Raw genomic sequence first — 72,089 nt, 5'->3', positions numbered from 1 at the left:
TTAGTAGGCAACAGAATTATCATCTTTTCCTTCCCATTAATATTTGTCAAAGGAGCAAAAATTTGTTATTTCACTCCATCCAGAGATCTATTTTCTTACCAATTAACATTTATAAAGCAATTAATTAAGCCACATAGTAGTTGTGTTAAATTTTTATGGTTTTTTTTCCTCTTGTGGTTGAGTAGTTAATGCTAAAATAATATTTTTATTTTTACCCAAAGATAATTATGCTTGAGAAATATTTTTAAAATTTACTTCAGTTAGATAATATCCCTATAAGACCTTGGTTTGATGAGGATTTTAAAATTATAATATGTTTCTGCCCCCTAGGACATAATAACTAAGAAGATGGAAGCCGAACCATTTTCGGGTTTAGCTTCTGAAGGCTAACAGACATCTAGAAATTAATTCTTTACGATTCATGTTGGTATTGTGGGAATATCTGCTGAGCATGACATAGTCCACTGTCTTTAGATCTTGCCTCTACTTTTAAAAGAGCAGGAAAGACAGAAAGAGACTCAGAGAAAAGGAGGATAGAATAGAAGAACTGACCTAACCCCCTACTAGCCAAAGCCCAATGTCAAAATATTTGTCAATATGTAGAATTGTCCTGGCAAAGAGTCACCAAAGAGTTGGAATCCCATGAAAAGTAGGAGAGTATCTTAACAGCTGGCAGGGACTAGTGAAGACAGTGGGTCAGGTGATACTTAGATACTTGTGTCAGGAACAAGGTCCTAATCAGTGAACCATGATCTCATTCAATAGCAAGTTCACCTGAGACCTATCCATGGTCAAAGGTATAAGGAAAGTTACCTGAATGAAAACTTAGGAAAGGAACCATAGATCAAGGGTAGTTATGAGATCTAAAGTACCAGGTGTGAATGCCTTTTTGGTACCAGGAATACAACTGAGGTGACTATGCAAAAGGTGATAGAACTGTCAAACATACTCTGTACTTCCCCATGCCAAACCAAACATATAAATAATGTCTTTAACAAATGTATTTTTATTGATTTTAGAGAGGAAGGGAGAGAGAGATAGAAACATCAATGATGAGAGTGAATCTTTGATAGGCTGCCTCTTGCACAGCCCACACCGAGAATCGAGCCCACAACCTTGGCATATGCCCTGATTGGGAATCAAGTCGTGACTTCCTGGTTCATAGATCAACACTCAACCATTGAGCCACACCAGCTGGGCATACAAATAATGCTTTTTACTTGGCCGTCATTCCTTCTTGAACTACTATCATCTTTGTTCTTTGTCTCCTCTCCAAACATCTCAAATTACTGAAATCTCACTCTGACTCGATTTGTACTCACCAGTAGCGTTTGCAGAATCTGAGGAGAGTGTAGTAAGTAGTCAGAGAGCTTTGCCTGCTGATACCAAGGAAGCTATAGTCTGATGCTCTCAGAAGGGCAGCCTTTAAGGAATTCATGGAAGTACTCATGAGACTCAACTTGGAACATGCTCCAAGCCCTGAAAGCTCAGATGCCAGGTTAGTATCAGCAAGTAAGACTTTTACAGTCTCCTCCCTTCTCTCGTTCAAATCCTGGGTGAAGACAGAAAGGAGGAAGATAAGTGCAAAATGAACAAATTTCAGAAACCCATCCCAATCTGGGGAGAGAAGGAGCTCTGAGGTTGAATGAAAGCCAGAATTTCAGTATTACCTATACTACTTATTGTATATAGTGCACTGAAACTATTCTTGAAAAAAAAATGATGAAAGGCATTTTTGGTACCAAAGAATGATCTAGACCAGTGATGGTGAACCTTTTGAGCTCGGCGTGTCAGCATTTTGAAAAACCCTAACTTAACTCTGGTGCCGTGTCACATATAGAAATTGTTTGATATTTGCAACTATAGTAAAACAAAGATTTATATTTTTGATATTTATTTTATATATTTAAATGCCATTTAACAAAGAAAAATCAACCAAAAAAATGAGTTGAGTTCGCGTGTCACCTCTGACACACGTGTCATAGGTTCGCCATCACTGATCTAGACTCTAGAGAAAGATCTGTTGATTTCATCCAACAGGTGGGGAAATAACTCACTGTAGAAGTTTTAAGAAACAGTGAGAAAAAATACAGTTATTTTCTGCTTGCAAACAATGAAGTCTGGCATTTTGATGTGACGACACTAATGACTCTCACACTATCTTCAGCCCTATCTCTCTCTTAAAACTCATATTTCTAGCTCCTTATTGAATATCTTCACCTATTAGTCTCTAGATTTGCAAGCACATTAACCTAGCGTATTTAAAACCACATTCTTCTCTATAAAGCATGCTTATTTTTTATATTCCCTCTCAATCATAAGAACATGATAATTTATCAAGCCTAACATGTTAGCAGTCTCAAATCAATTTGACTCCTACTTCTCCCATAGTCCTGATATTCAATTCAAATAATTCTTTTATCTACTGAACAAATTTCACTTCAAACCCTCTTTCATCTCCATCTCAAACCCATTAAATTCTACCCATCAAGAGTATTTGCCTAGACTTTCGAAGTGCTCTTATTTATCTCTCTACCTTTAATCTCATATTTTAATATCTTCCAAACTCTCTCTCTAGTTTCATCTTTCTAAAGCAAATAGATAATCGTATCCTCCTTTGTCTATGCATTTTGCATAAGATCTTTCCTCAACTATAATTATTTATTTATTTATTTATTTATTTATTTATTTATTTGGCTGGAGAGTTTATTCAATAAGTCCTCATCAGTTTCTGTGTCATAAACAAGGTGAGTCCCCATTTTTTATTGATCACATCACTTTGTGTGAACACCTATTATAACCGGATTCACACTGAATTGTGCTTATACATTATTACTATCCTTCCCTCCTCCAGAGGTGAGCTCCTGATGTGACTGAAAAAAATGACTTTTTCAGTCAGTTTTGTTGTCCCATGTCTGGTTGTTGGATAAATAAAACTGATGATGGGCTACCATACATACTGCTAGACGTTCTTACTCCACTTTTGGCTCAAACATGGGTTAACCTTAGGATTTGGAGGTGAAGTTGAATCTTTGTATTTTATCTGTTGAACCCTTTTGGGAATAGGTAAGTGAAGGAGATGTGGGAGGCAGACTGATCATAATAGGTATTGGAATTCAGCAAAACTACAAGCTATTTATTCATTTTAGTTTTATTTTTCTCTTTCCAGTATTTTATTCTTTGGGTACATAAAACTAGAATTATTAGTTTAGCACATTGTTATACAATCATTATAATTCACCATTGTTCATTTGATTGTTCAAATATCCTTACAGCTTGTTAATAGAAATCACTTGCATTATAACTTCATTGCTTTACTTTAGTATTTATTCAGTTCTTGAGAGTACCAAGGAATGAAGTTTTACCTGAATGCTCAAAAACATTAAGCAGCCTGCTTGGACTGAGAACCTGAGCACAACTAGGTATTGAAATTGAAATTGAACAAAGACTGCACCAAGAGAAGATCTACCACAAAATGCAATAATTATGCTTATTATCCAAGCAAAAGTGTAATTGAGTTTAATAATAACTCTTATAGCTTTCATTTGGGATATATATTTTTAATCCTCACCTGAGGATATTTTTCCATTGATTTTTAGAGAGAATGGAAGGGAGGGAGAGGGAAAGATAGATAGAAAGAGAAAAACATTGATGTGAGAGAGAGACATTGATTGGTTGCCTCCCGTATGCTCCTCCCCACCCCCAGGCCAGGGATCAAACCTGCAACCTAGGTATGTGCCCTTGACTAGGAATCGAACCCACAACCCCTCTGTGCTCAGGCCAATGCTCTAATTATTGATCCATACCCGCTAGGGTTGGGATATCTTTATAATGAAAAATTACTTACTTTTTTGCTAGAGCTGGCATCTATGAATGAACTATTATATTTGGGAAAAGAGCAAGAAAGAGAGTGTATAATTTTCTCTATCTATATCTACTTACATATCTTACCTATAAGAAATTTTAATGAATATATGGATTACCGATTACATAATTATTCATAACACTGAGGAGTATACAGAAATATAATTTCTGATGAATGATTAAATTATCGTTTCTATGAATTTCTGTCAGAATTAAGAAATTTCATCTAACATTCTATTAGAAAGTATATCTCCATATAGCATGTGATGGCAACAATTACTATGTTTTTAAATATATTTTTATATTGATTTCAGAGATGAGAGAGAGAGAGAGAGAGAGAGAAACATCAATGATGAAAGAAAATCATTGATTGGCTGTCTCCTGCACGCCCCCTACTGGGGATGGAGCCTGCAACCCAGGCATGTGTCCTTGACCTGAATCAAACCTGGGACCCTTCAGTCTGCAGGCCGATGTTCAAGCCACTGAGACAAACCAGCTAGGGCGGCAACAATTATTGATGTATGAAGCAAAGTGCACGACACTATATACTATACACAATACTGTTTCAAATTGCTGTAGGTGTAAGATTAGCTAACAATTGTAACCTAGTAAGTTACATATCCTTAATACTGATAATTTCACTTATACACATAAGCTAGGGAAAACAAAGATTCTTCGTCTCCCAAAATGCCTAGCTCCATGGTAAGAAAAACAAGTATGAAATAACTGATAGTGTAATAAAATTTTGTAACACTTTTATAAAAGCATAGACAGAGACTTGTTCCTCTCCTGGTTATTACCATTACGTTTTGCTTCCATTTTCTTTTTTTAAATATATTTTATTGATCTTTTACAGAGAGGAAGGGAGAGGGATAGAGAGTTAGAAACATTGATGAGAGAGAAATATCAATCAGCTGCCTCCTGCACACTCCCCACTGGGGATGTGCCCGCAACCAAGGTACATGCCCCTGACCGGAATCGAACCCGGGACCCTTGAGTCCTCAGGCCGACGCTCTATCTGCTGAGCCAAACCGGCTAGGGCTGCTTCCATTTTCTATTACTGAGGTGACATCATCATTACCTCTTGGAATATGTGACTGTTGTCTCTTGTCATTCCAGAGGCCCTTTCCTACTACCACTCCTCTTTTTAAGCATTACATGGAGAAACATGAACAGCATGGCATTCACAATTCAAGATCTCAAGACAATCAGTTCTCATTTACTTGATAATAAAGTAATTAAAATAGAAAATAATCATATTACTCAACTAACATTAAAAATATGTATTTTTTAGGTTTAATAATTGGTGTGAGTCCTAACTTTCTATGAACCACCTTCTTTTCTCTATATCCATCTCTTTTTCTTTATTTCTTTCCATTTCCTATTCTCCCTTAATTGCTTTTTTCTTTTTTTATTATTTTTTTTGTATAAAATATCCACGCATATGTATATTATCCACAAAATCTGGGGATTTTTGCACAAACAGTGTCTAAAATAATTCAGCAGCAGAAGTAATCAGAAATAATACTTTCAAAGTTATCAGATGTAGAAAAAATTAATGGATATGAAAACATGTCAAAATACTGTAAAAGGTAGATAACTTTTTTAAAAGGACCTACCAGGAAGATACATAAGGACTACTGTACAGATTATTGCTTTTTACAACATTGAATATTTTAGTGTTTGTTTTACTGATTTAATTACAATTATCATGCTTAGTACTGCTCTTAAGCAAAGCTGTGAAAAAGGTGAAAATAATCATTGGTGTTTTCTATTATGTATTCTGTGATTCTCACCTTCTACCACTTTCTGTTGTATCCATTATTGCCTAGAATCGAACCTTTTGCACCTGGACCAGGCCTGGCCTCCCACACTGCTCTCTATGCTATAAAATTTAATGCATATTAGTGTGTTTAATTCTTTCATCTACTTTTAGTAGTATTAGTGATTAATATAAATACTAGTAGATCAGGAATCTCCAAAACAAGTAAATACCATGGACCAGTGTGTAATATAGAAAAGTAAGAAATGTATAAGACAACTTTTAATGGTGTGGACAGAGGCAAACTGGAGACTTCGGCCATGTCTGAAATGAAAAACCATTATTTAGCTCTAGCCTAATGGTATCATGTGCAAATGAAGGGCTAGTGTAAGATCTTTAGATTTTTAATGAGATGCCAGAAATGTGGGTTTTCATGAGAAAATTCCAATCCTTTTGGAACACTGTGCAGGTATAAAACAAAATCTAGCTGTAGTCAGAATTTGGACTATGTGTTACTTAGCTTGTCACTTCTGTGATAAATGATTGTTGAATAAAGAGATAATGGTTAATAGTTGCTTAATCTTTTTCTTCAGATGCACTCAGTTTAAGGAGAGAGACTAACACTTAAAAATAATTACAGTTTTGTGATGTGTGATAAAATTTGTAGAGGCAAAGGATCAAGGGAGCCCAGAAGAGAAATAATGGGACATTTACCAGAGTACATCCTAGAGAAGGTGAGTCTAGATTAACAGAAGGTGTTTACAGGGGACAGGAGATACAGGGCATTTCAATCAGATAGTTGCATGTGGGAAGAGACAGAGACAAGAGAGGAAATACAACTTAGTTGAGGTTATTTCTCCAAAGTAGTGGAATTGGAAATCCCAGGCATGAGATTTGGTTTCTGAGGGAGATTATATTTGGACAGGGTGGCCGCTTGTATTCTTAATAATTTAAAAACACAAACCCTTCTCTATTTTTCTCTATTTTCCTCTCCAGGTGATTTTGATATGACCTTGCAACTTTTTAAAATCAAATTACAATCATCACATAGTTTTACAACAATTTTATGGTCATAGAAGTTAAATATTTATATTTGGGAGATGGCAAGGTTACTCTTAGCAGATATTTCATTTAAAGACATTTTGCTTATTCCAACATTTTTACTGTTTAAAAAAGCATATTAATCTTCCCTGCAAGTTCAAGTGAGATAATTGAACATGTGGTTATCTCAGTCACAGGGTGCACACATCTGTGGATATGTAGTCAGCCAAGTTGGAATCCCTTCAAAGTCTTCATTGAAAACTGTTTACATTGATAAATGGTTCATTCCCCCTATAGAACTGACTGCACAGACTAAGGGTATCTCTAAATACAAAAACCCAGATGAAATCATGTCACATCATGTATCATATCAGGAATAATATATACAAGTAAAAAACATTGTGAAAATAATTAGTGCAGGTGGAAGCCACATATGTTAATAAAGAAGGGGTGCAGAGATAAAAGCATAGAGAGATAAATAAATGTGAAGTAGGTATTTTCAGCCAAATTTTTCACTGATCATAAAATGATTTATATTAATATATATTTTTTGTATACATAGAATCCTATTCCAATTCAAAGAAGTTGTTGCCAGAGTATATAAACATGTCGTGAAGCAAAACAAGATTTACCTTTCACCTGTGGCCTCAGGTAGTCAGTTGTTGTTTTTATTTAAAAACAACTATTGTTTAGCATTTTGAAAGTTGTTTTTAAGCACTATTTATAACATGTTCTGAAGGATAACCTTGACTAAAGATACGAACCTAACTATATCATATACCTATTTGCAAGAAACATCACTTTTAGTCCACCTGCTTATTTTTCTGTCTTTTCTACCACATTCTTCTTTTATGAATGTACTAGAGGCCCGGTGTACAAAATTCATGCACTTGGGGGGCGTCCTTCAGCCCGGCCTGTGCCCTCTCACAGTCTGGGAGCCCTCGGGGGATGTCCGACTGATGGCTTAGGCCTGCTCCCTGGGCCTAAGCTGTCAGCTGGACATCCTTAATGCTGCTGCAGAAGCGGGAGAGGCTCCCGCCACCACCTCTGTGCTCACCAGCTGTGAGCCCAGCTTCTGGTGGAGCAGTGCTCCCCCTGTGGGAGCACACTGACCACTAGGGGTAGCTCCTTCATTGAGCATCTGCCCCCTGGTGGTCAGTGCACATCATAGTGACCAGTCGTTCCACTGTTTGGTCTATTTCCATATTAGCCTTATATTATATAGGATTACTTTACCTAGTGGACTTTTATTTTGTTTGGATTTTTTTCATGGTATTTCCAGCTTATAGATTGATTAACTTTTCTGATTTTTGGCCATATACAAGAATGTGGATCAATATTTGCTGAACAGAATTGAGTGGGCAGCACCAGATAAGAGAAACAAATTCACACTCATTGATGTTTCTCTGCTGTGGAAACTGTTTTAAGGTGTCAAGTGATTTGTATATGTGATTATGTGTCTCTGGGCAGATGATGGTATAATCAATATGTCCTATTAGAGTCAAATTCCTAACACTGAATGGTGTCAGCTAGTTTATGGTGGAAAGAAAGTGATAGCACCATCGTGCTATTAAGGTATGTGTGTGTTGATCTAAATGATGATGGTCTGCACTGTACCAATATTTTCTAAATGGAAACTCTGTGAATCGGCTTCCTTTAAGCTTCATCTTTATGTAAATACTTGTATGAGGGTCAATTGAGCAGACCTGTGTGGCCTGATAGAAAGAAATTGCCCAGAGATTCTTTGTTTTATTTTTTATTTATCTGTTATTCCAAGACTGCCTCACTTGTTGAATTCCACAGCTTTTATTTATGCATAAATGTCAGGAACAGGAGCAGCTGAACTAAATTCAAAGAGCCAAAAAAGGAAATAAGATAAAAATAGCAGAACTTGAAAATGAAATGTAGATCATAAAACTCAGAGTATTACTAATAATTTTCAACAACTTGAAAACATTTTTCTCCTTGTGAAGACCCATAAAAATAGTTTCTAGACTAGGACAGGGAGAGAATATGGCATTTTCTAGACTAGGACAGGGGGAGAATATGGCATTTTCTTGGTATCATTCACTTCAGTCAAGACAAATATTCTGCTTTAGATAATTAATAAAGTTAATGATTACATTTAAATTTTTCTGAGCACTTTAACGTCGCCAGAGTGAATTTTCATTTCATATCTCTAATTCAAATGAAATTTAAGTTGAACAGTTAATGTAGAACTGTCATTTTAGCAAACATGAGAGAGGAACAATAATGGAGCTTGACATTGATTTTTGCAAATGTAAGGTATTCTTTCCTCTTTTAAATCCTAGAGAAGACATTTGAATAAATCCTAGGTATATTCAGGTAGATGTCCATTTCCCACCAACTCATCTCTGGCTCATATGATTGTGAAGACTGGTAAGTCCAAAATCTGAAGGACTGATGTCTCATTTTGAGTCTGAAGGCTGGGTTGCTGTATAACCAGGAAGAGCCAGTGTTCTAGTTAGAAGAAAGGTGAATTCTCTTACTCATGAGAAAGTCAGACTTGTGTTCTATTCAAGCCTTCAACTGACTGGATGATACCACTCACATTATGGAGGGCAGTCTATTTTCCTAAGTCTGTTGATTTACCGTAAATGTTAATCTCATTTTAAAAACTTTCAAAAAACATCCAGAATAATGTTTGACCAAGTATCTGGACAGCCTGTGGCCCAACCAAGTTGACAGATAAATTAGCCATTATACCTTGGTATCTTTTCCTCAGCATTAGAAAGAGTCTGTCTCTCACACCCTTTGTTTTGTTTTTATTGTTGCTTTTGTGTGTTTTTATTGTTGCTTTTGTGTGCAAATTACTCTGTCTTCTAAAACCTTTGATCTCCCCATTCCATGTTGAACAACAGTATTATTTAAATTCTGCGTAAAGTATATCATCTTATTTCTTATAAATTCTTTCAAATAATCTTAATAATTAAAAGGAAGAGTTGTTTTTATTTTTTTAAGAATACCGTATTGCCTATCCACTAAATTGCCATGCATATATTTTTTAAATTTATTTTTATTGATTTTAGGGAGAAAGGGAGAGGGAGAGAGGGAGATAGAAACATCAATGATGAGAGAGAATCACCAATTGGCCGCCTCCTGCATGCCCCACACTGGGGATCGAGCCTGCAACCTGGGCATGTGCCCTTGACTAGAATTGAACCCAGAATACCTCAGTCCAGTCCACAGGCCAACGCTCTAATCACTGAGCCAAACCAGCTAGGGCAGTGGTCTGCAAACTGCGGCTTGCGAGCCACATGCAGCTCTTTGGCCCCTTGAGTGTGGCCACGAAGTTTCAATCGCACTGTAGGTGCGCACCCACACGTGGTATTTTATGGAAGAGCCACACTCAAGGGGCCGCAGTTTGCCGACCACTGAGCTAAGGCTACCATGCATATTTAAGTATAGAATCATCTAAACTTCAATTGTAGTTTAAGATGGCCAGGAATGGAGGTGAAATTAGCACATTTTATCCACATTTTGTACTTTTCAGGGACTTTTCTGAATCACAATAGCTATTAGCTTATTCCAGTCCTGTTCCCAAGGAATAGATCTGGGGGAGGTAGTGTGACAAGTGATTTGAATATTGAGTTACTTTAGCGATGGTAACTGCTTATATTTAAATTTAATCTACGGCAGTGGTTCCTAAACAAGCTGATCATCATGTGGGAACTTGCTAAAAATACAGTCACAGGTTCTAACGGTGGATGTCTATATCAGAATCTCCAAGACTGAGACCCTCACATCCATTCTTTAAAGATGTTACTGACCTATTATGATGATAAACTATTGATGTGTAGAATATAAAATTTCAAAATTTTAAAAATTTTTTTATATATTTTTAGGCATTATTTGGGACTTGACTGTCAGCTAATTTTTTTTTCCATAATAAAAATTGAAATAAAGAATTCATTGATTTCTTTTGTTAGATTCTTAATTTTAAAGGTCAACTTTTCTACCACCATTATTATATAGAGGCCTGATGCACGAAAATTCATGCAAGAGTAGGCCTTCCTTCCTCCCCCCCCCACCCCCAACTGCTGGCACCGGCTTCCCTCTAGCACCCTGGACCTGGGCTGTTTCCCTCCTCCAGCTGCCCGCAGGCACCCACGACCTGGGCTGGCTTCCTTTTGTCCTGGCTTGGTCAGGAAGGACATCCGGAATGATGTCCAGAAGACGTCCTGTCTAATTAGCATATTACCCTTTTATTATTATAGATACCATAGTTCTAGTGATTCTTGAGCTGGCATCTTACTGTTGATTTATTTTGTTTTAAAACTTTTATTATTTTTTTTGGAATGCCAAGCGCATAATTGCTTCGAGTCATTTTTAGATGGTCTTATGTTTTTTGTACCTGATTTGCCTTACTTTGTGGATTTTCTTGTTTTGCTCTCTTGGCCAATTGTGCCATTAAAAATGCCATCCTTTCCCCCTCACCCACAATGACCTCTTTTGCTTTGCCAGTTAGCCATGCAAGGATTTTGTTTGAGCACCTGGGTTTCTTGATCCTTGGCACACATTTTGCCTGGGCTTCTAATAAGGTGTTTTAAACAGTCTCCAGGTTTCTGGTAGATTATTTGCTTTTTTTTTTTCCTGTCTCCTTGCAATTTTTTTCTAATATCCACATTTTGATGTAGGTCCCTTTTATAAAATTGAATTAGCATGTGTTCAATGTTTCTTGGCTTCTCCACTCTCAGCAGAATGTGAAACCTAATCATATACTGATCACTAATATATAGTGGTTTGTATAATTTCTGATTCACTTCCTGTCTTTTATGCAGAACTCCCTCAGTGTATTTCCTTTCCATATGGATTCTAAAATTACTTGATCTAAGAAGCAGTTATTTATTCCTCCCAAAATGTTTCCTTCATATCTCTCCTCAATGAGAAAATTCAAGAATCCAGATGTGAACAATTAAGATTCTATGTGATTACCATCTGTCCTGATTTTGAGTATGCACACTTAGGGTTAATATTATTAGCATTATATATATTTGAACATCAGATGAAAAGGATTGAAGTAATCTTAAGTCTCAGCTGAAGGCACATTATCCTCATTGGTGTCTCTCTTGATGGACTGACTAATTGATCACATAGTTGATCACTTCTCTTCCTCCCATAACCCTCTATCTTCCCCCTCTGGACTGGCAATGGTGGTAAGAATTTTAATAAATGTCTTTTTGTTTGTTAATGTTTTTGTAAAATGTATATTTTATGTATATTTTGTTGTTTATTGTACTGGCCATATTTTAAAGAGTGTTTTGATAGTTCACTCCTTATCTTTTAATCAATGCTCTGTTTTAGATAGTGCTATGCATATATCTAACTTGTTGCTTCTAACTACTATATAGTACTCCATGGTAGACATCCATCACTTTTTCTAGTCTCCTCTCCTAGGGATTGGTGATTCACATTGCCTCCAAATCACCAACATTGTTTAGCCCCCTTTTATGGCATCATCCACCACTGATTCATTGCTTGCAATTTATTTAGAAAAAGAATAATTCTCTTTCAAGCGGTTTCACAGTGAAATCTTCATTTACAACATGTTTCTCCATGTTGGCAATAGTAACATTTTAGAGTGGATAAATCTTGTAGAATGTCTATGCACTGTAGCATATTTAGCATCATCCCTGGTTCTACCCACAACATAGCACCCCCAGCTGTGACAATAAAAAACATCTCCAGATGTTGCCAAAAGTCTCCTGGGGAGGAGGTGGAACAAAATCACCCCCTATTGGGAAAATATTTATGTGCTACTTTTTGTTAGATCTTATATATTCTTAGTTGTCGATTATAGCCTGTAACTCAGTGGCACTATATCCTGGCTTTTTTTCCTGCTTCTTCAATGTTGCTGTTCCAAGATGTCAATTATGAATGGTTACTCATTTCTTGATAAGCATTCCACTCCTCTATCTGCTTGATTTATATATACTTTATATATCCATCAGGGAAGAAAACCTTGGCTTCTCTAGCAACATACTTTTCAGTGACTGGTCCATTACATGTTCTTTATGTGTAATAATGTTATTTTTAAATTTACATAAACCAGGCCTAAGGTTAAACAGAAATTTTAGGACCCATCTTTAATTACTTTATTTCAAATTTGTAAATAGCACACAAAAAACAAGCCTATGATTTTATAGCCATATGTTGATTTTAATTATAACATGAGGAATCCAGTTATTTCACATATTTGGCTTTAAGCTGCTTCTGCCTATATTAAAAATAAAGCCTAGTCAAAAGGTCCTTTACTAAGTGGCAAATTCATTACCAAAAGCATCCAACTATCAATAGAGACCCCTTTTCAATTACTATCAAACATGGACAAGAAAGGTATATATTATGGTCTGAATTAATGTTTTCTGTCAATGACTCCACCTCCCATCCAAATGGCCTCAAATCGTGCAAGTAAAATATTTGTAAAAGTTTAATTGAGTGAAAAGGTCACTAGATTTAGAGTAAAAATATTTGAGTTTAATAACTGGTTTGTCCATTATTCATTCCAGGTCTTCTGGCTAAACTTCTCTAAATAGAGTTTCCTCGACTTAGAAATAGCAGAATATTTTTAAAGATTAAGTGAAATTAAAGTTAATGCAACTCTAAGACATTACCAAAAAAAAGAGGGTACATTTTATTATTTGACAGAATTTTGATTCTCCTCTTGTGGAAGATGTTACTTTTAGTGGTAGGCTATGATCTAGAAAATTTCATTTGGACCTCATGAAGCTACTGAGAATATTTGGTATTGTTGGTTTTAGACTCATCTTTGATCCCAGGTTTATGGCTTTTTGCCTGGCCCCACTCCTCTACTCCTGCTACAGGATTATATCTCACCACTTTCAATGTGTCACTTGGTTTTCCTCCCTATCTTATCCATCTACCCTTGGCCAACACAAAAGGCTTACCTATTTCTGATTTTTCATCCAGCATCCCTCCAACCTGCCCCCGCACGCTTCTCTGCTTAACAGATCTTTTCCCTTAAGTATTCCATTAAAAGACCTAGTCAAAAGACTAATTAAAAGAATCATGATCTTGTATTAGAATAAATATTGCCTATAAAGATCCAGTTTATAGATGAGTAATATTTATTAAAACAGTAGAAGCAAGTCCAGTTGGTATTGGATTCTCAGATCATGCAATGCCTCTGATTAATATCCTCCACTGTATTCTTATTTCACTCATAATAAAACTCAGTGTCCTTGCAATATCATTCAGTGCCCTATATGATTGGAGATGTCTATGCTATCTGACCTCATTGCCTGCCACTCAACCCCAGCACATTTCTCTAGCCACACCGATCTTGTTACTGGTCCTGAGTAAGCCACAGTACACCTTGCCAAACTGCTGTTTTTTTTCTGCTTGGGCTGCACTTTATCCATATGAATGCTTAATCAAAATGTGTTAAGTGAATGTAGTTTCCTCCATTTCCATTCTTCTCTCTTATCTCTATAGCTATTGGGGGTCCAGTTCTCTATTATGTGACTTAAAATACCATGTATGCTATGACTATTCCCAGTTGATAGTTATCAATTAAATCTTTGTCCATTAATAAATGCATAACTATGCATCAAATGAGTATTTGCATAAACCTAAGAGAAAATTAGTTTATAACATATTGTATAGTATTTTGAATAGTTTAAGAACTCAAAATATTATTTTATTATGTACTTAATTTATTTTCCACTTATACAAATCACATAAAGAATCTACTAAATATGTTAAGAATCTGAGCACAAGTAATTTTGCAACTCTGTGTTTATTAGTTTCTAAAATGTATATTTATCTCTATGGAGAATGGATAAATAATAAATGCAGTAACAGCCCTAACCGGTTTTGCTCAGTGGATAGAGCGTCGGCCTGCGGACTGAAAGGTCCCAGGTTCGGTTCTGGTCATGGGCATGTGCCTTGGTTGCTGGCACATCCCCAGTAGGAGGTGTACAGGAGGCAGCTGATTGATGTTTCTCTCTCATCGATGTTTCTAACTCTCTATCTCTCTCCCTTCCTCTCTGTAGAAAATCAATAAAATATATTTTAAAAAAATAAATGCAGTAACAAATAGAGACACAACATTCAAAGTTGAAATCTGTGATACATATATGGCTTTAAAAAATAATTACAGGAAACTGGTGGACTCCTGAGAAGCAGGTTAAATTAGTTTTTATTTATCTTCTCTATTCATGCTGAACTTTGCTAACACTTTCTAACACATGAGGAAATTGTGAGCTTAATCTTTTCCATAATCAGAAAGTATAATATAGATAATGCATTGCAGGCTCCCAAGGTACTGTGTAATGTTTCCAGCCAGCTACAATCTCTCTCTGGCAACCAGATATGCAGAACTACATCTCCTATGGGATGAGGAAGAGCAAGTACACTTATATATTCCAACTGACTGTATCCAATTTGGACTTTTTCATCAACAAGAAAGACACTTTATCATCATTTTTTTTTCCGTGCTTCCATTTTTGCATAAAGTGCTCTGGAGCAAAGAGGCTGAGAGAAGATTGTTAACCATAGGTTCAAACATATTAGTTATATAAACTACCTAAATGAAGAACACCAACACTGACATGTTGATAGGCCATAGGCTTTGAGTAGTAAATACATCTAAGTCTCAGTTCTGCGACTTATAAGCGACTTTGGGCAAGTTATTTTATTGCTCAGAATTGGGTTCATCATCAGTAGATAATATTTAACTCAGATAATATTTAATTGGGAGGATTATAATTAGGAAACAGATTTAAAGTGCCTACCAGAGTCATTGACACTTATGGAACTCTCAGATAATTTAGGGTTTGAAAGACCATATCCCCCATTATCCAACTGATGTTCTATTAAAAGCCAAAGGACAGCACCATTATTAAAGGATTTCTATGTGTGTTATAGTCAAGAGCCATGTCCTGATAGACTTTGTGTGACTAGGATCTTGTTCTTTGCCTCTCTCATAACTGGTGCTCATTGCTGATTGCTGTTGAATGATATTCAGTTGTCCAAAGTGAATATGAAGGAAAAGGAGTAGGGGCAGGTTATATCTATTTATTTACCTTTCTATCAGAGAGTCTATTGATTCTCTCCATCTTAATGAGTTGAGTGTTCTCCCACCAACACTTAGATTCCCAACAGCTACAAGTATAGCAATCTGAACCTTTTCTCCTTATCTTTTACTGACCAAACTGGGTTATTTCTCGAATCACTGGATTATGTCCTAAGCGATTTCCACAGATCTCCTTCTCTACAAAGTCATGCCCAGCTCTTTAGAAATTGAAACCTTAGGGAAATTGGTTTCATAATAAATTATTTGTAACAGAATCCCACTGTTTACTTCTCTGAAATAAGTTCATTAAGGAAGTGGGATTCAGTTTTTCTTACAGAACTGTTGGGTGAGGCACAAGATGAGATGCTCAGAACATATTGAACCAATTTAAATGGATAAGCCTATCTTCGATCTGAGTGTTTATCTCCTCCCCTGACCTATCTTTTTCCTCACAGGGGAAGGAAGAGAGCCAGGAAAGGAGATCTGCCCTAACCATAGCCTATCAGACATCAGTGAGAAAGCTTTCAGAACGCCTTTGGAGGACACACTACACTGCACAGTTAAATCGCCAGTCCTCTCAGTGTTGTTACCAGGGCAGCTGGTTCTCCCTTCTGTCAGTGCCTTTACCCCGATTGGGGTGTGAAGGAAGGAGGCTAGACCCTTAGCAATAAGAAGGGCAGATGCAGAATAAGATAAAATTACATTTTAATGGAGTGAAGTCTGACAGCAGGTTTTTTTTTGGGGGGGGAGGGAGGGTTAGAGAGGGGAAGATATAAGGGGGAAGGAAATGATTTACTGCTGTCTGTCATTCTGGGGTTGAAATTGGTTTCAGAGATTCACTTGTTATTGCTCTGCACTCCGAAGCCTTTATTTAGCTTCCCATTTGGGGATTTTAGTCCCTTTTTCATTTAAAACTGACAAGGAGGGAATATTAGTTCATGAAAGAATAATATCCTTCATATCATCTCTCAAGGACATTTTTCTCCCTTTTCCAGAGACCCAGAGGTTTTGCATCGATTTGCTTCTTTATTTACAAGCAGGTAGAGAGATCTAGGAGAGCCTTACTTATAGTATCATGAAAGATTTGTTCCTCTTTGTTTCCAGTGTCACTGATCACAATATCCTCTTCTAAACATGCTGCCATGGTTGTGTATGCCTCTCCTCTAGGTTGGGTTTCAGAGTGAGTCTGCTTTATACTTTGTCCCTGAAAATGCCCATTGACTTGAATGCCAGTCGGATTAAAAGGGGAAAAAACTCATTTTATGATTTGTACAGCTGTTTCTGAGCCCAGATTGTTGTAAAAGGTGCCCCGGTGGCATTTTCTTACCACAAGATTGACAGACTGGGGAAAGCTAAACATTTTCTTTTCTTAAGAACTAGTGGAAAACAGACCTATTTTCAGGATTAGCTTGTCCTTGGTAAAAAAGCTTGAAACCACTAAGTTGCATCATGGTCATAAAGCAAAGGAGCTGTTCCAAAGACTCAATTTCTAGCCAGTGTTTAAGCAGCTGCAGCAGAAAAAAATAATTTCTTCTGACCTTCCTAGTCACTCCCAGTAAACTGATTTAGCTGAGAAATTTCACAATGGTCACTTCCTTTTCCGTCTAAACAGAGGGTTAGTGTCTTTAAAACCCTTTCTCTGACTGTCATATGGTACATGCAGGATGATTTAGGTGTATGCCTTGGTGATAGGCTTTTGATTGAGGGAATGCGAAAATTTTTCAGAGTAGTAGGATAGGAACTGTAAATGCCTGTGCACATTTTTTCTCAAGGGGCTGACATCACTGAGATTTAGCAGTTGGAGTATCATTTAACCTGGCTCTTTCTTTTTCATGATTTTTCTTGCATTCCTCAGTGAGTTTCATTACCATGTGGAGGCCAGGTCTGCAGGAGATGGAGAAGCATCTGCTCCCCAGGGAGGGACGGAGACTCCTATTGTAGAATTCCAGGGTGTGGGCAGAGACAAACCTCCCATGCATTGTGGGAAACCAGAAAGCTTTTCTTTTGATATTTCTGAAACTCCAAATCTAAGGGGAAAAACACACCATAAAACTGCATGTTATAATCCAAAACTAATCCACTCTTTCCAACAGAAAAAGGCCATTGTTCTGATTGATAACATACTTGCACTTTTCCCCACAAAGTTTCTTACTCTCAAACCTACTGGTTGTAGGTTTTTCTATTCTCAATGACCTGAGAATCCCACAATTTTTTCCCATATCTTCTCAAATGAAAAATTTGTTGGTAAAAATTAGGTAAAATAACCAAACCTTAATTTCTTAAAATGTTTTAAACATGGGTCGGTTTCTTTTTTCTGCTTTCCTATTGATGAACTATTTAGTGACTTAGAAAAATCATCTTAGTTTCTTTATGATTTAATTGTCCTGTCTATGCAATAGAAATTATAAACAACTGAACATAAATAATAATTTTGTTTTTTCTCTTTTTCTCACACCTAATGAGTAATTAGTTCTGATGGGTCAGAGATGAAAAACAGTGGGAGAAACTTTAAGTTGAAGTTATTGGACATTTAGAAAAATGTTGACCTAAAAGATTAGAAATTGAAGTAGGGATATAGAACATTAAAAGAAAGAATTTACTGCTGAGAATAGGGAAAAGGGGGGAAGTGGCTGTAAATAGTGAGAAATGTTTTCCATAGACCACATAAAACCCCCATCTCATTACCTTATAGACATTTGTAATCTGGCATTTAAGAGGAAATGAGGTGCCAGCTAATGTCAAGTTCATGTTGTCTCAGGTGGTATCCTTCTCATACTTCCCTTAAAGATGTAGACATTTTAAAAAACCTGAAAGGGAGGTAGTTTCTGCTTCTAAATCATCATTTTATTTTTTAAAAAAGACTTTGGTACAGCAGGGATCTACCTTTCCACTCTTCACAAAAATGATCAATTGGCACAGTGGTCCTGCTAGTCACTTTGTTCTACTTTCTTTCAGCATCCTCACCATTGAGTCCTTTTGAAGTAGCTGCATTCATCTCTTGTTACTGTCAAGGAAAGGGATCAATAAGCATATATATAAATATAATTTCTTAGCCTTGAAACAGAAGTCTGAAAACATGAAGAAAGATGAAAAATAAACACCAGAGCCACTTATTTGTTAAGTGCAGCAAAGGACAGCTCCCCCAACTCTATGTCCTTGACCGTCAAAATTTTGGTTCAAACCCAGGAAGTATAAAAGAGGATTTTACCTTCCGGTCTTCTCTCAGTTACACAGACAGTATAAAATGTCCCCCACAAGTATGCTACTATTATTCACCAAGCAATTTTTTAGAATCAAGCTTTGTGTGAGAAGCTGGGGAAGCCAATGAGACATCACTGCTGCCCTTGAGGAGTTTGTTGTGCTGCCTTGAGGAAGTGACTCAAGTCTCTACACTCAAACATTTGGGCATACACTGGTCCTTCAGGGTGTCTGTCCTGTAACATAACTTTAGATCTTTGGTTCTTGAGAACGGTTGTCATATTTAGCTTGAGAGGATTTTGGGGATTTGTGCTAGGGGTAAGTGATTATGCTGTGAGTGTGAGGTTCTTACAATTAAATGCATATATGAAAGATTACGTGGCTTTCTAAGGCTTTTTAAAAATATATACTTTTATTGATTTCGGGCAGAGAGATAGAAACATTAAAGATTAGAGAGAATCATTGATTGGCTGCCTCCTGCATGCCCCCTACTGGGGATCGAGCCCAAAACCTGGGCATATGCCCTGACTAGGAACCGAACCCTGATCTCCTGGTTCATAGGTCAATGCTCAACCACTGAGCCACGCCAGTCAGGCTTTTTAAAAACACATGTTTTCAGCCCCAGTTTGGCCCTATGGAATTAGGATGCAGCAATTCTGACACAGCTGTGAAATGTATCCTGAGTGAGGTTTTTAACAGTCAGCATGGAATCAAGTAAAGACCACCAGAGTCTTACTGAAGCTATACTTGTCTTTTAATCTTTTTTAGAATCCTATATAATAAAAGCCTAATATACTAAGTGTTTGGCTATCCGGTTGGCCATTCAACCAATCAAAGCATAATATGCTAATGATATGCTAAGGCCGCTCAACCGCTTGCTATGACGTGCACTGACCACCAGGGGGGCAGATGCTCCGATCAGTAGGTTAGCTTGCTGCTGGGTCTGGCCCATCTGGACTGAGTGAGATAGGCCGGACATGCCCTGTAGCCCTCCTGCGTCTCTCCCCGGCCCCGATCATGCACCGGTGGGGTCCCTTGGCCTGGCCTGTGCCCTCTCACAATCTGGGAGCCCTCAGGAGATGTTGGAGAGCCGGTTTTGGCCCGATCCTACAGGCCAGTCTAAGGGACCCCACTGGTTCACGAATTCGTGCACTGGGCCTCTAGTTGGATATAAAATATTTTAAAAGCCTAGAGTGAAGAATTATTGTCCAAGTGTGGGGTATATTTTCACAGCATTTTTTTTTCTTCCTGGTCTTATGCATAGTCACAAATTCCCAACATGAATAATATAGTGAAGAGATTTCCTTTGCCAATATATTGGTGTAGATAATTCTGGGAGATACATAAAGACAGGCTGGAATTTTTGCTGCATAAGCAGATATAATGTGATTACACGATTTTACAGGCAGCCTGATCATATGTTATGTAAATGTATGCAGTGTGTGTTTAGTCGGAGGGTCCCAAGAAAATGTCCATAGACAACTGGAAAAGTTTAATTCATAACAGATTTTCTCACCAGCCCTGATGTAACATTAAAGCCCCCAAAAGGACACATGTGAGCCAAATACAAAGGTGTACCTCCCTCTGGAATTATTCAGTTTGTACACCCATGTGGGCTCAGAAAACTCATCTCTGCACCATGAAAACCTTGGTATTTTTTTAGAATATTACAGGTAGAATGGTGGAGCCACCTCTGACTCTGCTGCTTCCCAAGCTCCGCCTCTCCCACCCCACAGAGATGAGCAACAGGTGCAGCCAGCCTCTGTGCTGTCTGGCCTCTCTGTCGCGAGCTCTGTGGGTCTTCGCCAAAGACATTCCAGCTAACTCTGTCGCATATGAATCTGAGGTTTTGACCATTTCCTTTCCCGTTTTTCCTTATTTTTTTAGATTTTTTTCATTCTGAGGGTGGCCTCTCACCTCAGCCTGCATGAATCATAAACCTCTCAAATTAGAAGTGGAAAAGACCCAGTGATTCTGTCGTCTGTTCACTAATAGGAAACCTTTTGTGGATTTGTGTTTTGCATTCCTTGTTAAGTTCTGTTTTAAAGGAATGCAGGCTCCCAGACTCCTGGCGTGTAGTATGTTGACAGGAACTTCTACACACTTCCCAGTGAAGTGAAGTGAAGTGAAGTGAAGTGAGCACTGAATTCAAAGCTGACTTTAACTCACATATCCCAGTGACCTTGTAAAAGTCTCTGGAAGTTTTTGGGGTTTGTCGTTGTTGTTGTTGTTTTCATCATTAAAATAACCAAGTGAAATCAATAGTCTTTAAAATTCTTATTTTATAAAATCCTATACCTCCTTTTAAGAAATCTGCCTTCTCCATTTTGACTTAGCTCCCTCATGTTTTATATAGCTACTAGGATCCCAGCGCACAGTTTGAAATCGCATGGCGCCACCCTGCCTTGACACACAAACCTCTCCACGCAGAGCTCCAGAGGGCCTGAACCAGACCCCAAACCCTCTGGCCTTCTCTGGCTGCTTCAAGCCTCACCTTCAGTTCCTTGAATCACCTAGGGCTGGTCCTGCCTCCTCCGGGCACCTCCCCGCTTCCACCTGTCTCTGGAGCAACGCCCCAGCTAATATGCTAATGACCTGGTCATTACCTTTATGGTGTATTGACCATTAGCATATTAGCTCTTTATTAGTATAGATCAGTGGTTCCCAAACTTATTTGGCCTACCGCCCCCTTTCCAGAAAAAATATTACTCAGCGCCCCCTGGAAATTAATTTTTTTTAAATTTTAATAGCACTTAAACAGAAAGATATATGTATTAATGTTTCTACCTTTTTCGTAAAATATAGTAAAGAAAGGTGTAAATTAGAAACATTGAAGTTTGAAATTATGAAACTATTTATTGAACTCAGAATAGAAAGGTAATACAAAAAAAGTTAAAACAAATGCACCTGTGGCCATCACCGCCCCCCTGGATTGCTGCAGCGCCCACCAGGGGGCGGTAGCGCCCACTTTGGGAATCACTGGTATAGATTATATTTTCCCTACATCTTTATTTGAGTGAGGATGTCTTTCTTTCTAAAGGATGGGTGGTTTTTCTTTAAAGCTCTGCAGACCATTTGCAAAAGTATCCTGAAGCGAACATAAGCACTGACCGGCATTTATGAATCCCTGGCTGCACACCAAGTTTGTTTAAAGAAATAAAATGCATTATCTCATAGGCTTAGCTAATCTCAAAGTTATGGACCATCTCTGGATGTGAGGGCTTAATATGGATGCAAGCTGCAGAGTGACAAATTAAAGCTGATAAGATTGCTGTTCTGCCTCGTCCTGCAAATATTCATAAGTTTTTTAGCTGAGTCTCTCACAGGAAGCAAGAGTTATTAGGAAGATATGCTGTCTATTGTGTTTGCTCGCAAACATGTGTGAACATGAAACATAGGAAATACTGAGCAAAGTTATAATAACCTATTATCCAAATTAAAAGTATGAAATCTGGATAAAGAAATGCTGATTTGAATCTATTATATGGTATGGTGTGACCAATTTTTTTACTTATTAATCAGCAACTGATATATGAATATTTTATAGGTAAAATCAATCAAACAAAAATAGTTATGTCCAAAAGTAGTTATTTTAGAAATTCACATTTTATACCCTCTGGGTTTTTAAAAAATAATTCACTGTGCTTTATAAGGATTATCAGCTCATTGATCCCAAATGAAAAAGAAAATTCTAAAATGTTTTCATAATTAAAGAAATGATCAGTATCTTTATTGAATTTTCTCACATTTTCATTATTTTTTACCTTAAACTGGAGTGACTTTATGACAAATTCTCTAGGCAGTGACTCAGATTTGTAGTAAAATAAAGTATCTATAGTAGAAAAGGGGGAAATAAGAACACATTTTGGTCTAGTTTCTCTTTCCTCAAATATTTGAGTTCAAATTATATCTATGAATAAATATACATCTCTGTGGACAATTATACCATAAGCCTAAGTTATAATTTTTAAGATTGAATGTTTAATAATCGTGTGTTTTTTTCAAAATAAAATGCCAAGTATATATATAACTCTAGTTTATTGTAGAGAATATGAGAGAGCTAGTTACTAAAGAAATTAAATTCTTTATTTTTAATATTGGAGTAGACAATTCTTCTCCTGGTGAAAAAAAAGGCTAGAAGAATATAAGTGATAGTTCTGATATGCATTGGATGAAAATTGTGTAAAAACCTCATCAGTACCTTTCTGTTTCTCTAGCAAGACAGGTTGGGCTGTAGTTGCTATAGCAGAGAAAGCTGTCTTCATACAGCAGCCAAAGGGAAAAAAAAAAGAGTGTCAGTGCATTTTTCTTTGTTACTTTTAACTCATATATGAAGTTAGTAGTTATTTTAGAAGGTCACATTTTATACCCTTTGGACTACCATTTCGTGCATTTAGGTGAGGGCCAGCAGCATGGAAGTAGAATGACTCCTGAGTAAGTGGCTCTTCCACAAAAGTGAGCATCATTCTTGTGCAGCTCAGTTCTCAGAGTGTCAATTTCTTCCCCCACAAAACAGTGTGAAAAACCTCACTTCCTGTGGTAGATTACAGGAGAGAGCATGTGTGGAGCCTCTTATTCGTGCTGGCGCATAGTGATGTTAAGGACACAGATGATGAACATCTGCCAGATGCCGTCCATTGGGCCTAGTGCTTTACATTATCACACTCATTCTTTTCAAGTACCCTGAAGTAGGTATTATTCTCATTTTCTCTCACTTCACCGAGAGGTTAAGTCACAGAACTTCTAAATAGCAAAACTAACTCAAAACCTAGATTTGCTCAATTCCAAATCTGGGCTCTGAACCGTCATATAGCACCCACTCCCTACATACCCATTGCAGTTTTCCCAAAAAAGTTATTATTTACTATTCTTATTTTATCTCAAAAATAATAATAGATTTAGTGAGGGCAGATATTCTGAAAAGTACAGGGGGGGAATTATACACATTTCCAACCAACATACTTGTCAGACATCATTAATTTACCAATTAAGCTTCCAAATGGAAAGATTATGGGTTTTCCAACCTTAATGAAAGTGGACAAAGTGAAAACAGATCTCTTTCATGTTTGTGTTAATGTGTTTTCTCTCATGTGGTTGGAATTGGAAGAGATTCAGAGCCTGGCTTAAGCACAATGTAAACTGGTCATAAAAACCCACATGGATACAGTTATTTATTGCTGACAGAGTGTTGACCAAATTGTCATATACGTTGCCTGCCTTATTCAGAGGCCTGGGGAAAACCACTCCATCTGGCCCATATTCCAAAGTTGTACCACTTTTCAGGATGATTGTAGTGGGGCTTTTACCAAATCTTGAAGGCTATCTCACTTGAAGGAACTATCCCAGAAAATTCTAGCAAACTTCAAATAAGATCACTGAAAGATATGGGGTATGTAATTAACCCTGTAAATAGAGCTACCTTCCAGACTTAAGGATGTGTGGATATAGCTTAAAATATTAATCATCAGATCACTGCTGCATTGATTTGCACCTTAGACCATTGGCTCACTTAAGCCATTTCTGCCTTTGCCTGCTATTTTTTTTCTGGTGATTATTCCTGCTGTTGCTATCTGTAGATAGCCCATGATCTAGTATCTCCTGCCTCAATGATTAGTAAGTATTGAAAAATATATTAAAGGCGCATAAGCTTCCATTATTTCTTCTTGGTCTAAGAAAGATAGAAAAAATTTGAAAAGTTGCAAAAAAAAATTGGGCAGTTTCTATAGTAATAAAGAAAAAATATTTTCTACAATAGTCAATTAAAAAGGAGTCCAAAAATAGATAAAGGTATTTAAAAAGCTCATCATAGCATGTATTATCCTTTAATAGCACCTGAATCAAAGTTAATATCATACTTCTTTGCTGCTATCCTGGGAATTGAGTTTAGTTAGATCTCACCTCACACCTGTCAGAATGATTGTCATTAATAAATCAACAAACAAGAAGTATTGTCGAAGATGTAGAGTAAGGGGAACCCTTGTGCATTTTTAGTTTAATTGCAAATTGGTGCAGCCACTATGAAAAACAGTATGGTGGTTCCTCAAAAAATTAAAAGTAGAACTGCCCTATGACCCAGCAATTTCAGCAATCTAGGTATTTATCTGAAGAAATAAAAAACCCCACAAATTTGAAAAGATTGTGGACCCTCATGTTCATTGCAGTATAATTTGCAATTGCCAAGATATGGAAGCAACTTCAGTACACATTAATAGATGATTGGATAAAGAAAATGCTATACACACACACACACACACACACACACACACACATACACACACACACACGTGGGAAAAATTAGGTTAATAATAATAGATAATACAATAAGTAACAAGAAAATAATAATACAGGAATAAGCTCAGTTTTGCATGCTCACAGCTATAAACCTACTTTGCCACCCCTGTATATACAATAAAATGTTGCTCAGTCATAAAAAATAAAATAAAATCTTAACATTTGTGACAGCATGGATGGATCTAGATCAGTGATGGCTAACCTTTTGAGCTCGGCATGTCAGCATTTTGAAAAACCCTAACTTAACTCTGGTGCCATGTCACATATAGAAATTTTTTGATATTTGCAACCATAGTAAAACAAAGATTTATATTTTAGATATTTATTTTATATATTTAAATGCCATTTAACAAAGAAAAATCAACCAAAAAAATGAGTTCGCGTGTCACCTCTGACACGCGTGTCATAGGTTCGCCATCACTGATCTAGAGGCTATTATTCTAAGTGAAATAAGTCAGAGAAATACAAATACCATATGATTTCCTTTATATGTGGAATCTAAAGAACAAAATAAACAAACCAACAGAAACAGACTCATAGATACAGAGAACAAACTGATAGTTGCCACAGGTGTTAGGAGGTTGGGTGGAAAAAGTGAAGGTATTAAAAAGTACAAATTGGTATTTACAAAATAGTCATGGGGATGTAAAGTACAGTGCAGGGCATAATAATATTGTGGTAACTATGTATGATGCCAGGTGAGTACTAGAATTATCGGAGGGATCAGTTCATAAATTATATAAATGTCTAACCACTATGCTGTACACCTGAAACTAATATATATATATGGCTAATATGCAATGTATCCCCTTGGGAGTTCAACCAGGAGACCAGGAGTTCCGTCACTCACTATGACGTACGCTGACCACCAGGGGGCAGCTTGGGATGAAGGAAGGCCCGGCTGGCAGCTGGAAGGCCCCGATCGGCCCTGATCACTGGCCAGGGCTAAGAACCCTACCCTTGCACGAATTTCGTGCACCAGGCCTCTAGTATAAAATAATATTGAATGTCAACTTTAATTGAAAAATAATATTAAAATTTAAAAAAAAGAATATAACTGATCCTGCCAAGGAACAGGATGCTAGGAACTCTACTAAAGATTGAGATGGTGTGTTGTCACTGAACTCTATAATTTTAGACACAATGCAGTTAAAGCAGCTGTGGCTAGGGATGTGGGCTCTTCCTACTGTGTGCTGTTCCTCTTCCCCTTGTTAATAACTTGGGAGTGGTAGTACCTCATCTGGGGGATATATTGATGAGTAATTTTAAAAGGGACAAAAATATTGGGATGAAGGAAAAGTAATGGCAAGGGTTATTCCACATATGCGAACTTAACATTTATATTCATGTTCTATAATTTTTAAAAAAATCCATTTTCCTTTTCCTTTAGGAATCTAGATAGACTATATTTCCCAAGCTCTCTTGCTTGCAATTGTGTATCCATGAAAATGAGCTTTAGCCATTAGAATGGAGGTGGAAGTGATACAGGGCACAGGACTCTTTCCCATATAAACCTCCTATGTGAAATCATCCGTGACCTTTACCCATCTGCCTTCCCACAAGCTCTTGCATACCTAAATCTTTACTACAAGAATAACTGCTAAGAACAGGAGCAACACTTTAGAATGCCGTGTGAATTCAATTTTGTTAAAATAATGATATTTTGGCATTGCTTTAGTAGCATTCAACCTACCCTGACTAATATGATCAATTACTGATTTACCAAATTCCTTTGAAATATAGAAGTGATAACTAGCTTATGGCTCTTGGAAATGTGTGTTAGAAATGAAAATTACATGTCTTACTAAATTGCATTTAAGTGTATCCAATGACCTGAACTGTAGATATCTAATTCTTATACAAGAAGCATGGGGACATCTAGCAATGGGATGTGGTGGAAAGAGCAAGGCCTTTAAGTGAGAAAAGTATAAGTCCCTCTTCTACATCTGTCTTGTCCCAGATGTTGATGTCGAGCAACATACTTTGAACCTTATCTCAGAAAGGTGAAATATCATCTCCCTCAAGATGAAATTAAATGGTCTATGCACTGTGCCTGAACTATGATAAGTACACTAAATCAATATATTTTTCTTTTATCTTTATCATTAAACAACTAAGGTAACTTCTAAAAGATCCTTCCATTCCTGAAAATATCCTTAGGTAATTTTGGTTTTTGAACCGCTTGTCTATTCTTGTGAATGCATTCTATTCAAAGTGGAATTTTATTAAGCCCTATTATTTATCCGTTGTTTAGTAGATAGTAGACACTAAATATATATTTGTCCAATGAATAAGGGAAGGCAGAAAGTTAGAAAAGCAGAAATGGTGGGATTCTGATTTAATTAGTCTGAGATTCAGCCTGGACACAGATTTTTTTAAAAAATATTCAGCCAATGCTGAGAAACCATTATCTAAACCCTTGCTATTCAAACCGTGATCTGTGAGTCAGCAGCAGCACCATCATCTGGAAATTTGTTAGAAATGCAGAATCTTAGGGGCCATTTTCAACCTAACTGACTCAGAACCTGCTTTTTAACAAGATTCCAGGTTTGTATGAACATTAAAGATTGAGGGGTTACTGCTCTAAAATTTATAGTAATCTCAAGTGTGATTCAGTTAGTCTTTAAATACCATGGAGTCAAACCCAGGAGGGAGAGCATCACATTATTTCAGGTGTCAGTCCAATGCAAACGTCATATAAAGCACCCCTACAATTCACTCTGGCACTTGTCCTTGATACATATTTAAAGCCATGCTTCAGAGAGGATAGAGAAAACCCAACAGAAGATATGTTGAAGTCCCAAAGTAGGACATTTCTCATTAATGACCTGAATTAAGTCCCAATTGGAACTGCATATGGTAAAGAGCTGCATTCCTTCTACAGCTCTCACTCAGAGAACATCCAATCAGAACTTCTAAACTAATCATCAGAGAAATGCCAATTAAAACCACAATGAGATATCACCTCACACCTTTCAGAATGGCTACCATCAATAAATCAGTAAACAGCAAGTGCTGGTGTGGATGTGGAGAAAAGGGAACTTTTAATGCACTGTTGATGGGAACGCAGACTGGTGCAGCCACTGTGGAAAGCAGTATGGAGTAGGTATACTACCTTAAAAAAATGAAAAATGGAACTGCCTTATGAGCCAGCAATCCCACTTCTGGGAATTTATCTGAAGAAACTGGAATACTAATTTGAAAGACTATATTCACCCCTATATTCACTGCAATGTTACTTACAATAGCCAAGATTTGGAAGCACCCCAAGTGTCCTTTAGTAGATGAGTGGATAAACAATCTGTGATATATTTACACAGTGGAATGCTACTCGGCTTTTAAAAAGAAGAAAATTTTTGCCTTTTGAGAGCATGGATGGACCTGGAGAGTGTTATGCTAAGTGAAATAAGCCAGTCAGAGAAAGGCAAGTACCATATGATTTCACTTTATGTGGAATCTAATGAACAAAATAAATTAACAAAAAGAATAGAAACAGATTCATAGATACAGAGAACAGACTGACAGCTCTCAGAGGGAAGGGGGTTTGGGGAACTGGGCAAAAAAATGTGAAGAGATTAAGAAGAAAGCCCCACCAAAAACACATAGACACAGATGACAGTATGGTGATTACCAGAGGGAAAGAGGGTGTGGGGAGGTAGACGAGAATGAAGGGTGGATAAATGGTGATGGAAGGAGACTTGACTTGGTGTGCTGAACACACAATACAATATACAGATGATGTATTATGGAATTGTACACATTAAACCTATATAATTTTATTAACCAATATCACCCCAATAAATTCAATTTAAAAATATCCTTCAAAAAATGTCTAAAATCACACTGCATATTTTATTCTTCTTCTTTTGGGAACACTGTCAAAATTTCAAAGTATCCCATGAGAAAAATGTACCCATTACTGTGTAAATCCTCTTGAATACCTCATGCTTTATAGTGTTTTAATATTATTATTATATTCAGATAAATTCATTCAATACCTGACCACATTTTAATGGTGACCAGCCTTCATACTATGCCAAAGCATCATTTACCTATTCATAAACTGCCCAGTTAAACAGTGTGCCTCCAGCTGACATTATCACTCTAGTCAGTGGTCGGCAAACTGCGGCTCGCCAGCCACATGAGGCTCTTTGGCTCCTTGAGTGTGGCTCTTCCACAAAATACCGACTTCTGCGTATGGGCTATGAAGTTTCAATTGCACTGTACGTGTGCGCCTGCACGTGGTATTTTGTGGAAGAGCCACACTCAAGGGGCCAAAGAGCCGCATGTGGCTCGCGAGCCACGGTTTGCCAGCCATGGCAAAGTCAAACATTGCAGTTTGCAGAGCATCTGCATATATCTAAGATGGACAAAACAGGGTTTCCAAAGTCTAGAAAAGGACATCCCCTCCACTTTAGCTTGAAAAAAAAAAAGAAACTAGTTGGGACTTTTTACAATGGAAATTTAAGAGTTTGGGAAACCACCAAACTTCTTCCATTTTAGAATAGCTTAAATCTTCCTCTGGTTCTCTGTCCTAGGTGACCTTGCTTCTAGGCCTGCTCGTGCCATCCCTCACTGATGGCTGGGAATCCCTGCTATTTGACTGAAAAGATTGTAATCTGGCTCTGACAACTGAGTTCCCATATGCTTCCCTGCATGTCTTTAGTTTCAAAGGTCCTGAGATCTGCAATATTAGGGGTGAATTCTGGTACCCTTGTAAAAAGCCCAAGTAACAGTATTCTCAGCTTCCACACTGGACCAGCCCAGTGTCCAGGATATTCTATATACTAACTGCCTAATTTTGGTCAAATCACATAATTTCTTTATGTGTTAGTTTTCACATCTGTAATATAGAGAGAATTATACTTACCTCATAGGGTTGGTGGAATGCTAAAAGTAGTTCATATATATATAAAGAATCCTGCATTGGGCCTAGCATGCTAAATAGATGCACAATAGTGTATGTATTTGCTCTCATGAGCAGATCTCCCAGCAGTGTTTGTGTGTGTGTGTGTGACAGCAGAGCTATGAACAGTGCAAATTAAAGACAAAGACATGGCCATAGCATAGTATCCTGGGCCTTACTAGTAGTTCAAGAGAATGGGGATAGATTGAAAGGATAAGAAAATAAAGCTTAAAGAATGTACTGGCTTCTTCTCACAAACTTTATTGAGCACAAACTCACAGCATCTCTCTTTTGTGTCTCTCAGTGGCATGTTCAGGATTATTAGGAGCCCAAGTGAGGTGAAAAACCTACCAGAACTAAGATTTCCAGATTTTATTTCTCCTCCTTCTTAGAGGGGTCAACTTATACTGGTATGCTAACTTCCATCTATAAAGGTCAAGTAGGAGCCTTATAAAGCTATAGGTTCTACTGGTCTACCAGCTTCAATCTACTGACAGATATTAAAGCAAAATAGAGTGCCCTCCCAAAGAAATATCAGGAACTTGCATATTCAGAGTAAGATGGTTCCTCTCCCATCAGATGGGCATCCATCAATAGAAGTCAATAGGAGCCCGAGAACTTCAGGTAAGAGTTCCAACCTTCCTGTTCTCCTGTTCACAACACTCACGGACTGATTTTGTGTGCCTTGGAACCATCAGGACTTACTTCATCATGGTCTCTATTCACTTTTTTTTTGTAAGTCATAAGGAGCCCAGATGTCCCAGTTTATCTTTTACCTTCTAGACACTAATTTTCATAATTTCTGTATATTCTCTCCTGAAACCCTTCCACTGTATTCTTTGGAATTTAAAGTCCATCATTAGCAAATTCCCTAGATCCTCAAATTCTTCTTTGACTGTTCCCTTACTATTTGGCTGTAAGTGAATACTGGTTTTCCTTTGAGTTCACTATTTCCTCTGCACTTCTCTCAAGTGACAAGTTTTTCTCTTACTCAATCCCTTTACTCCTGGGCCTATGGGTGAGTTATGGTCCTCTTTGCTTATCATTCTCTCTTCTAGACCATTCCCCCTGCTCTCAACTTCTCCCCACACCAGCTTTGAATCTTACTTCTTCTTGCAACACATCCTACTAATCCTCTCTGGTGTCTGCCTTATCAACCCTTCAGTAATTTCCTCTTGTTTCTTAAAGGCTCACTGTCACTCTATAAGACTTCTCTGTCATAATTCTTGGTGGTTTTAATATCTACACAGATGTTTCTTTTAACACCCTGATTTCTCAGCTCATTGACCTCTTCTCTCTCGTGATCTTTTTCTCCATTTATTTCTTCTCACAGCCACTTACTCATGGTTATTTCTTACCTTGTTGTTTACTTTTTTCTTGGTTTTCTCTCACTAATGCTAGAATTCCAAAAATTCTTTAGCCACTTGGGATCTACATTACATAAATACATCTATCCTCCTACCTTTTTACTCTTTCTCTTCTTTCATGTTCTCATTTCCCTCCTTATCTAGTTTTTATTTTATGGTCAGCTGTTATATATCACCATTTCACACACCCTCAACTCCTTGTCCCTCTCTTATTTTGTCAGGTGGCATAAATCACACCTCTGATTTAACTCACTTTCTACATAGTCTTCACTTTTACCTTATAGCTGATCTATTTTCCAGGTTAGTAATTCCGTCCTCCTCTTATCAGACCTGTTAGCATCACTTGGCACAGGTGATCATTTCTTCTTTGTTAAAATATGTTCTTTATTGACTTCAATACATCACATTCTCCTGGTTTTACTTCTACCTCGATGGTCACTCACCTTCAGTTTCTTTTCAGCCTGTACCTCGTTTTTTCATTCTCATAATTTTGGAAGTCCTGAAGACTTGATCCTCAGACATTTTCTCTTTTCAATCAATACTGATTCAATCAGTTCCTTGATGATCTTGTTCAGTCTCGCAATTGTAAATATCACCTATATCTCTAATAATTTAAAAGTTTATATAACCAGTGAAAGCATCTCCCCTCAACTATAGAATCATACATTCAACTGACAATTTAGCATCTCTACTTAACTATCTGAAGACAGTTCAAACTTAGCACAGGTCTGCCTCTACATCCCAATTCTCACTATCTGAACTGTGAACTGTGAACACAAACTTAGAAAGTAAAGGGATTTAAATAGGGAAGAATAATCCTATGTCCAAACTCAGCTCCTGATTTTCATTCCAAAATTTTCTGTTCCCATAGTCCTTCTTTTTTTATTTTTAAACATATTTTATTGATTTTTTTACAGAGAGGAAGAGAGAGGGATAAAGAGTTAGAAACATCAATGAGAGAGAAATATTGATCAGCTGCCTCCTGCACACCTCCCACTGGGAATGTGCCCGCAACCAAGGTACATGCCCTTGACCGGAATCAAACCCAGGACCTTTTAGTCCACAGGCCGACGCTCCATCCACTGAGCCAAATGGGTTAGGGCCCCATAGCCCGCCTTATACTAGAAAACTATAGAGCAAACTTCCCAGTCACCTCAGGGCAAAAAGAGACCTTGAAGCAATCTTCGACTCCACCCTACTCTGTCAGTAAATCATGTAAGATTTCCAACCATCCTATTCCCAACACTCACAGACTCTGATTTTGTGTGCCTTTAAATTTATATCAAGGAATCAGCTATATCTACCCAACTCCTCCATCATGACATTGATTAAAACCACTATGTTCTCTCTCCTCTCTAGTCTCCTGCCTTCACTTCTGCCCCCTTCATTCTGTTCTCACCATAGCAGCCAGAGTGATCCTGTAAGTAAGATTGTCACTATTGTGCTCAAAACATGAAATGGCTTCCAGTTCACTCAATAAAATTCAAAGCCATGAGACCTTCCCCTCTGACCCTATGTCTTAGGGCTCTCCCTCTTGCTCATTCTGTTTCAGCTCCACTGACCTTCTTTCTATTCATTAAGCATGTCAAATATGCTCCTAACTCAGAACTCCTGCTCTTTATGTTTGTTTCTTCCTGGATTATTTTCCTCTTCCCATCTACATGTGTTCCTTCCTCACCTCTATCAGACCCTTATTAAATGGCCCCTTCCATTCATGGCCTTCAATGACCCCTACTTAAAATTAATCTCTCCCTCCCACCATACTCCCTGTTTTCTTTCCTCCTTTAGCTTTCTCCATGTGATTATGTTATATAGTTTGCTTATTTGTTTATTGTCTGATTCTCTTCTAGAATGTAAGCTCCCTGAGGAAAGGGATATTTTTATGTTTTGTTTACCTCTAAATACTCTGCATCTTTAACTGTGCCTGAAACATATTAGTCACTCAAATATGTGCTGAGCAAATAAACAGTCCTAAATACTCATAAATTGTATTACCTAGGCCTAATGTATGGGTAGTGAGGCATGACATTCTTCCTACATGACGACTGGTTGAAATCCCTACTGTGGCATCACAGAACTCATGTATTCCCTCCTCCTGTCTTTCCACACAAAGGTCTGTGAAAAATATAATAGAATAGGGGCTTGTACTAGGGCTATCATAACAAAACACTATAAACTGAGTGGCTTAAACAACAACAGAAATGTATTCTGCAGGCTAGAGGTCCAAGATTAAGGTGACAGCAGGTTTGGTTCCTTCTGAAACCTGTGAGAAAGGACCTTTTCTATGCCTGCCCCTAGCTTCTAGAGGTTTTCTGAGAATCTCTGGCACCCTTAGTGCATAGAAGCATCCTGGTAATCTCTGTCTTTGTCTTCACCTGGCATTCTCCCTGTGTGTGTATCTGTCTGAAAATTTCTCCTTTTTATAAGGACACCAGTTATATTGGTTTAGGGTTTATCCTAATGATATCATTTAACTTGATTACCTCTGTAAAGACTTTATCTCCAAATAAGGTCACATTCTGCAGTACTAAAAGTTAAGACTTACACATATGAATTTTGGGAGGACACAATGCAACCCTTAACAGAGTTTATTTCTCTACTATGGAATAGCACACTACCAGAGTGGATGAATGGTTAATGATACTGAAGGTTTCAGAGAGAGCATGTAACTTAATGATAAAGAGAGTTCCCTTTGTTTAGACTTCCTGATTGCCTCATCTATAATTCCCACCATGTTACTATACCCCAGCGGTTCTCAACCTGTGGGTCGAGACCCCTTTGGCGGTCGAACGACCCTTTCACAGGGATCGCCTAAGACCATCCTGCATATCAGATATTTACATTACGATTCATAACAGTAGCAACATTACAGTTATGAAGTAGCAACGAAAATAATTGTATGGTTGGGTCACAACATGGGGAACTGTATTTAAAGGGCCAGAAGGTTGAGAACCACTGCTATACCCTCTTGGAAAAAAAAACCCAAACATAATAAAGATAACTAGAATACATAATTAGCAAGGAATTCAGGTCAAGATAGTACAATTTCATTGATTTCACTCCAAGATTTATTCATCAGAATGAAAGCAATTTACATACAGAAAAATAATGGGAATATTTTAATCTAACTTACCATAGTTGCAAGATAGGTCTTGAGAGACAATGCAACAGATGTCTGCCTGACCAGGCTGCTAGAAGAGAAAGCATCCAGGGGAGACCTCTGAAGTGCCTGGTAATGGATGGCATGCTCATTTTGTCCAAAGGCACAGACTTAAATTCCTTCAAACAATCCAAATATGGAGCTTTTTTGTTTCAAGGCTGAAAACATATAATAGCTGCTGCTACCTCTGAAGTGTAGAGGAATGACTGCTTAGGGCTGAAAGGATGAGCCTAAACATAACAGTGAAACTAAAATGATGTTTAGATCAGTTATATAAAATGATGTTCACATAAGGTGAACAGATTTCTGTGGTAGGAAAGAATGAATTCTTATTTTTTAATGGTTAGATGATAATGATCATGCATTTTTGAGCTAGCATTAGTTATATGCCTTCTGTGCTAGATACAAGTTATTTTCATAAGACATAATTCCTGACCTCAAATTGCTCACAATCTGACAGTCAAGAAAATTAATCCTGTTGTTTCAGACATTTATAATACAGTTAGATTATTTCATCAGTCTCCATTTCATCCTGGGACCACTGACTTCCTAAATAATCTGTGTGTTGTTTTTTTTTAATTTTCAAACAAGATTTTCTTCTTGTGCTGTAAAGTTGTGTGGGTTTTCACAAATTCATAGCCATATAGCTGTCATTAAAGTAACATATACAATCATTTCACCACCCAAAGAAAATCATCTATCCAATCCTCTCAAGCTATACCTGAACCCCTGACAACCACTGATATTTTGCTCTCAATAGTTTTGCCTTTTCCAGAATGACATATAATTGGAATTATATAATATGTATCTTTTTCAGAATGGTTTCTTTCACTTAGAAACATACACTTACGGTTCATCCATATCTTTCATAGTTTCATAGCTTCTTTCTTTTAAAGTTTTTTATTTATTAACCTTTTAAAGGCCAAGTTGATTTTTATTTTTTATTGCTGAATAGTACTCCTTTATATCATGTTTTATATCCATTTGTCACTTGATTGACATTTGAGTGGTTTCCATTTTTGCTTTGAGCATTCATACCTTTATGTGGACTTGTTCCTTATTTTCTTGGGTAGATTCCTAGCAGTAAAATTGCTGAGTCATATAAGCTTATGTTTAGCTGTTTTCCAAAGTGGCTATACCATTTTATAATCCAGTCAACAACACATGATGGTTCCAGTTTCTCTACTTTTTCAATAGCATGTGGTATTATATGCCTTTTTGTTTATAGCAATTCTAGTAGATATGTAGGTACTTTAAAAAATATTTGGGCCCTAGCTGGTTTAGCTCAGTTGGTAGAGTGTCATCCTTTGGGCTGAAGGGTCTTGGGTTCAATTCTGGTCAAGGGTACGTACCTCGGGTGCAGGTTGGATCCCCGGTCCTGGTTGGGGTGACCATGTTTGGGGCATGCATGGGAGGCAACCAATAGATGTGTCTCTCTTACATCGATGTTTCTCTCTCTGTGTCTCTGCCCCTCCCTTCCACTCTCTCTAAAAGTTAATGGAAAAATATCCTCAGGTGAGGATTAACAACAACAAAAAATAATAATATAAATAAAAATATTTGGGAGCAGGACTTCTGATAGAGCTGGCAGAGTGCTCACTCCTTCCATGAACACATAAATATTACAACTAAATTATAGAATAATCACCTGAGGACATCTAAGATTGTTATTATTTTTACTTTTTTGATCTTCTCCCCTTTATTGCTCAATAAACCACTTAGTACCTTCCAAAGAGTTATGAATTTGTTTTGGAGCTAGGCAAGGATGTAAGGCTTTTCTGCAAAACACTAAAATATAACATCTGATCAGAAGCAATAACCTGAAGCCGGTAAGCCATTCTCTGAGAGCATAAGAAGAAGAAAAGGGAGAATTTTAAGTTTTGTTCCTAGAGTGGGATTTTCCCCTTGCAACCTATTCACCTGATCCCCTTGGAGTCATAGCTCATTTTTTCAGAATACCTTATTGTAATTAGATTTCAGGGAGATAGTGTCAATAATTAGTAGTTGAGTCAGTAGGAGTTGAGAAAATTTGTTTATTACACAGGAAATGGAAAATGAGGGAAGAGGATTTTAACTCTCATTGCCTGGAAGATCTGTTTCTCATTTTCAAATTTGGAATTCTGAGTGAATCCTACCACACTGACATATTTCTATCTAGTAGTTATTTTCACTAGAACTCTTGGTAGGATACTGTACTGTATTTCAGGTATTATGCATTTATTTAACAAACACCACTGAATATGTTCTCTGTGAGAAGCATTCGACATTAAGCCTTTATCAGACATATTGGAGAATATGTTCTCCCATGCAGTGGGTTGTCTTTTCATTTTGTTGATGGTTTCCTTTGCTGTGCAAAACCGTTTTAGTTTGATGTGGTCCCATTTGTTTTTTGTTTTTTCTTTTGTTTCCCTTGCCTGAGGTGATATATCAAAAAAAATATTGCTGTAAGAAATGTCTTAGATTTTACTGCCTATGTTTTCTTCCAGGATTTCTTGTGGTTTTGAGTGTAACATTTAAGTCTTTAATCCATTTTATTTTATTCTTGTGTATGGTGTAAGAAGGTGGTCTAGTTTCATTTGTTTTACACATATCTGTCTAATTTTCCTAATGCCATTTATCTCCACCCCATTGTATGTTTTTGTCTCCTCTGTCAAATATCAAGGCTGATTGTGAGGCTTTCCCCTAGGAACTATGGCTCAACTCTCTCTTGATTTCAGTCCAACTTGCCTGCTGAAGCAAGCCCATGCACATCTCATATTCTGCACTACCTCTTGCCCAAGAAAGACTCTTGGACATAAAATTGCATCAGAAAACCCATGCCAAGTGATTAAGTAAAGGAAATATAATTTTATACGAGAAATTAATTACAAAAGGTTTTAGAGGGCTAAAAAGGCAAATAAGAAGCTGCTAACATTGTGAAGACTACAAAGACACAGAGAGAAGATGTTACTACAACTCTAAACCAAAGGCCATGTAGTGAGACACCAGAGACTATTTGTGGTAGCTGGGACTATGAAGTAGACACAGACATTGTTAAAGAATACTGTAAGAAGCAAAAAGAAAGATACGTACTCTGGCTTCTCACTTCTTTCACCTTTCAATCTCCCATCAGTGCTTCCCCTTGACCAAGCCTAACCAGATGACAATGGGCAAAGAAGCTAAGAAGTTTAATTTGCAGGATCAGTACCTGACAATTCAGAGCAGAGCAGAAGGAGAGGGAAAGGACCTGGAAGCAAAAATAAAAATTACATACACAGACAGTTATCCCCTGAAGGCCTAGTTCATGTTCTACCATTTGACTCAATTCTCAGGTCTATTGCTATTACAGCCACTATCTGTCCATCGTATATTCACTCATAGTTATAAGCATTCTGTCCAAGCCTATAAGGATGTGCCCAGGGTTTTGAGTACAGGATTCTTCAATAGTATTCTGTGTTTGCCTACAGTTATAGATGGTCTGGGTATCAATGCTGAAACTGCAGATGCCTCTCTGAACTTTGTCCATCACAAAGAGTACTACTGTTGATTCCCACACAAGAGTAACTCCAGATAAATATACATGGCATCTCCCTGGTTTCATGCTTTGCACAGAGGCCAGATACCTAGCCATTCCAGACAGCCTCCTTATTGGAGATACTTTATCTCCAAGCAGTATTAAGCAATATTTTTCACAGCCTCACCCCTGGATGATGCCTACCAATGAGACGGGTAGAATCTGGCAGGGACAGAATCAGTGATCTGTTACCCTGTGGAATTTTGGTCCTAATTCCAGGACATAAAGAGGAAATGACTCAATTGTGTAGGCCCAGGTCCAGGAAGGCTTCAGGGACATTCTGCATGTACAGCTGGCTGAATTGCCTGAAGCTTCCAGGCCTTCGGAATTGGAAGACCTCCCTGGAAGCATCAGAAGCACTCTACTAATAACTTTTCTATTCTCCTTGACGCTCTGCCATTAGACCTCCCATTACTTATATGGAAACAGAATAAAGCTTTGTTGCTGCCTGCTCAGGATGACCACCTGGTGATGCCCATGGAGAGAATAATATACTCAGTGGGGAAGCTGTATTTCCAATTTGGCAAGGTGGCCAATTTTCCGTGTGTGTTGAATCTATGGTGGCACATACCCAACTGAGAAACCTGGTGAATCCTATCTTACACTGAATTTTAAACCGTAAAATGAAACTATCCTCTACCACTTTATTCTGCATCCTCTTTCAAATCCTGTGTGTTCTATAACACTAATCTCTTTAATATTATCTTTCTCACACAGATATGACTTTCACCTCCCAGAATAACCAAGCCAACTAATTTCCTCTTTGGAACTAGTTTTGTAGTTTTCAAGTCCTTAAAGATTTTAATAATTATCTATAATCTACTATTCTTCAACCCCATCCTACTGCTAATAGGCAAATTAGATCATATCACTCAGGAACTCAAAGAGACCTGAGTTTACATAATTCCTACTCACAAAATCACTAATCCATTTAACTCTCCACCACAGAATTGACATAGGATCCCTTGCTGGCTCTTCACTGAAGGCAACTTTATGGACAGTAGCTCAGCTTTCTACCTGGTCCTTGTCTACATTTCTCCTTAAATAGTTTTCCAAAAATTGACTATCTGAGCAAAGTACTCACTGCCTAGAGGGGTCATCAAGACATTTTCTGGTGGACTAAACACTGGCACAATGCCATCAACAGTGTTAGGGGCAAACATAGAATATTCCTTTTTCTAGCTATAATTAGCTATTATTATAAGATATATGAACCATGCTGTGTTAACTGTGATTGTTCTGTTCTGATTAAAGAAGGCACATTCTAACCTGGCTGAGGGTTGTCTGCCCTGGAACATGAGAGATAACATCAGAATGTAGTCCATCCTCCTTTTCTGAGGACTGCATATCATTATGGAAAGATTTACAACCTCATGGCTGAAACAATCTAGTCCTGGAGGCACCCATCTTTTGCAATCCCCCAACCCCTTTTGCCTATAACCTGATCCCAGAGGCACCTGCCCTCTGTGACTCCCTCAGACACATTGCCTCTAACCTGTAACCATTATACCTTGCCTACTTTCCCATACCTATAATTCTTATTTTTCCAGGTAATCTTTGTCCTTCTACCCAATATAAGTAGTTGGCTTATGGGGAGAGATAGAGCAGATTTTTGTGGATGACCTGCTGCTCTCCCATATGCTGGCATTATTAGAATAAATGCTCATATATGATTCAACCCCATCTCTGCTTAATTGGCTCAATAGTGACAGGCAGCCTGGACCCCTTGGTTGTCTGGTTACAACAGGGACCTAAGTCAGAATTTCTAAGAGGAGACCTTTTCCATCAGGCTTCCAAATGCACTGGGGACTCTGCTGGAGGTGGAAGACTGCATCTGGGTCATGTCAAACACCAATTCCTTCATCCCACAGACTTCCACCACTTGGTCCACCAGTGCTCCCAGGCTGTGTGGATGATCTCAATTTCCTTAATATATCATCCCCTCTCCAACCAAGGAAGCAGCAGGAAAAGGGCCTTGTTCCTGCACCTTCGCTCTCCAGGGACTCCAACTTACATTTTGTCCCCATTTCATGCTGAATGCACATGTTCTATTCTGATGGCTCTCATTTCTACCCCCTTGTTCTGTACTTTGTTCTCCTTTCTCTACTTAAACATTTGCTGTGAAGCATGTTCTTATAGTCTAATTGGATATCTGTTCTGGCTTTGTAGGTTTTATACTTGGCATCTCTGAAACTCATGGGCCAGCTTTGACCCAATACTGTGCCCAGCCCAGACTCTCAGAAACCGTGTGGCCAGGCTCTGGGCCCTGCTTGTGTAGGAGTTAGATTAAGCTTAAGTAAGTAAGGACTACATTTATCTTTTATATACAAACTAGAGGCCCAGTGCACGAAATTTGTGCACTTGGGGGGGAGTTGGTCCCTCAGCCTGGCCTGTGCCCTCTTGGGGAGTGGGCCTAAGCTGTCAGTCGGACATCCTTAGTGCTGCCAGGGAGGTGGGAGAGGCTCCCACCACTGCCGCTGTGCCCGCCAGTCATGAGCCTGTGGGTGCACACTGACCACCAGGGGGCAGCTCCTGCGTTGAGCATTTGCCCCCTGGTGGTCAGTGCACATCATAGCTACCAGTCGTTCTGCTCTTGAGCCGATTTGCATATTAGCCTTTTATTATATAGGATGGTTTGCACTATGAATAACACTGGCAATATTTTTTTTAGTCAAGCTCTTGATCAGAGCTGGATACATAAATTATTTTTTCAGTTTCTAAGTGTTTAGATCTCAAATATAAACACACACATACAAACACATGCACACAGTGTTTCCCCAGTATTTCTTTTAACTGAGACCCTAGGATGTTAATTAAATATATATTGGGCTTGATCTTCCTTAAAGGGCACTAAGAAAGCCTTCAAATAGAGTTTTAATTTTCTATGGTTGTTTTAAAGAATGAATTTTCCTTCTAAAATATGGATAAATTTCTTTTTCCTCATTTACAGAGTTAATTTTCTATAAAACCTATTCTTGAACATCAGCTTAAAATCCAAAAGAAAATATTTTTGTATAAATTAAACACTTTCTTTTTTTAATATATTTTTATTGATTTCAGAGAGAAAGGGAGAGGGAGAGAGAGATAGAAACATTAATGATGAGAAAGAATCATTGATCGGCTGCCTCCTGCAGGTCCCCCACTGGGAATCAAGACCACCACCCAGGCATATGTCCTTCACCGGAATTGAACCCGGGACCCTTTAGTCCACTTAGCCAAACCAGCTAGGGCTTACTTTCTTAATATAATTAGAATTGATCCACTATAAGTATACTTCCTTATCCATGATGCAATAAGCTAAAACCCCAGAAATGTGTAAAATGTGCTGTTTTATTTTAGACCTCCTTTCCCTGTATCTTTTTCTTAAGCATTGGTATCTTTAGTTTCTTTGAAACTCTCAACTTTTATCCAAACTATCTAATCCAGTATTTCTAAAATTCTAATGTGGGTATCTTGTTAAACACAAAAAGGCTTGGGATGGGCCTTGAGATTCTGAATTTCTAATAAGCTCTTATGTGATTCTGATGCTGCTAGTCACAGGTGACACATTGAAAAGCAACTATAATCGACTTATCCATATTACCTAGTGAGATGTGAGAATTATCTCTTTTCTCTCAAATGTTGGCATTCTTTACCAGCAACAAAGCAGAAGCTAAGTAACAGGTTCCTCCATATGGCATTTCAGACAGCAGTCTGGCCTCGTGCCAGTCTAGAGTCAATTGCAGGGGCAGCCCTGTGAACTTCCTCTTAAGGCTGCGGCAAAGGTGGCAGATACTCTGGTGGGACGGTGGTTTGGTGTCGTTCTGATATCATGCAGATAAAGGTGTTTGGGTAAGTCAGAGAGTAGAACCATAAAAAAATATAGCATTAAGATATTTTAATCCCAATATCCACTGCCGACTTTGAACTATTTGGGGACGGTTTACTTCCCCTTGATTGTTAGGAGAGAGTCGCTGCCTTTTTCCATGATGTTGAAAACATCTTTTTAAAAAGCAATATATCCTTCGCATATTAATGCAAAGTAGGAAAGTAATAGTTATTGAGCCTTGTGAGAAGTACAAAAAATATCTACAATGTAATATTCCATTGTCATTCAACTCAGAATTCTAAACTTTTATAAAAGAAACAATATACCCACAACAGCCTACGGAGCAGGGCGTGTGCTTGGGCAAAGTCTCCACTAAAATGCTTCCATCAAAGGATCAGTGCTTGGGGCCATTTCAAACCTACCCAAGTCCTCTAGGTTAGACCAGTTCAACTTCAATCTTAAGAGAAAGTAAATTCTACTTTTCTCTTTTTTTTCTAAAATAAAACTATCGTTCTACAATGTCTCTTTGTATCATAATTTTACAGCAGCAATAGCACACGATGCACAAAGGCTGGAGTAACTCCCTTATCTGCATCTCTGGGAGAAGGATGGAAAAATTAAATGTCCATGCAAGACACTGATACTTAAAAAAAGCATGACTTAGAAGATTAAAAATAGAAATAGACTAGATTCTGGGACTAGATATCATCTAGAAAAGATGGCAACACATCCATGTTTTTCACGCAGTGCCACTGAAATTAACCTGGGTCTTTTAGTGTGCTGGCTTCTTTGTAAGTGGTTGAGTAAATTTATCATCTCAGTGTCATATGAGCTCACTGCTGGCACTGTTTCAAGAAATCTCATTATTTTTTGATGTCTATGATGGATTAAAGATGCGAATATTGCTGGCCTAAGGGTTGGTTAGCCTGGCCTGTCATATTTGTCAACTACAAAGCAGCTCTGTTGAAGGGTTAGGAGGGCATTGGGGATAGTGGGCCATTAAAACGTGGTTCCATTACTTACACTCAGTTAGACTGAGGAAATGGAGGGTAACAAGTGTGAGAGTTGCCCCGTGGGATCCATTTTCTTTGTTGCACAGCCGAAAAGGAAAAATCAAGGTGACAGCAGAAACAGCAAGAGCTCTCAACATGAGTTGGCCACATCTTGTAATTTCTCACTGTGGGTGAAAAGTGCTAGTTTGGGTAACCTCACAGGCAACTCTGGGAGTTCTGCGGCCAGGCTGCATCCTGTGTGCTCAGCCATGATTCTTACAGCTAACTCACCTTGCATGGCTCTCTGGTCCACAGGAGTCAAAACCAGGCTGTCTGAAGACTTCTGAGTCCTAAGTAGAAAATAGACTATCATGGCACATGTTAAGAATAACCAATAACACATTGTGATTGGAAATATTCAAAATATTCTCAAGAACATTGTAAATACCTAAGAGCCTGGTATGATATGACCTTTCCAAATATAATTTTAAAGTAACCATTATGTTCACAATTTTTCAGGAATACTGTTTAGTATGCTGTATAGTGCTTTCTGAGTTTATTTCTCTTGTGCTCATTTAGGAGCTACTGCTCTGAAGTCTGATGTAATCATTTATTGTCAAGTACTCTACTAGCTGAAAGAGATACAGTGGTAAAAAAATACATACAGGCCCTGGCCAGTGTCACTAAATAGTTAGAGTGTCAGTCTGTGCACCAAAGGGTCACAGGTTTGATTCCCAGTCAAGGACATGTACTTGGTTGCAGGTTCAATCTCTGCCCCGGTTAGGGCACATGGATGAGGCAACCAATCAATGTGTCTCTCTCACATCCATGTTTCTCTATTTCTCTCTCTCTCCTCCCACTCTCTAAAAATCAATGAAAAAATATCCTTGGGTGAGGATTAGCAAAAAAAATAAAACATGCAGGTACATTCCCTGTTTTCATGAAGCTTACAATCTTATATGGTGACAGCCTTTAAACAATCTTGGTAACAAATATATATTATTTAGTTTTTTAAATCCATTTTAAAGTGTTTGTGAGTCTGCTATTTGCAAGATACTGTATTGGCAGTTCTAGATAATACAAACATCAAAAAACTCAATCCTCTTTGCCTGCATGTTGCCTACAGTTTTATGAGAGAGAAACACATGTACAGAGATCATTATAATAATTAGTAATACCTTGTATGTAGCTAGGATTCTGTCTGACTCAGCAAACTCCTTCCCATTCCTTCCCTTCTTTCCTTCTATTTAATTATTCTACTAAATATTATGTTGGTAATATAGTGCTCATACAATCCAGATAGGATCAATTCACTGCTTCTTATGTGCCAGACCACAGTACACATTATTTTACATGCATTAACTCAATTAACTCTAAAAAATGGTACTATTATTATGCTCATTTTATATTGAAACAAAGAGAAATGAAATAATTTGTCCAAATAGTAGAGTGGAAATATTGGCTTTTGAACAAAGGTCTGTGTAATTTCATGTTTCATGGTGTATGCTCTTCCTATCTACTATACAGGAGATCTGTGTTATATAATGAGGTGTTTTTCAAGCTAAAACTGAATAAAGGGAAATTATTTATAAAAATAAAACATGTAACTAAGCCCTTGTCACTTAATTTTAATTCATAAAAGTCCCAGAATATATTAAATAACACTAAAAATGTACTTGCTGATATGTCTTAATGCCTTTTATTAAATAAAAATTATTTGTATATGTATGTGAATATGGACACACATGCACACAATAAAAATACTTTAGTAAAAAGTTTTTATCTTTAAAATCTTAGTTCTGAATTTAATGAAAGAAGGAATGGGACCTACTAATTGGTTACATCAAAAAGAATAGCCTTAAAAGCATAACCCTGAGAAAGTGTAACTGGGCAAGTGGAGGTGATACTAGGGAGACATGCACAGTCACCTCTGGCAACTCAGCACACACATCCAGGAGGGCGGAGGGAGGCAAGTCCAAGTGTGTTGAAGATCTTAAGTATCTGCCTCCTCCTTAACCTTTTTGGAGACAGCAAAGCAGGAAGGAAGGATTATATGTTGTCCATTATCTTAGCTACTGTGAAGTCATGTGGTAACTCACACACATTAGCTCTATCTAAGCCAAATTTTCAGTTTGACGTAGCCATGCAACTGTGAAATATGACCTACAGCTCCTTCAGTGATGTTCGAGGGGAACAAAGTTGGAAACAACCTGCATATGCCATGGCCCTCCTGTACTGCTTCTAAGGGAGGAAGGCAGTGGAAAGGCAGATCAGGCTCTGTCTGGGGAAACGCACAGCCTAGTAGGACTGAGCTGTTACTTGACACCTACGAGACCACAGAGCCACCTGAGTGTGGTACTGGCCGCGGTAATGAGGCCAGGTCACTCCTATGTATTTAAATTATTAGCGCTACTAAAACTAGGGCTGTTTTTTCACATGCACTGTGGACTTTGGTTTAAGAAATAGCTCACTCACCCACTTGTATGGCTGTGCACATTCATCCCATGGCGCAGGCCGTTCACATTCCCGTGCTCTCACCAGCTCACAGGGAAAGCAGAACTGCTCCTCACTCAAGGGAAGAAATGTCTGTCTCAACCCCCCAAAATATGTAAACTAATAACCTCTGCCTTAAGGCCAATTTGATTCCTAGACAATAATGGCAAACAAGTTTAAATTTATACTCCTCACCCTTACAGTGTTGTATGTGAAACAATCTCATATGACAATCCAATTTCATGCATCCCATATTTTTTAATGATTTTAAAATTGGTTTATTAATTACATCAACACATTTTCTAGGGTTTTAAATATTCCAAGTAGGCATTTTCTCAGATATTTAGACTTAGTGATAATTAAACACACACAATACAAAAATAGCTTTAGCTATTGTAATAGAAGCCATATTTTCATGATAGTCACAAAAGGGAACGGTATTGAAAGATAATTAGTGTTTTCTGGAATATTATCCCACAGAGAGAAATAAAAAATATATCAGATTTTATTTTAAATGGAATATATACGTGATATTTAAGTGCTTCTGTCGGTCCAAAGTGCCCACTCCTTTCCCAGGACATGTTGATAATAACTAATATAACAGCAATATATTTAATGATACAGCTCCTAGGGCAATGGAAACTAAGGAGAAAATAAACAAATGGGATTACATCAAAATAAAAAGCTTCTGCACAGCAAAAGAAACCATCAGCAAAAAACAAGAAATCCCACCTCATGGGAGAACATATTTGCCAATGCTATCTCCGATAAGGGTTTAATCTCCAACATTTACAGGGAACTCATACAACTTAACAAAAGAAGATAAACAACCCAATAAAAAAAATGGGCAACGGACCTAAATAGACACTTTTCGAAAGAGGACATTCAGAAAGCCAAGAGACATATGAAAACATGCTCAAAGTCACTAATCATCCGAGAGATGCAAATCAAAACAACAATGAGGTACCATCTCACACCTGTCAGAATGGCTATCATCAACAAATCAATAAATGACAAGTGCTGGCGAGGATGTGGAAAAAAGGAACACTCGTGCACTGCTGGTGGGAATGCAGACTGGTGCAGCCACTATGGAAGATAGTATGGAGTTTCCTCAAAAAATAACTTGATAATTGTTAGTAATTCAATAACAACTTGGAAAATGATCTACAACAATAAAGATATAACTCCCCCAAATATCTTGCGGGTATTTGTTTTAGCAAGTATTTGCATTGACATCTTTGAATTGTCTCAAGTGTATAATGTGCATCCCATGTTTTAAAACTTTATTCCATATACTAGCCTCCAGATTAATGTCACTAAAGCTTCATTTTGTTTATGCACCCCTTACTCAAATCCATTCAGTAATGTATGCCATCTGCCCACCTTGCTCCCTTCATATGCAACTAATGGCTACAGGTTAAGTGCATAGTCTAGAAGACCAAGGAAAAAACATTCAATCTAAGTTCTAAGTTCCCAGAATTATTTCCCACAATATTCCAATAGTTTGAAGATTCTTGAGTATAAGAACCATGTATATTGTTTCTTTTGAATTCCCCAATGCAGTATCTAGCATGGTGCCTTAAACACGAAATGGCTTCATTAGCACTAGAAAATATTTGTCTTTTTATATTATTTGTTTGTACAAAGCCACATGGTTTTTCAATATTAAGTTACTTGTTTGGAAGCAAAAAATATTAGGAAATGACAATCATTCACCCCATAATTTTAAAAATAATGTATTTTTGTTTATCTAATCTTCCTCTAGGCAATATCGTGTTCTTTGAATTTTCAAAATTCACTTTTAGCTCTCCATACTTTTCGAAGACTAGAAGAATGTTGCTGTATTTGGTACTACTAGAGTTATTGATGCTTGTAATTTTACACAATGGAAACATTGGCCTTTTTCTCTCCTTAGCTCAGCTGGTGTTTTTAATACAATCTTGTCATTCCATTCTATAAGTCCCTTAGAACTATCCCCTCAGGTGTGTAGTCTTCTTGCTGTCTCCATCCCAGTGCTTCTTAATCTCAAGTAAACAACAGTTCAATGTTTTTTCTGTACATTATTCATATACTAGAGGCCCGATGCACGAGATTCGTGCATTCTGGGGGGGTCCGCTCAGCCTGGCCTGCACCCTCTCACAGTCTGGGAACCCTCAGGGGGTCAGACATCCTTAGTGTTGCCGCGGAGGTGGTAGAGGCTCCCGTCACCACCACTGCGCTCAGCAGCAGTGAGCCCAGCTCAGGGCTTCTGGCTGGCACTTCCCCTGTGGCAGCACACTGACCATCAGGGGGCAGCTCCTGCCTTGAGCTCCTGCCCCTGGTGGTCAGTGTGCGTTATAGCGGACAGTCTTTCCTCTGTTCAATCGATTTGCATGCTAGCCTTTTATTATATAGGATTCCTTATATTTTTCTCCACTTGATATCATGTCCTGCCACAATATTAAGTTTCTATTAAAAGCCTATTAGGTTGCTTAATTTGTTTATTTTTTAATATAAAATAAAATTTAAATTAGTCAGATATTTAATATATATTCTATTGACATATAGATACTAGTAGAATGTATTAATATAGATGTGGATAGAATGATGAAATAATATAATGAACAACTAACTAGATGGTGAAAAATTTCATACGAAGATTTTAAAAGCTTGAATTAGGTAAAATACAGAATTTAGAAACATTTTCTTATATTACCTGACCACCAAAAGGAAAAAAAGAAAGAAGGTGTCATTCATTGAAATAGGCCTATTTCAATCAAAGTGGCAGATTTTATAGTGATACAGAGGAGAAAATGGGAATCTTTTAGCTTAGGGTGACTATATAAATAATTTTTTAATATAAGAAATAATATTTGAAAGAAAGAAAGATAACTAAGGTTTTCATTCTAGTAAATTAATGTTATCATAGCAACCATTTTATAAGATATCAATTTGAAACACCAATTGACTATTCAGTATTTATGTAATTATTAGAAGAGTTGTTTATTTAATAACATATGGAAAAGTCTTGCTGTAATAATTTTACCTTATTTATGAATCTTATCCATGCTGGACACTGTAGGCATTTAATAAGCTTCCTAGAAATCTTGAATGTAAAACAAACTGCTGAGCCATTAACTCAAAAAAAAGATAAGTTGCTACTTTCTAAATCTAGGATTATTAAATCAGTGATATGGTTATTTTTTAATAACTGAACAATGAATAAGTGAATGAATGAATGAATGAAAGTCCAGACGTTTTCTTCTCTCTCATTTGGACTTTTCACCTAAGTTCTAAACATAAGTTACATGCACATACAGCATGTACATATTTAAAACTTTAATTTCATTCTGATATTTTTTGCCAAAACTGTTATTTTATTTATGACATCGTAAAAGCAATATAAAAACCATGTGAATTAAGTCACACAGTTGTCTGCATTTATTCTCCAAACTCACTAATTAAGAACCACTAATTTATCTAAATAATCAGGAAATGATTGTTCTGTTTCTTGTTTGTGGTTATAATGGCTCTATACTTACTCATAAGACCCTAAGTGTAAACATTTATAAATTATCATTCTCCCATTCTAATATTTATACTTGAGTAGTAATGAAAGCAGATTCTTTTTCTCCTCTTTCCAAATGTTATTACATTTTAATTATATATAGCAATAGACTGAGATATTAAGTACCAGCTGAAATATATAAACTGCCCAAATGGTGGTAGCCAAATTGATCCTGCTAAGGGGAAAACATGTAGCAAACCTTGAAGGAAAGAAAAAAAACTTTTAAATAGGACTTGGGATTTATAGATTTTACTTCAAGCTGTCTAAATGAATAATGAAGGTAATAAAATGACCCTTACCATATCAGTGAATTTTCATCAATCACTTTTTAAAGCGCCTGTAACTACAAATCAGTGGTTTAATTCTGATAGCAAATTGTTGTTTGAAGTATCAGGTCCATAATGATAGCATTTTAAGCCAACATAATAGTGAGTTACTCTATAGAAGGTGTGGGTCATGCTGTCATGAGTCTTGTGTGCAGACAGCATTGATAGAGTTGGGGAAATGGGGTTAGAGGGGGTGATTAATCCAGCAAAGGAAGCTTGTATAGCTGGATAAATTATACCCTAAGTTACGTGAAAGACTTCCAGAAGGATCTTACTAAATCAGTCTTCATAAAAGATGGGAAATGTATCCAAAAATGGAAGAGAGACCACTAAGATATGGTTTTCTAAGTGATGTAAAAAGTAGATACTTGGCAGTAACCCTCCCCAAAAATATTATAATAGACTTTGGTATATCACTTGAAGACGTAGTTAAGAACGCTCTCTCTGATCACTAGGAGCAAAGGTAAGTCTACTAAAAGGAAGCCATTGCAATCACTTTGCTTCCTCTTGTTGACTATCTCTCAGTTAAGAGAAAAGCAGTCTGATTGGTAGGGAATCGGGGAATCTGGGGAGAAAAGACAAACTGACCTCTTAGAGACTATTGAGCAGAATCAAGTCAAACACTTTTCCCAATAAAGATCATATACAGAGTGGGGCAAAAGTAGGTTTACAGTTACGCATGTAGAAAATAAAGTAATAATTCATAAATAAAAATACAAGAAGAAACTCTTTTTCATGTACTCATAATTGTAAACCTCCTTTTGCCCCACCTTGTATGAGCATCATCTCAGAACTAAGATGGAGGATTTCATAAAGTCATGTCCGAGATTGCAGCATGGATTTGAAGAAGTGAAAAGACTTGTTTTGTGGCATATCGATGAGTAGTGAATTACAGGTGCTATTTCAGTTCAATTAAGATCAAAATTCTGAAAACTAATCTATGAGGTCCCAGTTCTGATAAGATTTAAAAGCTAGTCACCCCACTAATTAGTAACACATTTTAATAGTTTTAATCAAATGTTCATTAAGGTTTAAAATGAGTTAGTTCAATATGAAGATAGTTTTAGGAGTCACCTTGCTTTTATAAACATTTCTAGATGCTATTTGCTGCCTTCTTACCAGTTCTGACTTTGGTAGAAGCTGGAAGTGATCAAGAATTGCTCTATGCCATTTATAATGCAGTTTCTCCTCACTCTGAACTCTAGAACAAATTACAGAGCCCTGAGACCACAACTAGGGTATCACAAAGCATTTCAAATCTGGCATAAATGGGAAGGGTTAAGTAATAGAGATCATGAAAAGCACACAAGAGTTTGATTACTAGCTGTGAAATGTGCAGAAAAATATGCTTCAAAATAAAGCAAAACATTTACACAACCAGCCCTAATTTTATATGTATTGAAAACTAGTGTCACCCTTTTGATTTTGATTTTCTTGATTAAATTCCATTAAACAAAATATACGAGCATCAATAATTTCCTCAGGAGCATTGTTACTTAAGAAAAGCATAACTATAAAAAGACTGGGTAAATGCACAATAACCAAATCCAATAAATTTTTTAAATTCTCTCACTTTGAATTAAATAATAAACACAGTGAATAAATGCTTATACATAAATAAATCTTTTTAAAAATATGGGTATTTATCCCAGACTCAAATTTGCCTGTTTACAAAAAACAATGAAAATATTAGCCATTAACCAAATTTAATTGGAAATTCATATCTCTAGATTTTCCAAAGAATATAAATCCAATCATCAGTTACCATGTGTGCATAACGTCACCATTTTCCACGTAGGCCATGATGAAAATGCAGTGTAGGGAGCCAGGTTGAGTCCACTCTTGATTTAAAAGAACTCTTTGGAAATGTCAAGGAACTATGCCTGTAGGTTTCCTTAGCCTTTCTACTGTGGTCCAGAGAGATAGTATCCCTCTGCTTTTTCTTTTTTATGCTAAGCATTGGAGAGAATACAGAGCTGCTTAAAGAAGCTATTAGGAGGAAAGCTTAAACTTTATTCTGTAGAATGACAAAAAATTTACAGCAGCTACACTAAAGGATCATGGCCCCTTCAATATCCCTTTAAGGAACAAGTAGCTTAGTCTTCGCAAATAACCTGTGAGGAGGTAACATGTGCTACCTGCAGTCTTGCTTATTCCTTTAAAACCCATGAATGTGGAGAATGGAAAGGGAAGATGGAAAATGCATAGGTAAGAAATAAGCAATCACATAAATAATTTTATTATCTCTTACCTTACTTGTAATGACACTAATGGGTTATCTTTCCAATCACTTTTGGAAATCATTCTCTTCCACGTGTGCTTATTCTTTACTTTCAGTGTTTTCCAGGTTCTATCCCTGAATGGCTATTTGTTTCACTTGATTTTCTCTCCCTATAGAATCGAAGTGTGCACATCTTCTTCTAGTTCCCATCCTTCCCCGGATCCTGAAATCCTTCATCTCTGCCTTCCATTATCCACAGCACATCATTTACCAAACTCCTCAACCTCATCTTTGAACATTCATCTCACCTTTTTGATCTATAGAACTGCCTCTACTCTAAGGACACTTCCTCCCTTTCATATTACTCAAGAAGTATTTATTTCTTCTCAAAACACTGGGCCTGGGGGCAAAGTATTTCCTCATTTCCACTTCTACAATGTTCTCTTTCCCTTTTCACTAGAAACCCTTAGATCATAAAAGTATATAAACTGAATTCCAAGTTATAACCCTTTTTTTCTGGAAATACGAATTTCATCATTCTTTGTAACTTTAATATACAAGTAGGTTAGTTTTCAGCACTCTGACCTCTTAATTACTTGAACTGCTCTATCCTAATGATCTTATCTACCTCACTGATTCATCCACTCACCCCTACAGTCATACTCCAAACTTAATACCACTACCCATACATTTCAGAAACCCAATTATACACATCCCACTCTCTGACCACCCCTCCTATCTATCAAAGTCACTCACTCTAGTGCTCTTTTCATCCTCCTTCAGTAGCTGAAATTCCATTGTTAATCATATTTATTCCCTTGTGTACACTGTCTCCTTTGCCCCTCTCTCCTTTCATGGCACTTGCTTAGCAAAATAAATATCATAGCTAAATCAGTCTTTTCATCTAGCCATAGCTGTGCAGCTAAATATCATGAAGAAAACCCCAGAATAATATAACTATTTCCTCCTTAATGTTATAGCCACAAATCCAAAGTTGGTTCTTGATGCTGCCTTTAACACTAAAAATAAAGAATAATTATACTACACTTCAGGAGTTCATGTACTTTTCCATTTTCATAGATGAATATTTTATACCTCCTTTATCTTCAAACCTCCAATATATCCTTTCCCTGCTTTACATTCCCCAATGATTCAATTCTAACTTCACCCAAAAAACTGAAGCATTCAGAAGAGAGCTTCGTAGACTCACCTCACCACATTCACTCACCTCTCAGCATCTGAACCCTTTGTCTGCCTTACTGAATGTTACATAGAAGACTATCTATACTATCTAGAGTCAGTCCCACCACTTTTTTAAATATATATTTTTAATTGATTTCAGAGAGGAAGGAAAAGGGAGAGAGAGATAGAAACATCACTGATAACAGAGAATCATTGATCAGCTGCCTACTATAACCCTCACACTGGAGATTGAACCTGCAACCTGGGCATATGCCCAGACGGGGAATCAAACCATGACCTCCTGGTTCATAGGTTGATGCTCAACCACTGAGCCATGTCAGCTGGGCCCATCACTTGTTACCCTAGAACCCATCTCCATTGTTTCATCAAGGACTTCATGCTAGAAAATCATGCTAGCATTTCTTTCCTCTCTTTCTACATCATCAATATTTGTCTCTCTACTGGCTCATTCCTCTCTATCTACAAACTAGAGGCCCAGTGCACAGATTTGTGCACCAGTGGGGTCCCTCAGCCTTGCCTGCACCCTCTCGCAATCCAGGACCCCTTGGGGGATATTGGAGAGCTGGTTTTGGCCCGATCCCCGCAGGCCAGGCCAAGGGACCCCACCAGTGCATGAAACCGTGCACTGGGTCTCTAGTATGCATATAAGATATTTGGTTAATCTCTTCCTCCCCTTACCCTGCCTTTTCCCTTTGAGATTCATCGGTCTGTTCCATGTTTCTATGCCTGTGGTTTCCGCTCCTGCATTGAGTGTCTGCCCCTTGGTGGTCAGTGTGTGTCATAGCTACCAGCTGGTCGGCCAGATGGCCAGTAGGCCAGTCGCTTAGGCTTTTATATATATATAGGTGTGTTCTCCCTCACATCTTAAAAGAAAAAACCTGTCTCTTGACACCTCTTCCCAGCTATTTACCATCCCATTTATATGAATTTTTTCAGTAAAACCCTTCAGAAGAGTAGGTTATATTTTCTAATTTTTGTCCTTGATTATCTCTTAGCCTTACCCTAGATCTCATCTAATTCTAATTATTTCCCAAAGGCTCTATCTCCAAATATGATCACATTGGAGATAACAGCATAAACATATGAATATGGGGGCGATGCGATTCTGTCCATACACAGGCTGAGGTCTGGCTAAACATGTGAAATTAAGACAGAAATTACAAGAAAGAAATCAGAACACAGAATACATGAGGTTTCAAAGTCTGAGAACACTAGGGCTTTCATTTTCATATCTTTATGATTTTTACATAAACTCTTCCTTTGAACTTGAATCCACTTTCTGCCTTGGCTTCCATTAAAGATATTGTGATTATTTACTGAGTGCCATTTTTCTGGGTTACTCTGAATGAGTCGGCCTCTTTGTCTAGTATAATATTCCTCATCTTTAAAATAGGGATTATTGTGAGAACTAAATGCATTTGTCCGTATAAACAATGCCTTGAACATGTAGTGTTTAACACAGAGAAAACAATTAATCACAACTCTTTCATCAGTCTTATCATCACCATCAGTGGCCTACTATTTCCAGACATCTTTTCCTTCATTAGCTTTAAGTGTTTCATGAAAAAAATAGTATGCCCCATTCAGGAGAAAAACAAGATGCCATTCACAGTGACTATTAAGTCATGAAGATTGACATTCAAATTTTTATTTCAGGATTTGATTCATTCATTACCTTTTCTTTTATTTTTTACCCATTTATGAATCTAAATCAATGAAAAAGTATCGCATACAAATTAGAAATCTTGTTTTACATGATTTTCTTTTGTATTCTGAGTTTTTTCTCTTTGTAATTATAGTAAAATCTCTGATATATATATACATATGTAATATATATCTGTAATGCATATCTGTATATATTTTATGTGTATTTTATATATACATTTGTATCTTTCCAATGGTTCTTAGTTTTCATTTTTTACCTATTATCTCTGAATACCTCGAAGACTTAGTTTCTTTGTATTTTTGTGTTGCACATTTATAAAACTACTAGAAGCCTTGTGCATGGATTCATGCACCAGTGGGGTCCCTCAGCCTGGCCTGTGGAGATCTGATATCCCCCGAGGGGTCCCGGATTGTAAGAGGGCACAGGCCAGGCCAAGGGACCCTACCAGTGCACGAATCCATGCACCAGGCCACTAGTATGCATATAAGATCTTTGATTAATCTCTTCCCACCCTCCCACCTCCCCTCTTCCCTCTGAGATTCATCGGTCTGTTCCATGTTTCCATGCCTGTGGTTTCCACTCCGGCATTGAGCATCTGCCCCCTGGTGGTCAGTGCATGTTATAGCTACCAGTCAGACGGTCAAACAGTCAGCCAGTTGCTTAGGCTTTTATATATATATAGATACCTATGTTTTGATTGATGATTGATTTGTATGTTAAGGGACAGTTCTATATACATCACTATGTAGTCTTTGCCTCGTCCTTTTCTATAAAGGGCAAACCATTCACTTATCTTTCAGGTCCTGATTCTAGTGGTAAATTGCTCACCTGGGGCCAGACACCTTGATATAAATGCCAAGGTCATAGCTATATTCCCAATGACATAGTTATGACCCTCCTCTATTGTGTGCAGATACTATATGTAAGGATCTCATTTATTATCACATTAGTGCAAACTGTTCCTTTTTGTAAGGGGTAGTAATGGTTTTATCTATGCATTAACCATAATGTAACTCCCTTTCCTCCTCTTAATTTATAGTAAACTTTCTTCTGTGACTTAAGTGGAGAAAGATACATTTGGGCATGTAACTATTGAATTTATGCCCAGGAGTGTAGGTTTTTTACTCACTAATATTCAGAGTTAGAGAATTCAAACTATAGGCACTTGTGGAGACATATCTCCACATGTGTATATTGCTGTGTATTTTTTCAAATAAATATGTATCATATACATGTTGTCTGAGAAAATTAAAAAATGCTTACTTTCTTTGAGTTTGCCTCAGTAGTGAAAGTTCATGATTTGTCATGTGTCTGGAAAATAATATACAGGATGTTCCCCCAAAATGTATACATACTTTAACAGCTAATGGCTAAATTTTGAAAATGAAATGTATTTTAATAAACATGGGTTTTGTAATTATTAAAGTGTATGTATGCATTTTTGGGACACCCTACTAGTATATGTACTTGAAATTGTCTCCTTTTTTGTCTCATTATATAAATACTGTAAATAATGTCTTACTCTTTTCTTTATCCAATTTTAATTGTGATCCAATTATTTTCACTTTTATTTCACTCTCCAATCTTTCCCTTTGCATCTTTTTCTCTTTAGCATCTGTATGGGATATACATTCAAATAACATTTCTTCTTGGAAAAAAACTCATTCTAAAAGAAGTAGGCACTATGTTTATATATAAATCAAATATGATTAAACCCATCAGGCAAATCTATCAATTCTCAATAAGCTCCCAGCAGCACAGGATCTTAGTCTGTGTGTGTGCTGAAAATGGCACGTCGTGTTTCTGTGTGCTGTCAGCCCTTCGAATTCCAAGGTGCTTTCTTTATGTTGCTTTGTCTCTCTAGTTAAATCACATTTCTGACATATGAACATAGAACATATAGTCAAAATTCTTCAGGAAATGAAAACATTTTACTTCTCCTATCTTGTATGTTACTGCTAAGATATCAGCTTGTATTCTCTTAGCAAAATGACAGTGGTAAGAATTAGGAATAGAGATGGAAAGGTGAAAATGTAAGTACATTGAGGTTTGGAACAATCACAGGTGATTGTGTATGAATGCAAAGATTTTGAAAATAGGAACTTCCTCTTTCTAGCACCTCTCCTCGGAAGTAAATTACTGAATGAAAAGAAAATAAGTCTATTACGTTGTTTATCCATTCCCATTTTATATCACCAAAGGTGGAGAAAGGCAACCAGAGAATGAATAGATCTCAAATACTTTGTTTTACTGTGTTTTCTTACTTTGAAAGGACCCTTTCACCCATCTCTCTGGATCCACTGTCTGTGGGTCCCAGATATTATTGAGATTTAAATTAATAAAAATATCTCAAGCCACAAGAAGACATTCTGAACATGATTAGTAAATGTCCATTGTTTTCCTGGGTAGGCAATGTAGGCCAGTCCATTTAGGCTGCACTAACTGACCTGGAGAGCCCTTTGCAGTCCTGAAATTCTATTAGGAGGAAACAATGAAACAGAGCAAGTTTCCAGTGTGTGCACCTGTTCTCCTTATCTTAAGGGAATGGCAAGGTGGTGTATCCCAACAGAGAAAACAGACTACTACATAAACAGGTTGGAGATGGTGTTAGCCCAGTATTTTGAAGACTTTGCCTCACAGATTGGCTATAAAGAGACAGCTGGCATATAAGGGAGATTTATAAGAGCATGTGTTTTAAAATTCAGGTTTAGTTTACATGTAGTATATAAAATCATTTCAGGTTTGTATATATAGGATTGTACATGGAGTATATACAAAGATGATGTGATGTCCCCAAGGTAACATTTATTTTATTATTTGAAAGGAATATTCCAATATTACTAGAACCATATAGCAACTGGAACTCTACAATGAAATAATACTTTGTATTTTAATGGTTGGGGCAAAACCTATTTATCTCTTTACATGTGTGAACCTGGAACCCAAGGAACAGTCACCAAACACAGGTGGCCCCAATCCTGTCCCTGCTCTCTGGTTATTAAATCTAACATGCAAAGTAGATACAAGTGCTAAATGCCCATTCCTACATGGTGAGCTGCTTTCAATATTTGCCTGGATTCAAATGTGACTAATGCAGAATCCATGCCAAAGGGACTTATTAAAGCAAAACTGTCTTTCCATTGATGTTGCAATTTGTGGGGTTAGCTAGTTCTGAATATTGAACCAGTCATAGAGGAGATGACTAAAATGGAGAGTATGGAACAATAAAATAAGCCATTTCCCTAATATTTACTATAAACTTGGGTCAAAGAATTGGCTAACTGCAAGGCAACTGGAAAGGGAAATGTTTTGTATTGTTGCTCTGAAAAGTGGTGTTAATGGACTGTCCACAGAAATATATGCAGACTGGACGCCAGGGCATCTTGAGAGCACTCCCACGTGTGACCTTACACTGTGCCCATTATGGACAGGGAGGAATGTCAGGATGCTCTGAGGGCAGCTTCTAGAGAAAAGTCAGAAGGGGTTGATAGAAAGGGAGTTGACCCTTTATATAGCACATTTCCCTGTCAGTGCCTCATAAATGCAGGTCTACCAACCTGCTGCCCTTCCTTCAGATACTCTGATTTAGAAAATAAATGAAGTTAATTACCAATTTTAATTTCAGTTCAGAGTTATGGATCCTTTGTGAGGGTTAGTTCATATCAAACTGTTCATTAAGGTCATTTGAATCCCCTTAACATACTCATGTATATTTCAAGAGAAGAACAAAGAAAGAAGTCATCTGTTTCCACCAGTTCTGTGTTTGCACACTCCCCCTCTAGAAACTTAGTCGCCACTACATATTTCACGGTGTCACACTTGCGTGTTAATTTCTGTTTTCGTTGCTCCAGCTGTTATTTTCTAGGAGGGCGGAAAGTCTCTCAGAAACAAGTGCTATTGAGAAATGTCTTCCCATCTGCAGGACATGAAGGCGTATTTATATTCTGCTATTAAGTGTGCTGTTTCACAAAGTGTCTCTCTTGTATATTTTGCATTCCTCTGGGAGAAATTGCTTTCTTTTCCATATTTCATTTGCTCTATTACAATTGCTAATTTATTGAGGCAGATAATAGTAGAGTGACAGTTATAATGCAGATAGATCATTCAGGCAAATATGGTATGGAACTGAAACAGCCAAACATTTTTCTCTCCCACTACAGGCTTAAGTCTATTAGGTTAATTCTGTATTTTCATATAAAAACCCTCATAAATGTTATTTTGGCATCAGTATTACAAATTCTCTTGCTTACATCAAGTTTCTAATGAATTAGATTAATGAGGTACACAAATAAGGATTCTTGGTCTTGGTGCATTGTGAAGAGCAGGCAGCACTCAGCAAGGGCCCAGTGGACTATTCATTTGGAATCTTCAGAATTGGCAAAGCAGAAAACAAGGCTGGAACATCACCTCAAGACTTTAAGCAGAGACCAGTGCACTTTAACATTGTTCCCTCTCCATGAACCTCTGATGTTCACCCCCATCCTAATTTATCCCCACACCAATGGCCTTCTGTAATGATGGGTTCCAAAATGTATTCTGAGGTGGGAATGCTGCTATTCAGACTGAAACATAAGTGATTGTTTTCCCAGGAGGAACCGGTAACATCACAACACTAGGATTTTTGACCAAGGACAGAGTGGTGAGCAGCCAGGTGCTGACTGTATTAGTTTAGAGCTGCTGGAACAAAGTACCACAAATTGGGTGGCTTAGAACAACAAATTTAATGGCTCATAGTTATGGATGCTAGAGATCTTAAATGAAGTTGTCAGCAGGGTGGATTCCTGCTGTGGACTGTGAGGGGAGGATCTGTTCAGACCTCTCCCTTTGGCTTATGGATGGCCACTTTCTCCCTACATTTGGTCACATGATGTTCTCCCCATGTGTTTTTCTATGTACAAATGTTCCCTTTTTTATCAGGACACAAGTCATATTGGATTAGGGGCTAACCCTATACCAGTATGACTTTATCTTAACTAATTTTATCTGAAACAACTCTAATTCCGATTAAAATCACATTCTGAAGTACTGGGGGCTAGGAACTTCAATATATGAATTTTGGGCGACTGATGAAACCAAAATGCTTATGTATTTTAAGGAAATTCCTCCTACTTACAACAGGATGTTGAAAGAATATTCAACATTATATATCCACAGGGAAATGAAATTTAAAGCCTCAGAGAAATACCATCACATCCTACCATAAAGGCTAAGGACTCACTTACCTTTCAGTAGTAGAATGGATATATGAATTGTGGAATACTCACAGAACACTACACAACAACAAAAAATAATAACTGCCACATGCAACACAGTTGTTGCACAAGTTTTGGTGAGGCTGCAGAACAGCCAGATTCTCATACTCCACCATGGGGTTGTAAAATGGCCCAGCCACTCCAAACAACTCTTTACACTATCTATTTTTGTCACATATCCTATGACTCAGAAATTGGACTCATAGATGTGTGCACACAAAAAAAGCCTGGAAACAGTAAAGTGGATAAGTGACTTTTGACATGTTCATAGTCAAATATCACAATGATTAAAAGAACTACTGCTGCATGCAGCATCATACCTGATATAATGTTGAGCAATACCCCAAAAATAAATAAATAAGTACTATATCATTCTATGTATATAAAGTTCCAAAACAAGTACAATTAAGAGTGATAAATGTCACCTTTTGTGGGGTGGTATTAACTGCAGGGGGCACGGGAATAGCTCTTTAGGTACACTTAATGTCCTATATTGGATCTGGAGTGTGGGGGGAAGGGTGAATATATATGTAAAATTTCATTACTTTTTTGTATGTGTTATACCTCAAAAAGAAAGTTTAAATCACACACAAAATACAGCAACAGCCAAAAAGATTAGGTAACTTATAAAATACAGTTTTCATGAAACCATTAACAGAGAATTTAAAAAGGAAAATCCAGTTAGTAAAGGCAGAATCTGGTCCTATCCTCCCATTTTAGAATTTCATACTACTAGCTCTCAGAGAATCAGCTATAGGAGGTAACTGGGGGAATTCCCTCTTAACCTGTGAAACACTCCTTACTCCCTACCTGCTTAATGTAGGAAGTAGTGGTAGTGAAATGGTTTCTTCCTCACTTTCTGCCTCACCCCAGTCCTCTCACAGACATTATACTCACACTACACTCTTCTAATTCCATATGTATCAGGAAATTCCCGCTTTATAATCGGTATTTATGGAAAATATAGGGCTCAAGGGGATGATTAAGATGTTCCTATATGTTACATTTATTTTCAATCTTCCACATTTGATCAAAAGTTAAGGCCCGGGCGTGGGGCATTTTCAGATCTTGCCAAATTACCAGAAGGGGAATATTTCCATTGGAATGACTCAGGCTACTCCCCAAATATTTACACTTCCTTTCACACCCTTAACTCTGCAATGAAGAATTTGTGAATTTGGAGATATTCCAGAATCAAATAAATCCCCCTATTTTGAATTCAAAACCAAACCTCATGAAAGAGAAGACTAATCCCTGTTGAAAACATTAGGAACACCATTTACAAATGTCAGAAACTAAAGATTTTAAATAATGTACCTAGAATTTTCTGTGGTTCTTCATAGAAGGAAGAATATATACCCACCAGATTAAGAAGTTGACCCTTGAACTCCACATGCTTTTAACTTTGGGTTGTGCATAGAGTAAGAAAATTCTTCTGAGGTCCATCATATGATGGGCAGATATTATGTTCTGAGAAATGTTACAAGAAGTTTCTTCTTGTTTTTCTTTGTTCTCTTATTCAAAAGCCCTAAGGCAACCATCTTCTGTCTCCTAGTAGAACAATGACTTGTGGCCTTAGTTTTCCTTAATCAGTACTTTGGAGTCAAAACCTTCTTTGTCACTTTTCAGGAACAAAGGGACTAAAATATAAGGAAATTTAAAGGATTACAGGGTATCAGAAAGTATGGCTTAAATAAAATCAAGAATAAAAAAAAACAATTAAATATATCAGTTATCAGGCCATTAATAACTTCTAAAATAGTTTTACTAAAGTGATCTGAATATTAAATTATATTAATCTGTAGAAATGACTGCTATTATTGGCTAGGCTAAGTATGGATTATAAATAGTCACTTCAAAGATGGCTATTATATATTTTTTTGATATTTTTCTCCTCCAAATTAGAAAAAGGACTGTTATTTATCATTGACAAAAGTCTCTAGCCAAGACTCATCCCTATCAATGATGGAATGATGATGAGGTTTGGTCCCAGTAGTTTTCCATTTACTCCCTGCTCTGAAATCCAGGAACCTATGGGCGGCCTTTGTGGTAGGAGCAGTCCACTGTGCAGTCTCTCTTGTCTATAACCCACTGCTTCACTGTGCTTTCTCTACTTGATCTTTATTTTACAAAACACGGAATATTGCTGCCATGGGTGGAATTGAACTAACATGTTGGCATCCTAAAAATTTATCAATCTCAATTCAAATGGTCAGCCTTTTGTGAAGGTACTTTAGGAAGAATATAATATTGGAAAGGTCAAACAACGTTAAGAGACAATTGCAGGTGAAGGTCCATCTCTGTATCTCCTTATAATCCTGTCACATAAATGTTTGCTGGCTCCGCTTCTCTAATGCTTGTCTTGTCTAGAGTATTAAAGACAGAAGTGGTAAGAGTGTAGGGAAGTAATTATCATCCAACAGTTAGTGCTCTCCTTGCTGAGTCCAGGGCACAGGGCTGTGACATTGTGGTGTATCTCTCGTTTAGGCAGCCGTGGAAGTGCAGGTGCATGTCTTCTTGATACCGAGATGTACACCTGTTATTGAATCGACTACTTCTTCTCTAGGGGCTTCTTCCCCTGGGGTTCCTGCGACATATGTAGTTTTATGGCAGGAAATTGTATAGAATTGGGCCCAGTGGGAAAACTTTTATCAGAACCCAACATACATGGAATTAAAGTTCTATTGCAGTTGGGACAGTTTTCAACTCTCTTCCTTATGAGTGCATCTCTAATTCCCAAGAGCCCATCTCATTCTTGCACACAATGCTGCCCGGGGGAAAGTCGGCTGACTTATGTAAGTGAACCACAACTGTGTTTTATTTTTCCTGTCCAGTATGTTAAGGGATGGAGTCATTATGTACGAGAGACAAAGGTATTTTCCCCTCTCTCAGTTCTCTGACAGCTAAAGCACTAACAAGGGGTTTTAAATAATGTATGAGCAAGTACTGGACCCTTTCCTTCCCATGGTCTCTCTCGTTGGTCCTCAAATCATATCCTTGATATGAGAGCTTGTGGAATTCCCCATTGACAAAGTCAGTCCCTGGGTAGTATACAAAGTTGAATACTGCTGAAATCACTTTTCTCTGCAGCTGCAAAATAATGATCCCAAAGTAGTTTATCAAAGACAAAGGAAGCATGAGCTTACAAGAGCACTTGAAGGGAAATAATTATTCCCACAATGTCAAAGCTTTTAATAAAAAAATAGAAAATTAAAAATATATAGATGGATTTCTTAACCTCAAATACTTATTTGTTCATTCCTTTGTTCATGCTGGTATTTTATCAGGACTTCCTATGGTATTATTGCAACTTAATATTATAAAGTTATTTTTTACCATGTGCCTGGAAAATGCTGAACAAATGAGATCAGAAAGTGTTAGCTCTTCATTTGTTAATTCATTGATATATATTTTGGGAACTTAGTTTGCATATAAATTTTTGCTAGATACTGGGGTTCTGGGAGGGAGAGTAGGAAAGGAACTTCTTAGAAACACTATTTTGCTATAGGAAACACCTTCCTAAATGCTTTTATTCCTTGCTAACAATTTATATGTAGATAATTATTGCTGTCTGGGACAACCAGACATGTAGAGAAGATGTGGGCTATGTAGGCAACAATCTGAGTATCTATAAATATATAAAAGGCTAATATATAAAGTGTCCCCTCGGGAGTTCGACTGGGAGACTGGAAGTTTAATCGCTCACTATGACATGCTCTGACTACCAGGGGGTGGTGCAGCAGGAAAGCCCCAATTGGCCCTGATTGCTGGCCAGGCCTAGGGACCCTAACCATGCATGAATTTCATGCACCGGGCCTCTAGTTTCAATATCAAAGATTTGTGTAAGCCTTTATCTAAAAATAGTGAATAAGAACAACCAGGTGTTTCATATGTTTTCTGAGCTATTAATTTAGAAATAATTTCTTTGGATTAAAACAAATGCTGTTTTCTTTCAATCAGAAAAGAATATAATTAAAATATGTTAAATGCCAACAGAAACACAATAATGTTCTTCTTGCACATTAAACAAGGCTATGGAATCAGTGTGACTGAAAGATTCCCAATCCTAGAGACAGAAAAGGTTTAGTACAATATTGTCCCAGTGATGAAAATAATAATTATAAGCCATAAAAAAATGTAAAACCTACAAAGCTACCTGGAGAAATTAATGTTTCCCCCAAAATATTAGTCACACATTGACTATTGTAATGTTCTAACCTAGAATGGTGGGAATATAAAACAATGCATGGGCAATCTTCTTAGAGCAATCTTCGTAGAAATTGTTTCATTCTAAACTTTGGAGAACTAAGAAATATAACTAGAAAATTGGAAAACAAAAGCAGAGAAAACCCCAGAAAAAATGATGAGCATAGTTTGTATAAATTAATGGTTATCACACTGTAGGGAGTAGCATATTAATATGTAAAAAATGCACTTGACCCATAGTTTTACTTTTTGGTATGATTTTCACACCAAGAAAATTTAATTCTAGAATAGAGAGACTCTCCTGCTTCCAAAATTAGTTTGTAAATTGGTTAGTCACAGTTTTTGTTGTTTTTTGTTTGTTATTTTATTGCCATTTATTAGGAGAGGTATTTGGATCATTGAAGCAAGTTTGGATTTATCACCTCTGGGAGGAACTTCCTTACCTAGTCCCTCCTTGGATCTAGCATATTCTCAGCTTCTCCCTGAATTAGTACCAACTCCCACAATTACAGTAAATAGATCTCTCGGCTTATTAGTGAATGGATACTGAGGTCATTGCTTTATTTTTAGTGAAAACTTTTTTTCCAAATTCACTAATCACAGAATCTTTAGGAACAACACAGCTGCAGACTTGCTACTACCATTAAGTGAAAAATTGCCCTTATGGGATAGAAGGTCTCTCAAAAGAGAGGTTCTGTGTTCATTTGAGAAACTCCAAATTATGATAAAACTATTGCAAATGTATATGAAGACCATTGGAATATCAAGCGAGTTCATTGTAAATAGTTCTATTATGTTCTTAGTTTTCTAAATTCTACTTACTAAAACAAACAGCATCAGAGAAATATTTTTTATTCTAAATCTCACTTCAGCACATATTCTAGCTTTATTTGCTTTCTGGGCTATGATTTTGATTCCGATAACAAGACTATTTCATAATGGAGCAGAGCACACTTCTGTATAATTCAGTGTTTTAATCACCCTTCATTTACAGCACTTCCTTTGTTTTAAGCAAAGAGGTTCACAGATTTGTCTCATAAATTAAATCTGAATAAGCACATACTCAAAGATTTCATCTTTGATATTTAAATATGTTTGCCTTAAATATTTTGAAACAAAGTTATTGAAGTCTTTGAAATATTTACATAGTGTGTATTTTTTAAGTGTCCCTGAATATTATTTGGATATGCCTTAATGGAAAAAAATGTCAGATGTCAAATGTAAGTTCTGGAAAGGTCTTTTTTTGTGTGACTTTTAACCATGAAGTTTATATTCATGAAAAAAATCAATTTAGAAAATAGAAAGTTTCTATAATATACACCTGATTTTAAAGCTGAATATATAGTAAACATGCCTTATTCTTTTACTTTAAAAGAAGGCTCAACTGCCCATCTACTTCTGTCCTGAAAAACACTGGTCCTTACATTTTATTGATTCCTTAATAAAGGAAGTCAATCTTTTTCTGCCATTTTTAATCAGGTCTACCATGACTCCCTCTAAATATATAAACCCAAAATTGAGAAAGAGTTTGTGCCAATGACTAATGAATTCAGGTTCTGAGAACAGTCGCATTCTGTTCAACAAATGTTTATTGAGCATCTATAATAGACCAGACACATTCTAAGTACTGGGGTGCAACAATGTTCAAAGTAGGAAAAACCCCTGCCCTCATTCTAATGGGAGGGGAGATAATAAATAAAGAAAAAATTAAATATTTAGTCTGTTAGATATAAAATTCCTTAGAAGGAACAAAAGCATATGAATAGAAAAGTGTGTGTGTGTGTGTGTGTCTGTGTGTGTGTGTGTGTGTGTGTGTGTGTGTGTGTGTGTGTGAGGGGGGTGAGGGGAGAGATTGATTTTACGTATGTTGGCCAGGGAAAAACTGTTTCCAAATAATTGAAGAAATACATTGAGCTAATTCAATGTATGCCCTAAGAAATCTACCATTTTACTGAAGAATCAAATGGATGTTTTTTCTTTCAATGTATTCTCATGAAATTGTTGTAAGAAGGATGGTATTCAAGAAGTACATTTGAAATAAATATTACATTGTGCATTGATATGTATAGATGAGTTTGTTCTATTTTTCCCATGACCTTTTTCAAAACTGGAAGATTCTGAGAAGCAAGTAAGTTGTTTCACCTAAGTTGGAGGTCTAGAATTGCAAATGAATTAACAGTAAGGGATAAAAAAAAATATTTTGGCTCCAAACTTCAGTCCACGTGTGTTAGAGTGGATTGTAAAAAACACAAGAACAAGTGATCTTTCATACTACTTGGCAAACTAAATCTAAGCATCTTAATATAGGAATCGTAAAATAATATTGCACATTTTTGTAGCTCCAAGTACCTGGCATTATTTTTAAATAAAATTTGAATAAGTAATTTTGACTGAAGCAAACTATTACAATAATCATTCCAAATGTACTTTTAAAATAGGGAACATTTTTCTCCCAGGGAGACATGAGAAATGCATGTGCCTGCCTTTGAAGAGATGTCAGCGTGTCATGGTGAAGTCATCTAGTTTTTAGGAAGAAGATAAGGCATCCTATAATTTCTATAAGATATCTCATATTCCTCTACCATTTCCACAGCTAAGGAATGTAAATCTCCTAAATCCATGTTCAAGCCACTCTACCCATTATACTCTAAAACATTTGCTTACTTCTATCAAATGAAGAGAAGGACCCCTTATGAGCATAAATAAGGACTATCATCATTTGGGATTACGGGATTGCATGTGGACATAAAAGAAAGACTTGACCTGGGTACTGAATCTAATTAAGAAGGAGTCAGACAGTGGAGCAATCAGCCCTTTTATCAGCAATCTGTTTTCAGAAGGGTTCTTGACCTGAGATCCATTGGGATGAATGTCCCCATGGGACCAAAGACTGTTCTCTCTTGTTTATAGCAAGAGCTAGTGTTCTGTGATAGAATGTCTTTCAAATCCCAGTCTTTAGGTAAACCATCTCTTGCAAGGACTAATCTGTATGTGATATCTAATGAAGTACCCTGATTAACTGGCTTCTAAAACCTGAGTCCTGCTGGTTGAAGATGAGCTTTCTTAGCAAGTTGCCAACACACTGATTTTGCAATTTTATGAGCACCACTAAGAATTGCTTGAAAAACTGCAAGTAATCAACTTTCAAAAGTTGATTTTTTTCAGAAGTCTTTCTTTCATCTTGCAGTCATGATCATTTCTGCTCCAAATACCCACCTCCCTCTCTAAAATCAAAGGGAATAATACCCATTTGAGTAGTGTTAACTCTGACAGTTTTTCACTGAGACAATCAAGAAAAGAATATGGCATCTTTTATTTTTTAGCAGAGTTTTCTCTTCCTGAACATGGGTCTACTTAGCCAGTTATTGTGAACATACGATCTTTAATATATATGATCGAATCTCAGTGGTGACAGTCTATCCTTAGGGAACTTACTCATATAAAAACAATCCTTTTAGATTTGGAGTGTTAAAAAAGGTAGCAAAAGCGGGGAATCCCCTTTACACAGAAGATGTGTTTTCTAATTACATGGGTCACACCCAGCAGTGCCTGACACCTGTGTCAGGAGGGGAGGGCTCATCAGCACTGTTGTAGTGACCAGGGTCAGGTGGCTCAGATAAGAAATACCAGGTGTACATGCCCCAGGCCAGTCTCACAGGCAGCCTCTGTTCTCGGAAATCTATCTGAGAACAGAATGTCAGTGATGGACAACCTTGATGGAGCTAGTTCGAACAGCGCTGTGTACCCAACTGGGTTGGAAATTACCCAGGGAAGCCTGTTTCAACAGGACTTCTAACTGCAGTTGTACATCCAAAAGGTTCAAGGGAGTCTTTGAACTTGAGGATGCCTATCATTCCCAGGTTTTGAAAGCTTCTAAGAACGGCTAGCTGCAGGTTGCCAGGAAACCGAGAAAGGAAGTTAATAAGCTAACTCACTTTAGCCATAATTTATTGCAGTTCATGTTTTTCCCTGTATTTTTCACACATTTGGAATGCAGTGCTACCACAGGATGATCTATTCCTCAGAGTATATTTTGAATCTTGTTTTCTAAACCTTGCTTCACAGAATTTCATAATCTCTAAAAATTTAGTTATTCTCATTTATAAAAGTTGTATAGGATCTAGCCACAATTAAGCTCATAGACACACCTACAGATTAATAGACACAGAGTCTAATAGGTTTACCTACATTCCTACCGAATATTCTAGTGGGGTGCACTGGAATGTACAGCATGACCCAGTGAAAGAAACAGACAACTAGAATCCGAAACCTGGAATGTGAACCTTTGTAAGCTCCATTTTCCTATTTATAAAATGGACACAATAAAACATGCCCTATATGTCAAGAGGCTGGCATATGAATCAAAGAAGATTATTTTAAAACACGTTGTTAAGAGCCGCCTATTACAGAAGTGAGCACAATTTATTTTTTAAGATACTGATACCTCTGTGGCTACCCCAGATTGGGTTGTCTACTATTGAAAGTTTCATCTGTTGGGCCTCTTGCATTTCCATGATATAATCCTCCACTGATGATTGTGATGTGCACAGGAAGGTAAGCACTTGAGGGGGAGAAATAGGAAAGGGGGAATAATATCTTCCTCCTCTCTTCTTGCTCCCCTGAGGGTGCACTGCCCAGTTGACAGGCCAGAGGGGAACCCTGCAGTGCACGTGCACTGAAGCGATGGCTTCATGCTTTTGAGCTTCCTTCCTGTTCTTTAACAATGGAAAACATAGTATCTTGAAGGCAATAAACCCATTACTACCACTGCATGAATAGAATGATTTCTGGGGTCAACCAGTAAGAGGTCGTTAGAGACAGTGTTTTCAAAGTCTCTGGTGTACCAAATCCCATGAAAGATCCAGAACACATGGGAAACATGATTCTTGCCCTGGAGGGGTTACAGTTCACTGTGCCAGATCCTTCTGACCTCACTGACCATACCATAGCCAATGAAATAGTTGTTAATAGAACAAATGGATTTTGCTTATGTTTAATGTTGTTATATTGTATATTACTTATATAAGCTAATTATGGGTGAAAGGAAAGAGTATATGATTGCTAAATTGATTGACGTGGTTTTTAAGTAATACTGATTTTCTGATGTCATCTTTGCATCTCCCTAAAGTCATCTTATAAAGTACACTTCTTCATTTGAATGATTAATAATTTAATTTTATAATTTCCAGATATTTCTATCATATTTCTTGCCTTTTATTTGATTCTCAAAATGTTTAATTTATCCTTCCAATAACTCTTTCTGAATAGTTTCTCTAATAAGATCCTTTGAAGATTCTAAGATAGTTTTTTTCCAATCACGTCTCTTTTTTTTTTTAATATATTTTATTGATTTTTTACAGAGAGGAAGGGAGAGAGATAGAGAGTCAGAAACATCGATGAGAGAGAAACATCGATCAGCTGCCTCCTGCACATCTCCCACTGGGGATGTGCCCGCAACCCAGGTACATGCCCTTGACCGGAATCGAACTCAGGACCTTTCAGTCCGCAGGCCGACGCTCTATCCACTGAGCCAAACCGGTTTCGGCTCCAATCACGTCTCTTTACTAGTTCTCTAGCTCATACTATTTTCTTTTTGCTGCTTCAGGTTAACTTTTCTTCTTGGGCTATTTTTTCATCTTTCAGTTTTCAAGGGTACTCAATTCTAACCACAATTTACTCTGAAGATCAAGTATTTGTTCTTTCTCTTTTTTGGTCTCTAATTCTTGTAGACACAAACAAAGAAAATAGTGAATTATCAATTTTTTAAACAGTGAACAGCCAAAGAAATAAATATCATTTAAAAAAGTAAAATCTTCACGCTGTATGCAAAAACAATTCAATGATTAAGAATAGTGGTTTTCAAACAACACTACATATTGGGATCGCGTGGAATTTAAAAACAATAATGCCTACGCCCCACATCTAGATATTCAGATTTAATTTCTATGAAGCAAAGCCTGGGAGGAGGGTTTTTTAAGTTCCCCAGGTAATAACAATGTACAGCCACCTTTGATAACTAGTGATGTAGAAGGAACAGGAAAAATCAGTTGATGCCTACTTACATGAGTACAATAAACACAATCACCTGCTCCATGTACTCTCTCAAGTTATTTTCCATCTGGGACTGAAATTATTGACTACAGCATGTGTATGCACTCATTTCAATTAAATGTTAGCAATAATTTTATTTCTGTTGTTTCTTTCTACAGGGTTATACAGAGGTATCTGATATTCTGAACAGGTGCCTCCATTAATGTGAATTTGAAAAGACAAATATCAATATGGCAATGCTATCTGTTTGTGATGGTTGCCAGCTCTGTGCTTTGGAAGTAACTGTGCACCACCAAGAACAATTGATAATGGGCACCTGCTATGCAAATTTACTATATAAGAATTTCAAAATGATTTTAATATTCTTGGTGATAATACTTTTCATCAAACAGAAAATTTACCCAGGCCAGTCATTAACCCTCAACCAATGAATAGTAGTTGACAATTTTATAAATCTTTCAGATATAACATGTCTCAGAGATCATCTAATAATACACTCTCACTTGTTCATAGATGAGGAAATTAGTTCCAAGAGTTGGTACAATTCACCTGTTATCACACGTCCAAATTAGGAAACAGAGCCTCAACTGGAACAAACACCTTCTGTAATCTCAGTCAGCTATCCCTTTGTAATAGAACACCTTCTCTTGGAGATTTCCAAATACAAGTAAAAATTCATTAGTTGCTGGAACTAACTTCTATAGACCTAAAGGCCATTTAAAAACCTTGATGAAAACATAAATTCATTTCTAAGAGCTCTTAGATCAATCTAAGTTAACTGCTAAAATAAAGTGACTATCATTTAAATTTCTCAAAAGCTTGCATCACATTTCACCAGAAATAGTTCCATTAATTGAATGCATTCCTTTAAAATTGTTGACTGGCCTTATTAATATTCATTTCATAAGGAAGACATTTCTTAAATATACCTCTACTTTGGATCAAGAGTTCCAATATTCCATCTATCTAAATGGGAGGCAGGGGAGCCAGTCCAAGGCCCAATTTCCATTCATGGAACCAAGTCCATGAAGCATGGCTTTCATCCATGGAACAGCTTACTCAGCACTATGGTGGGGCCTCTATTTATTGTATTTTGGAGGGTTCTCAAGTTCTCACCCATATTCAGGCCAGTGTGGTTAGCCTTTAAGCTCCTATTTTAGTGACTGGTGTCTTTCTTTTGCCCTTCGATATGTCATTATTTAGTTAAATCTTCTTGACAAAGATTACCATATTCACAGCTTTATATTGAAGATGAAAAATTTTAGTTCACGCAGCTGCCTTCTTTGCATGGCTTATTTGACCCTTCCTGTGATTATCTTTCAATGAGAGACTCAGAATAGTAAGGGACCTTATCTCTATGTGAATCTCCACAATTTCAAACCCTGAAAGTTGTTTTTTATTTCCTTTAAAAACTTTGATATGGGAGATTCTATGGCCTCCCATTATCTGGTACTGCTGTGTGGCATGCTATTTCTAAGTACATGATTCTGTGTTTCTCTACAATCCTTTTATTGCTCTTCGTTGACTCCATCTACTATTATAGAAAATAAGTAGACCCATTATAAAAATGAAATTCCTATACCACATTAGAGACTCCAAGCTTTATTATTTTGTTTTATTTTGTTTTATTTTCCAGAACAGTCAGCCTCTAAGTCTCTTTCTTATTTGCTATTTTAGTTATTGGTGGCTTCCTGTGACCCATTATGTCATTCTTGCCTCAATTTAATTTTCCTGGCACCCAAGGCCTGGGTTTGATTTCCAGCTCCACCATTTCCTAGCTGTGTGATTCTCAGAATTGTATTTCTTTGAACTCCATAATCCCAGGGTTCCGATTAATACAAATGAAACTAATAGTACCAATCTTAACAAATTATTATTAGGATGAATGTAAAACATGGTGCCTGGTACAAAGTAAAATTTTTTAATATTAGTTTTTTTATTATTGTTTGTGATTGTAACAGTGAAGAATAGGCAGCTAATAAGAGAGAGAGGAGCCAACTCCAATTTTTACTTGTATGACAAGTGAAAACTTGTTTCTGTTCCAGTGAAAGGGGGACTCTAAGTTTCCTAGTTGGTTGCCTCCCATCAATATAATAAGAAAAAAATGTAGTTATGGGAATCAAA

This window comes from Myotis lucifugus, unplaced genomic scaffold, assembly GCF_000147115.1.
Source record: "Myotis lucifugus unplaced genomic scaffold, Myoluc2.0 scaffold_0, whole genome shotgun sequence".
Lineage (NCBI taxonomy): Eukaryota > Metazoa > Chordata > Mammalia > Chiroptera > Vespertilionidae > Myotis > Myotis lucifugus.
The sequence above is the reverse complement of the archived record's forward strand: the minus strand, read 5'-3'. Positions refer to the sequence as shown.